The sequence below is a fragment of the Panthera tigris genome, chromosome D1 (genome assembly GCF_018350195.1).
Source record: "Panthera tigris isolate Pti1 chromosome D1, P.tigris_Pti1_mat1.1, whole genome shotgun sequence".
NCBI classification, from domain to species: Eukaryota; Metazoa; Chordata; class Mammalia; order Carnivora; family Felidae; genus Panthera; species Panthera tigris.
Window position 1 is genome coordinate 12,638,298 of NC_056669.1, and position 72,089 is coordinate 12,710,386.

The following is a 72,089-nucleotide window of genomic DNA, read 5'->3' on the forward strand; positions in this document are numbered from 1 at the left end:
CAGAGAGGGAGGCAAACCGTAAGCGATTCTTAAACACAGAAAACATACTGAGGGTTGATAGGGGTGTGCGGGGGGAGGGGAAAATGGTTGTTGGGCACTGAGGAGGGCACTTGTTGGGATGAGCACAGGGTGTTGTATGTAAGCGATGAATCATGGCAATCTCTCAAAGCCAAGAGCATATTGTACACACTATGTTAGTTAACTTGACAATAAACTGTATTTAAAAATAAACTTTTAAAAGTTAAAAATTTAAAAAGTAAACAGGTAACAGGCAACAATACTGTTATTTACCTAAGCCTTTCTAAAAGCCAACTAATTAGTTACGATGTCACCTTCAGGTCTTTTATCCAGATATCTACAGACTTCTCATGGGTTTTCATCACAAAACCGTGTTGAGTGCCTTGTTAAGGGATAAAGAGATTATCATTATTCTGATACTCCTGTGTACTCATTCAATTATGTCAAAAGACACACTGTGTTCTGATGTAGTTCAGGGTCTTACAAAAGTGTACCGATAACTTGGTTACATATCCTCCTTTCTGAGATAGACAAAATTAACTTCTTTGCATTGTTTTCAAATGCTTTTTGGAGATACCAACACACAAGTCATTTTAGTGATTAACAGTTGACTCTGTCCCTTCTCAAATTTGACTCACATCATTTCTACAGCTCTGCAACAATTCCTTTGATGACTATAATAAATCAAAGATATCCTTTCCAATAATTTGCTGTCTCATAATCCTGATAAGATTGTTAATCTTCATTACTGCCTGTCTTCACTCTTGCATCTAGGGGTTGATTATGACAAACTTGAATTGTACATTAATCCATCTCTAGTTTGTTTCAAGCTTATTAACTGAAATTTATAAACCAATTTCTGTTTATATGCCCCTAGAACAGTAACCTTACACTGGACTGTCTCAGAGGCTTAAGGTACATAGCAACTGGTGACACATAAAAGACTGGGTAAGTAAAATAAATAACAAAAATGCAAATACCATAAAACTCAGTAACTTCAATGAAAATGAGAACGCTAATTAAAAAAGTATATGCACTCCTATGTTTATTGCGCCCATATTATTTATTTATTTATTTTTAAATTATTTTTAATGTTTATTTACTTTTGAGACAGAGAGAGATAGAGCATGAGCAGGGGAGGGGCAGAGAAAGAGGGAGACACAGAATCTGAAACAGGCTCCAGGCTCTGAGCTGTCAGCACAGAGCCCGACACGGGGCTCGAACCCACGAACCGTGAGATCATGACCTGAGCCGAAGTCGGACGCTTAACCGACCGAGCCACCCAGGCGCCCCAACGCCCATATTATTTATAATAGTCAAGATAAGGAAGCAACCCAAGTGTCCATGGATAGATGAATGAAGATGTGATACACAATCACGCAGGCATACGTGTGTACACACACACACACACGAATATTATTTGACCATAAAAAGAAGGAGACCTTGCCTTTTGTAACAATATGGATGGATCTCGGGTGGTATAATGCTAAGTGACATAAGACAAAGACAAATACCATATGATTTCACTCACATGTATGATTTATGAAACAAAAAAAGAAGAGAGAAAAAAATATACTCTTAAATACAAAGAACAAACTGGTGGTTGTCAGAAGAAATTTGAGAGTCTGAGTGAAATAATTGTTATCAAGAGTACAATTATCTTGAGGGGCACTGAGAAGTGTATAGAATTGCTGCATCATTATACTGTATACTTGAAACTAATGTAATACTATGTACCAATTATACTTCAATAAAAAAACAATTAAAAACCCAGAAAACAATTAACAAGATGGCAAGAAGTACATACTTAACAATAATTATTGTAAGTATAAATGGACTAAATACTCTAATCAAAGACATACAGTGAATAAATGGATAAAAACAAGTCCTTTCTATATGCTGCCTACAAGAGGCTCCCTTCAGACCTAAAGACACATATAACTAAAAGTGAAGAGATGGGAAAAAAATTTCATGCAAATTGAAGCAAAAAAAAAAAAAAGCTGGAGGAGCAATACTTCTATCAGAAAAAAATAGATTTAAAAAAGAGGCTGTGTAAGTGATGAATCTCTAAATTCTACTCCTGTAACCAAATTTACACTATATGTTAATTAACTAGAATTTAAATAAAAACTTGAAATGTGAAAAAGAGACTATAACAAGAAACAAAAAGGGCATCACATAATGATAAAGGGAACCATCCCACAAGAGAATAAAGCAATTATAAATACCTATGCACCCAACTTTAGAGTACCTAACTATAAAGTAGATATTAACAAAGGGAAAAATTAACAGTAATACAATGAAGAAGGGGACTTTAACACTTTACTTACATCAATGGATAGATCATCCAGAAGAAAATCAATAAAGAAACAGTGAGTTGAACACCACACTAGATTAGATGGATTTAACAGACATATGTAGAACATTAAATATAAAATACATACTCTTTTCAAATGTACATAAAACATTCTCTAGGATAGATCACAAGTTAGGCCAGAAAAAGTCTCAATACATTTAATAAAACTGAAATTATATCAAGAAGATTTCCTGACCACAATGGTAAGAAACTAAAACTTACAAGAAAAAGATTCTGGAAAAAACACAATCACACAGAGGCTAGAAAACATGCTACTAAACCATCAGTGGGTCAAATAAAGAAAAAACTAAAAAATACCTTGAGATAAATAAAATAAAAATACAATGGTTCAAAATCTTTGGTACAAAGCAAAAGCAGTTCTAAGTTTAAAGAAATACCTGCCTATCTTGAAAAACAAAAATCTCAAACCATCTAATGTTACACTTAAAGGAACTAGAAAAAGAAGAATAAACAAAGCCCAAATATAGTTCAAGGAAAGAAATAACAAAGATCAGAGTGGAAATAAAGTACACACACACACGGGAAAGATCAATAAAACAAAGAGCTGGCTCTTTGAAGATAAAATTGATAAGCTTTTAGCCAGAATCATCAAGAAAAGAGGACTTGAAATAAAAAAGTGGAAATTCTACAATTAACACCACAGAAACACACAAGATTATGAGGCAACTACAAAAAATTATATACCAACAAATTAGATAACCTAGAAGAAGATAAATTTCTAGAAACATACAGTCTTCTACAACTAGGAAAAAATAGAAAATCTAAACAGGCTGAAACTAGTAATGAAATTGAATTGGTGAGTAAAAACTCCCAACAAATCTAAGTCCAAGACCAAATGGCTTCACAGGTGAATTCTACCAAATATTTGAGGAATTAACACATATTCTTCTCAAATTATTTCACAAAGAGAAGAGGAAAGAAACTTCCAAATTCATTCTACAAGGCCAGCATTACCCTAATACCAAAACCTGACAAAGGCCCTATGCAAAACAGTGGGGCCAGAGGGAAATTACAGGCTAATATCCCTGATGAACATAAATGAAAAAGCCTTCAATAAAGTAGTAGCAAACTGAATTCAAAAGTACATTAAAAGGATTGTTCACCAAAATCAATAAACATTTATTTCAGGGATCCAAGGATGGTTTAGTATTCCCAAATCAATCAATATACCAATACCGTGGCATGATATATCACAGTAACCAAATGAAGGATAAAAATTATCTTCATCGATACAGAAAAAGCACTTGACCGAATCAACATTCATTCATGATAAAAACTCTCAACCAACGTGGGTCTAGAGGAGATGTATCTTATCACAATAAAGGCCATATATAAAAAAAACCCATAGCTAATATCAATAATGAAAAGCCAAAAGCTTTTTCTGTAAGATCAGGAACAAGACAAGGAAGTCCACTCTAGTGACTTTTACTCAACACAGTACTGGGAATTCTAGCCACAGCAAAAAGGCAAGAAAAAGATATAATGGTCATCCAAATTGGTAAGGAAGATGTAAAACTATTGCTATTTGCAGAGAATATGATACTATATACAGAAAAACCTAAAGAGTCACAAAAATTATAATAAATTCAGTAAAGTTGCAGGATACAGAAGTTGTTTTCTATACATTATGCCAGGAAGAGAAATTAAGAAAATAATTCCATTTACAAATGCATAAAGAATAGCTAAAAAGAAATTCTCCAGGAAGGTAAAAAATATATATGTATGTATACTGGACACTATAAGACATTGATGAGTGAAATTAAAGACCCCGTGAATAAATGCAAAGATATACCATGCTCATGGATTTGAAGAATAATTATTTTTTAAATATCCATACTACTAAAAGCAATGTATAGATTCAATGCAATCTCTATAAAAATACCAATAGTATTTTTCACAGAATTAGAGTAATCGAATTTATATGAAATCACAAAAGACCATCTTTTGCACAGCAAAGGAAGTCATCAGCAAAATGAAAGGACAGCTTCATGGAATGGAAAAAGATATTTTCAAACGATCTACCTCATAAAGGGTTAATATTCAAAACACAGAGTTCCAGGTGTAGGAATACCCTGAATTATCTGAATACCCTGAATAATCTCTTCCATGGATAAGCCAAATCTACATCTATATAAAGAGTGATCCTGCTGAAGAAGAACTGAAGGCTTATTGAGCAGCTCATGCCCAACAAAAGATGAAGAGACCACACAGAAAATGGCAAAAGAGACAGAGGCATGGTAACAAAGGGAACTTCCACCTCTGATGCTACTAACTGCAGTGATGAAGAGTAGGACTAACGGTCTCTGAGCAGATACATATATCCTGGGACACAGAAAAATAAAAAGCTGCAGTTTAAAAAAGCAACTAAAATATAAAGGAAAGGAATATAAAGACAGAACCATGCCATATGTCAGGAAAGCTGCTGGAACTCTCTCCAAGTCAGAGCAGCTGGTGAACACCATTGTTTATGTTACCCTCTTCACCTTAATAGTGAAGATAGAAGCAGGGTCCCAGTGCCATAGCTGGCTGCTTCCTCAGTGAGCCCTGGTCCCTTAGCCCATATCAGCTCTGGAGGCCATGAGGCATATAGAAAAGGCCATGATTTAAAAGAGCAAATAGAGGGGCGCCTGGGTGGCGCAGTCGGTTAAGCGTCCGACTTCAGCCAGGTCACGATCTCGCGGTCCGTGAGTTCGAGCCCCGCGTCAGGCTCTGGGCTGATGGCTCGGAGCCTGGAGCCTGTTTCCGATTCTGTGTCTCCCTCTCTCTCTGCCCCTCCCCCGTTCATGCTCTGTCTCTCTCTGTCCCAAAAAAATAAATAAAAAACGTTGAAAAAAAAAATTTAAAAAAAAAAAATAATAAAAAATAAAAGAGCAAATAGAATATAAAAGATTCAGCCCTAGAACTCTAATAAATGGTAGGGAAACTGCTGAAATTCTGTTCAAATAGGGGGGCTGGTGAGCACTATAGTTATGTTCCCCTTCTACCATGATAGCATGGACAGCAACAGGAGTTAGATGACCTACTTGGCCTCCCACCTCAGTGAGCCCTATTCCCCTAGCCCATCACAATCCCAGAAGTCCCACCAAGGCAGCCCAGCATGGTACACAATGGGACATCCCAGATCAGCTCTCAGTACATTTCCAGCCATCTTGCCAAGGTAACAAGGTGCACGACACCCTATAACACTTCAGGCCCACACCATTTTGGCTTCAGACAACTTGCCAGGGCATCCCCACTGCAGAGTGCCCTGGTACTTCCTAGTTTATGTTTGTTTACTTTGACTCCAAACCACTCACCAGAGCATCCCCTGCAAAGCAACCCAAGGATCACCTTGGCCTATACCCACTTCAGCTTCAGGTATTTTTCCAAGATGCTTTCTAAAAAGAGCCCTGAGGGGCACCTGGGTGGCTCAGTCGGTTAGGTGGCCAACTTCAGCTCAGGTCATGATCTCACGGTCCGTGAGGGCTGTGAGTTCAAGCCCCGCGTCGGGCTCTGGGCTGACAGCTCAGAGCCTGGAGCCTGTTTCGGATTCTGTGTCTCCCTCTCTCTGACCCTCTCCTGTTCATGCTCTGTCTCTCTCTGTCTCAAAAATAAATAAATGTTAAAAAAAAATTAAAAAATAAATAAATAAAAATAAAAAGAGCCCTGAGAATTCTGGTTTGTACCCACTTTAGTTAGCTTCAGCAGTCCTGCCAGGGAGCTCTCTATGTGAAAGCCTTGGGACTGCCTGAGCCTGTGTCCACTTCAGCTCTGGCCATCCCACCAGGGCAGCCCCTGCATGGAGTGATTCTGGCTGGTAGCCCAAATCAGCCACAGCTGCAGCCAGCAAACCAAAGTTGCAAGGCACACATGGACAACCATACATAAGAACACTCCTTCAAGTTTAAGATAAGTAGCTATTCCGTCTAATTCATATATAAACCAACACAGAACACAGACAAATGATGAGACAGAAGACTATGCTCCAAATGAAAGAACAAGGCAAAATCTCAGAAAAAACAAAAGAATAAATTTAATGGAGGTAAGCAATCTATCTGATATAAAGTTCAAAGTAATGGTCATAAAGATGATAACTGGACTGGAGGTAAGAGTGTATGAACTCAGTGAGTACTTTAAGAAAAAATATAGAAAAGAACCAATCAGACTGAAGTATACAATAACTGAAATTAATACCACACTAGAGGGAATCAATACCAGATTACAGAGTGTAGAATAGCTCAGTGGTCTGGAAGACAGGGTAATGAAAAGCACCCAAGGTGAACAGCAAAATTAAAAAAAAAAAATTTAAATGAGGATAGGTTACAGGATCTCTTGGATAACATTACGTGAACAAACATGGACGTTCATGAAGGAGAAAAGAGAGAAATGGGGTAGGAAACTTACCTGAAGAAATAGAAGAAAATTTTTCTAATGTGGGGAAGGAAACAGAATTCCAAACAAGATGAACCCAAGGAAGACCATGCTGAGACATATAGTAATTAAAATGTCAAAAATTAAAGATAAAGGTATTTGGGTAATGATTGCCTCAAAATGAATTTGGAAGTTTTTCTTCCATTTCTATTTTTTTTCTTTTTGGAATAATTTGAGAAGAATAGGTATTAACCCTTCCTTAAATGTTTGGTAAAATTCACCAAACATAGCTTCACCCATGAAGCTATTTGGCCCTGAACTTTGTTTCTTGGGAGATTTTTGATTACTGATTCAATTTCTTTGCTTGTTATCAGTATGTTCAAGTTTTCTATTTTTTCCTGTTTCAGTTTTGGTAGTTTATATGTTTCTAGGAATTTATCCATTTCTTCCAGCTTGTTCAATCTGTTGGCATACAGATTTTTCATAATATTCTCATAATTGTTTGTATTTCTGTGACGTTGGTTGTTATTTCTCCTCATTTGTGATTTTATTTGAGTCTTTTTTTCTTTTTGTTAAGTCTGGCTAGGGGTTTACAGCATGGTTCTGGAACAAATATAGACAGATCAAGGGAACAAAATAGAGAACCTAGAAATAAACCTACAACTATATGGTCAAGTAATCTCTGACAAACCAAGAAGATATCCAATGGAAAAAAGACAGTCTCTTCAACAAATGGTGCTGGGAAAACTGGACAGCAACATGTAAAAGACTGGAACTAAACCACTGACATACACTATAAACAAAAATAAATTCAAAATTGATCAAAGACCCGAATGAGAGACAGAATACCATTACAATCCTAAAAGAAAACACAGGCAGTGACCACATTGACATTGGCTGTACCAACTTTTTACTAGATATGTCTCTGGAGGCCAGGTAAACAAAAGCAAAAATAAACTATTGGGACTTAAGATAAAAAAGCTCTGTGCAGCAAAGAAACAATAAAACTAAAAGGTCAACTTCAGGATAGGCGAATATATTTGCAAATAACATAATGGATAAAGGGTTAGTATCCAAAGTATATAAAGAACTTATCAAACTCAACACCCAAAAAACAAATAATCCAGTTAAGAAATAGGCAGAAAACATGAATTAACATTTTTCCAAAGATGACATACAGAAGCTAACAGACACATGAAATGGTGTTCAACATCCATCATTTTCAGGGAAATACAAATCTGTCAGAATGGCTAAACACAGCAAACATGCTATGCAAGAATGTGGAGAAAGGGGAACCCTCTTATACTGTTGGTGGGAATGCAAACTGGTGCAGCAACTCTGGAATTGAGGTTCCTCAAAAAATTAAAGATAGAACTACGCTATGACCCAGCAATTGCACTACTCGGTAATTATCCAAGGCATACAGGTATGTGGTTTCGAAGGGGCACATGCACTCCAATGTTTATAGCAGCACTATCCACAATAGCCAAAGTATGGAAAGAGCCCAAATGTCCATCGATGGATGAATGGATAAACAAGATGTGGTATGTATATATATATATACAATGGAGTATTTCTCGGAAATCAGAAAGAATGAAATCTTGCCATTTGCAACTATGTGGATGGAACTGGAGGGTGTTATGCTAAGTGAAATTAGTCAGAGAAAGACAAAAATCATGACTTCACTCATCTGAGGACTTTAAGAGACAAAACAGATGAACATAAGGAAAGGGAAATGAAAATAATATAAAACTAACTAATTTGGATGTAAATTAAAAAAAAAATAAAATAAAATAGAGACTGAAAAATCAATGTAAAAGATCAATGAAACCAAGAGCGGGTTCTTTGGAAAGAGAAATAAGGTTGACAAACTTTTAGAGTCATCAAGGAAAAAAATATAGGACCCAAATAAAATCAGAATTTAAAGAGAAGTAACAACAGATATTACAGATACACAAAGAATTAGAAGAGACTACTTGAAAAATCACATGCCAACAAAGTGCACAAAGTAGAAGAAATAAATTCCTCAAAATGTATAATTTTCCAAACCTGAGTCAGAAAGAAAGAAAAATATGAAATCAATTACCAGTAATGAAATGGAATCAGTAATTAAAAACTCACAGTGATTCCAGGACCAGATGAGTTCACAGATGAGTTCTACCAAACATTTAAAAAAAGAGGGGTTGCTTGGGTGGCTCAGTTGGTTAAGCATCCAACTTTGGCTTGGGTCATGATCTCACAGTTCCTGAATTCAAACCCTACCTTGAGTTCTGCGCTGACAGCGTGGAGCCTGGAGCCCACTTTGAGTTCAGTGTACCCCTGTAACTCTGCCATTCCCCCACTCATGCTCTCTCTCTTTCAAAAATAAAATAAACTTTAAAAGAGTTAATACCTATTCCTTAGACTATTCCAAAAATAAATAAATGAGAAAGGAAAACTTCTAACTGCATTTTACAAGGCCAGCATTTCCCCGATGCCTATGTTAGACACACTATTAAAAAAAAAAAAGTACTGGCCAATATCTCTGATGAACAGGATGCAAAAATTCTCAACAAAATATCAGCAAACTGCATTCAACAATACACTATAAAGATCATTCACAGCAATCAAGTGGGATTTGTTCTGGGGATGCAAGGGTGGTTCAATATCCACAGATCAATTAACATGATAAAACACATTAACAAAATGAAGGATAAAAATCATCTGATGATCTCAATAGATTTAGAAAAAGCACTTGAAAAAATTCATCAGTAGTCATGATAAAATTCTCAACAACGTGGGTTTTAGAGAAAATATACCTCAACATAATAATGGCCATAAATGACAAACCCACAGCTAACATCAAACTTAACGGTGAAAAATAGAGCTCTTCCTGTAAGATTAGGAAGACAGCAAGGATGTCAACTTCTGCCAGTTTTACTCAACATAGTAATAGAAGTCCTAGTCACAGCAATCAGGGAAAAGAAGTAACAGGCATCCAAATTAGTACAGCAGAAGTAAAACTGTCATTATTTCCAGATGACAGGATACAATACATACAAAACCCTCAAGACTCTATCAAATAAACGATTAAAGTCATAAATGAATTCAGTAAAGTTGCAGGATACAAAATATTCAGAAAATGTATCTAATTTCTATATACTAATAACACATCAGAAATAGAAATTAAGAAAATAATCCTATTTACAAGTATATGAAAAAGAATTAAATTCTAGAAATAAATTTAACCAAGGAGATGAAGGACCTATACTCTGAATGCTATAATGATGGAAGCTTCACTCATGAAAGAAATTAAAGAGGACACAAGTGGAAAGATAGTCCAAGCTAAGGAATTGGAAAAATATTGTTAAAATATCTATACTTCCAAAAGCAATCTACACTTTCAATGGAATCCTTATCAAAATATCAATAGCATTTTTCACAGAACTAGAAGAAATAGTATTAAGTTTGTGTGGATCCACCAAAGCCCTGAATAGCCAGAGCAATCTTGAGAAAGAAGAATGAAGCTGCAGGTATCACAATCCCAGATTTCAAGATATACTAGACAGCTGTGAAAATCACAACACCTTAGTACTAAACCAAAATAGACACACAGATCAATGGAACAAAGTAAAGAGGCAAAAATAAACCCACACTTATATGGTCAATTAATCTACAACCAAGGAGGCAAGGATATACACAGGGAGAAAACAATCTCTTCAATAAATAGTACTGGAAAACTGGGCAGCTATAAGCTAAAGAAATGAAACTGGACCACTCTCATGTCATACACTAAAATAAACTCAAAGTGGATTAAAGACCTAAATGTGAGACCTGAAACCATAAAACTCCTAGAAGAAATCATAGGCATTAATCTCTGACATCAGCTTGAGCAACATTTTCCTAGTTGTGTCTCCTCAGGCAATGGAAAGAAAAACAAAAATAAACTATTGGGACTACAACAAAATAAAAAGGGTTTATAGAGCAAAGGAAACTATCAACAAAACTGAATGGGAGAGGGTATCTCTAAATGATACATCCAGTAAGGAGTTAATATCCAAAATACACAAAATTATACAACTCCATCTAACCCCCCCACTCCAAATAAAAAATGGGCAGATGACCGGAGTAGGTATTTTTTCAAAGAGGACGCACAGATGGCCAGCAGACATATGAAAAGACGCTCAACATCACACACTATCAGACAAATCCAAGTCAAAATCACAATGAAATATCACCTTGCACTCATCAAAATGGCTATAATAAAAAAGATATGAAGTAGTGTGTTGGTGAGGATATGGAAAAAATGTATCCCTTGTGAGCTGTTGCTGGGAATGCAAACTGGTACAGCCACTGTGGAAAACAGTATGGAGGTTTCTCAAAAAATTAATGGTATCTTCCATGAATTTCTGTTTATAATGCAAGGAAAAGGTTGTCTGTTTAATTCTGAGTATTATCATTAGCAAGAAGTCTGAGCTTCTGGTGACCTGATAAACCTAACAGTAAGATTTTTAGCATCAAGAAATTTTTGGATCATGTTTACATTAACATCATATTCTAGAATAGGAAAAAAACTTAGATTTCTGTTGCCCACAATTTTCTACATAATAGAAAAGGTGCTCACACTAAGAATCAAGAACAAACATGGTCTCATAACAACATTCTGTTTACAAATTTGATTCCTGGTATTAACATATTTAAAGTGGGTCTTCTATTATCATTTTAGGAAACTTATATTTGATGGAGGGGGATATGTGAGATAGCTTTTACATGTGTCGTCACTGTATAAATGAAATTTATCTCTTTTTTAAAAATTAAAACACAGTTCAAAACAATAGAAATACTTTATGATTTACTAATTCCACTACTGGGTTTTACCCAAAGAAAACCAAAACTCTAATTAAAGAAGATACATGCATCCCTATGTTTAATGTAGCATTATTTACAATACTCAAGATACGGAAGCAACTTAAGTGTACATCAACAAATTAATGAATAAAGATGTGGTATATTATAAGTGAAATATTTAGCCATTAAAAAAGAATGAAGTCTTTCCAGTCATGAAAACACAGAGGGACCTAGAAGATATTATAATTAGTAAAATGTTAGAGAAAGACATACCATACAATTTTACTTATATGCAGAATATAAAAAACAAGTCAACAAACAAAACAAAAATAACCCAGAAATGGATATAAATACAGAAAACTGGTGGTTGCCAGAAGGAAGGGGGTGAAGGATGGACAAAATAGGTGAAGGATATGAAGAGGTAAAAACTTTCATTTATGAAATCAGTCATGAAGATGAAAAGTATGGCATAGTTAATATAGTTATTAATATTGTAATAAATTTGTATGGTGACATATGATAACCATACTTACTGTGGTGAGCATTTTGTAATGTATAGAATTGTTGTATTACTATGCTATACACCTGAAATATAGTATTGTTCAACTCGAATAAAAAAATCACTTATTAAATGCTAAGAGCAATTTGTAAATTAAACTTAAGAACTTATTCTGTATGTGGATAAAATGATAGTTTATTCTTATGCCTTTATAAATGAGTATTCATCTTTTATGATTCATTCTCAAGTATACATAGATTAAACAATATGATTTTTTGGAAATAACCCAGTAAGAAGAGGATGGGAGGTGAATAGCAGTATAAATGAGCTAGGATTGGTCACCATACAACAACTAACTGGACAAAGTAGAAGAAATGGATAAATCCCTCAAAACATACAACTTCCCAAACCAGAGTCAGAAAGAAATAGAAAAATCTGAAATCAATTGCTAGCAATGAAATGGAATCAATAATTAAAAACTTACAACAATTCCAGGACTAGATGAGTTCACAGATACATTCTACCAAACGTTTAAAAAACAGTTAATACCCATTCTTCTCAAACTATTCCAAAAAACAGAAGAGAAAGGAAAACTTCTAAATACATCCTACAAGGCCAGCGTTACCTTGATACCCAAGCCAGACAAACACTACAAAAAAAGAAAACTACAGGGTATTGTCTCTGATGAACAAGATGCAAAAATTCTTCACAAAATATTAGCAAACTGCATTCAACAATGCACTGCAAGGATCATTCATGGTGATCAAGTGGAATTTATTATGGGGATGCAGAAACACATTTCTGAAGCTAAGTGATGAGTATATTGCAGGAGTAAGAGTTGCTTACACTACTCTCTGCTTCTGTATGCTTTTAATATCCATAATCAAAAGCTAAAATATCTTAAAAATGATAACATATGGCTTAAAATGTGTAATGCCACTAGATTGTACACTTTTTTGTATGTGTGTTTTAACACAAAGAAAAATGGCCCAAAGGAAAAAAAATTTAAGAAGATGATCCCGTGATTTGCTATTTATAAGGCATATGCGGAATTAAATAGATGCATTCTATTTTTTTTATTTCAACACCAAGGTCTCCTGTGTAAAGAAGCCTGCTTTAACAGTGAGGAAATGGAACCTTGTCTAATGCATTATCACACAGGTAGTGATTGGTGATACCAGGAATCAAAACTCAGTGTTTTTACTGGAGCATATAATCACTATATCTGTGATGAAGGAAAAAAAATCCTGTTTTCTTGGAATAGCAGATGTCTTAAACTGTCTATTCTGAGTCCTTGGCAATCTCATTCTCAATAATACTGAGTTGGATTTTGAAGTTTCAGGTATGACCACTGGCTAATGGAAGAGATCCCAACTCTTCAACTTCAGAGTTTGTCCCATGTATCATTTAGGACCCAGTGTTAGGAAAGGGGTCCTGAAGCCAAGAATTTTTACAAGCTCAGGAATATATGTTAGCCCTTAGTAATCAGATGAACATTCTGATCTTGAAGTTGTGTGTCAAGAATAAGTTACAATTCTTTTTCAAAAACACTAGCGAAAATATATATGCATCCCTATGTTTATTGTAGCATTATTTACAACAGTCAAGATATGGAAGCAGCCCAAATGTCCATCAATAGATGAATAAAGAAGATGTGGTGTGTGTGTGTGCGCGCCATATGCCAAATATATGCCATACAAATAGTATGTGTGTATTATATAAAGGAATATTGCTCAGCCACAGAAAGGAATGAGATCTTGCCATTTGCAATGGCATGAATGGGTCTAGGGGGCATAATGCTAAATGAAATAAGTTAGACAAAGACACATACCGTATGCTTTCATTTGTACGTGGGATTTAAGAAACAAAACAAATGAGCAAACAAAAGAGACAAAAAAAAATGAACTTTTTAATACAAAGAAAAAACTGGTAATTGCCAGAGGGGAGATGGGGGTGAGGTAAAGAGTGAAATAAAAGGGATTAAGGTTACACTTATGGTGATGATCACTGAGTATAGAATTACTAAATTATATTGTACTTTTGAAATTAGTTTAACACTGTATGTTATCCTTCAATTAAAAAAAAAGTTACCATTCTTCAAAACCAACCAGAATGTCTTTATCACCTGTTAGCCTAGACTCTTCTTTAATTTGGTTATTACTTGTATCTTTTTAATGTAAGAACATTAGGATATTCGCTAGTATTTTTTTCATGTTTATTTTTTTTGAGAGAGAGAGAGCTGGGGAGGGACATGGAGAGAAAGAGAGAGAAAATCCCAGGCAGGCTCCACTCTGTCAGCACAGAGCCAGAAGCGGGGCTCCATCTCACGAACCATGAGATCATGACCTGAGCCAGAATCCAGAGTCCAACATTTAACTGAGTCAACCAGGTGCCCCAGAGGATATTTATTACTATAAAAGGATCAGGGAGCAGAACTGCCTAGTTATAATCAATGACTGTCTGTGTCAGATACAAGGAAACCAAGATAGCTGACTGTCTTTATTAAGTTTGCTCCTCAGAGCTTCTCCAATCCTTTCAAAATTTTTAGATTAACCCCTCATTTTTGAACACTAATAGCCTTCTTGCCTCAAGAAATTGTTCTTAAAGCAAGGTTAACAGTTCTGGACTTATGGACACACAGTTTACAGTGTGGAAGTTACAGCTACACAGTTCACAGATACAGTGAAATTAAGATTTTTTAAAAAGAAAAATCCTATGGCAAATATAGATTTCCCTACCTAAAAGATGGTTTTTTCCTCCCCTCTGATCATCTCCTTCTAGTCTTTTTAGAATCAAAGGGCATCAGTCCTGTACAGTCATTCTTTCAAGGAGAAAAAAGTTTTGATAAATTGTTTACCTACTATATAATTCTCATTTAAAGTCTATAATTCTATAGTTTATGGTACATTATATTATTAATTATAAAAATTATGGTTATAGAGGCCCCTGGGTGGCTCAGTCAGTTAAGCATCTGACTCTTGGTTTAGGCTCAAGTCATGATCTTGCAGTCGTGAGACTGAACCCTGCATCATACTCTCCTCTGGGCATGAAGTCTGCTTAAGATTCTCTTTCTCCCACTGCCTCCCCCCACCTCAAAAATGTTATGGTTATAGATAACATAAAACTTTTCTCTTTTAACCATTGAAGTGTATAAAACAATGGCATTAATTACATTGACAGTATTATGCAACCATCACCACTATCCTTTTCATCACTCCACATGGAGACTCCCATGACCATTAAACTATAACTTCCATTCCCCCACCCCCATGAAGCCATTCTTAACTGTCCCAGGCCAAGTTTGCTACAATCTTTTAGGTACCCATGAAATTTTGCTTATGTATCTTTCAAGTTACTTACTTTTTTGTAATAAGTATACATGTTTGTTCTTCTCATGAGATTGGCTTCCCTGAGGGTATAATCATATCAGCTAAAAATAACAATTGTAGGTCCCTTTCATAATTAGTAATAATTAAGATTATTATAAAGATCAGTAAGAGAGCAGAGAGTATCTTTATCATAATAACCAGTAGAGTAGAGTTTCTATCCAATTGGCTGAATCTAGGTACACAAAAGAATAAAAAATCCAATGACAGAAGATATTTAAAAAATAAAATTAAATATTCAGAAATAAAAGTGTGGTGAACAGTCTAAATTTAGAAGCAATAGAAATAGGTCACAAAGGAATTCTTCACTGCTTTAACTCTAAATATTAAATATTTCTAAAATGTTGAACAATTAATAAAATATTTTCTGCAAAATTGAGAGACTGAGTGTTAAGATGTTTGTTATATAAGAATTGTCAACTAAGAAAGTGAAAACGTTGACATCAAAATTAAAACAATGGGCAAAGGAAATAGATGATTTAGCTGAAATACCCTGGTACTGAAAGTCATTTAAAATAGGAAGTCTCCATTTCCGTCTGTATATTGGCAAATATTTTTAATAGCATTTTATAATTTAACCAAAATACTTAAATTGAGAACAGTTATCCAAGTGCAGTCTTGGTGATCATTCATTCAGCTATTCATTCACCAATCAGAAGATGGATTTTCTAAGGATCTTTCTTTCAGGCAACTATCTAATTACTAGCATATAATATAGGAGGTGTTTTAATTTTGGCATAATTAAATATCTTATTTCAGAAGAATCTTTAACAATTATGACAGAGGAAATAGTGTAACTAGGCTTCAAGCCTTTCTGTATAAATATTAAACAGCAGTTTAATTTAATTTGTAGATCTTGTTTCTTAAGTTCCACACAGGAGTGCAATGACATGGTGTTCGTCCTTTTCTGACTGACTTATTTTATTTAGCATTATACCCTCTAGGTCCATTGATACTGTTTTAAATGGCAAGATCTCATTCTTTTTTATGGCTCAGTAATATTCCATCGTGTATATGTACCACGTCTTCTTTATCCAATCATTTATCAATGGACACTTGAGTTGATGCCATATATTAGCTAATATAAGTAATGTTGCAATGAATATAGGAGTACAAAGATCTTTTTGCAGTACTGTTTTTATTTTGTTTGGGTAAATACCTAGTAATGGAATTACTGGATCCTATGGTAATTTTTTTATTTTCTTGGAGAAACCTCCATATTGTTTTCTACAGCAGCTGTACCAATTGGCATCCCCACTAACAGCACATGATATGTCCTCATCAACACTTGTTATTTCCTGTATTTTTCATTTTAGCCATTCTGACAGGGTGTAAGGTGTTATGTGGAATTTAAAAAACAAAGACCAAAAACCAGATGGTTAAACACAGAGAACAAACCGGTGGTTTCCAGGAGGAAAGGGGATAAGAGGATAGGTAAGATAGATACAAGAGATTAAGAATGAACTTATTTTGATAAGCAATGAGAAATGTATAGCATTTTTGAATCATTATATTGTACACCTGAAACACTGTGTGTTCTACTTCAATAAAAACAATAAACACATTTTCGGCTAAACAAAAAAAAGGCAATTTAAAAAAATAAAGGAAAAAACAGGCCAATTAACAAACAGGAGTAGATTTCCAACTTTGGCTTCACCTGTATCATTTTAGGCCATGGCTAAATGTACCTCCATGGGGTTAGGAGACGCCTGGGACCGTAACAGATGAACAGACTTTAATATATATGCTGCCAAAGGGAGCACAAGATGAACAGAATTTAAACTGGTGATGACATTCTCTTTAGTTACTTTGTTGTCCAAGTGAACACAATGACATTCAGTGTCAGTTAAATATTTTTTATTAAATATTTGTCTTAGTATTCTTGTTGAGGAACACTATATGCAACTTTTGTGCTTTGTGTGTTGAGAAGCTGGAGTGGTGTACCGAAATGAGAACATGTAGATTATGACCTGATGAATGAGGGGGCACATGCCACACACGTTGGATCAGCAGGTAGTTCCCTCAGCATCCGAATTCCAAGTTTTTGGGGGGAGTAATAAGATCCACAGAGTCCTTTTGATTAAAGGTGCAGTTTCAATATACTCACACAAAGGAAGTAGAGTTACAGGATTTATTCTTACAGAGAGCTCCCAATTTACAGTGGTTACATTTATGATTCTTTGACTTTATGATGGTGTAAAAGCAGTAAGCCTTCAGCAGAAACCATACTTTGGATTTTGAACTTGAAGCTTTTCCCAAGGCTAGGAATATATAGTACAACACACTCTTGAGACCCTCTGCAGCAAGAGTGAACCACAGCCTACGGGCAGCCATGGGATCATGGGAGTCAACAACCCACACACTGACAATCATTCCATACATACAAGCATTCTGTTGTTCACTTTCAGTACAGTATGCAATTAAGTTACCTGAGATATTCAACATTCTTTTAAAATAGGCTTTGGATTAGATGATTTTGCCCCACTGTAGGATAATAGAAGTGGTTCACATTTAGGGTGGGGTGGGTAAAGTAAGCTATGTTTTGTAGGTTACATGTATTAAATGCCTTTTTGTCTTATGGTATTTATTTTATTATTTTTTAAAGTATTTTTTTTTATTTTGAGAGAGCACGCAGACAAGTGTGCAAGAGCGGGGAAGGGGTGGACAGAGAGGGAGAGAGAGAATCCCAAGCAAGCTCTGCACTGCCAGTTCACAGACTGATCTCACCAACAGTGAGATCATGACCTGGGCTGCAATTATGAGTTGGATGTTTAACTGACTGAGTCACCCAGGTGCCCTGGCTTATGGTATTTTTTTTCTAACTTAAAATAGACTTATTGGGATATACACCCTATTATTAACTCAAGGAAAATCTGTACTTAGAAATCCCAGAAGGGAAGAGGGGTAATTGAGGGGGTGGGGAGTCCTCCATCAAGTAACCAGCAAGCGGGAGATAGGAGAGCAGGGTAGCAAGCACCTATTACTTATAAAGTGGTTGGGGTGGAGATTACTGACTTTTCATGGGCTCAAGCCTAAGTGGTTCTTTTACTTTTTTAAGTTTATTTATTTTTGAAAGCAAGAGAGAGAGAGAAGGAGAGAGAGAATCTCTGTGCTGTCAGCACAAAGCCCGATGCAGGACTTCATCTCACAAACCATGAGATCATGACCTGAGGTGAAATCAAGAGTTGGATGCTTAAACGACTGAGCCGCCCAGCCGCCCCTCTAAGTGGTTATTTTAAAAGGTGTCCAGGAAAAGTAAAAGGTGAACCTGGGGCAGGCACCCCAAACTCAAGTCCTTATCTAAAAGTCCAGACTCGTATAGAGCAGGGTTATACTGTAAAATGTCTGAATAGCAACTCAGAAGAACAAAGTTGTTTTCCTCAAAAGTTATTTTCCTCATCACAGTTTGCTACGAAGACCAATGAGACACCTGTGTATTGTAACAGTCTTCCATACTGCTGGTGGCACTGTAAACTCTTACCTCGAGAGTATGTTTGACAGTCAAGAAGAATAAAAACGCATACGTGCTTTGGCTGATTATTTAATTCAATAATATATAATCTGGTACTTCCACCCCTAGGTATTGATCATTAAAAGTCATGTAAAATAGCTATACTCCCGTTGTCCAATATCATTGGCTCCACAAGCCATTTCACATCCTCCTGTAGACTATTATGTGATTATAAATGATCACGAAAACTGATTAACTGTATTAAAATGTTTATACTGGGGTGCCTGTGTGGTTCAGTTCCTTAAGCATCTGACTTCGGCTCAGGTCATGATGTCATAGTTCATGGGTTCGAATCCCAGGTCAGGCTCTGTGCTGACAGCTCAGAACCTGAAGCCTGCTTCTGATTATGTGTCTCCCTCACTCTCTCTGCCCCTCCTCACTCATGCTGTCTCTCCCTCTCTCAAAAATAAATAAATATTAACAAATTTAAAAACTGTTTATAATGGTATTACTGCAAAAGGTACTAGTACTAATTTTAACGTGATTAGTAAACAAAATACATACATGAAAGAAAAAAGGAAAAGGTGACAATAAATAAATACCATAAAAACAGCAAAGCGTAGGCAGGATCATGTTTTTGAAAGTTTGCTGTTTTCCGTATTGTCTATAACATGGCTATGTGATTTTTATAAAGAAGTAAGTGAGGATACGGCAAAGGGGCACACTTCAAAATTCAATCACAAAATGATATATACTTATTTTATGTAGTTAATTTCTAAGCCAATGACTTCCAAAAAATCATCTGTTGGTAACAGAGGAAGTCACATTTCATGGAAATTGATTCTTAGGATTCCAAAATTGAAAACCGTTAGAATCCGTTTTTGGTATGTGTTTACGCCAACTGAAATGTGTACAAGCCGGGCCATAATAATTTATATTGAAAGCAAACTATATTGTTTGTTGATAGTACCTTCCTTTTCCCTCAATACTTCAGTTCTTGTTCAGTTTGAGAAGCCCTATTGCCCTGAATCAATGGAACATCTTAATAAAGACCTTACATCTTGAAGTACCACTGGATCCAGCAGTTTGACTAACAGACTGAGCTGAGAATAAAGGGAATCATGGAGAAAGTAAACCAGCTGATCTGACCCAGACGTTTCACCCACATGAACACCACCACCAGGGCTGCACATGGCACAGCCACCATCCTCCAACCTCGAGACACCTATTGCAGGAGGAAGCAGCTAGATATCCTACTGGAGGCAAGGGACCAGTTGGGACACAGGAAGATGTATGGTGGGGATTTCCTGAGGGCCAGGATGTCCTCCCCAGCCCTGAAGGTAGGCGCTTCAGAATAGGTGACAGACTTCAACAACAGCACCTACCTTGTCAGCTTCATTTTGTTTAGGGAGGGCTGGGTCTCTGTCTCTCCTGCTCATCCACCCCAGTGAAGGGATGTCTGCTCTCTGGAGGGCAAGGAACCAATGACCGAATGATCGCCACAGGCCAGTTTGACAATGGCACCTCCTAGTCTTCGCTCTGTGTGGTCTGAACCTGAACTCGACTGCTCAACTGTGTAAAGACCTGGACTACCAAGACCAAGAGGCCTTCTACTGCATGAAGCATCCACATATTCCCTGTAGGTATGACTCACATGACCACCAGCGAGGGAAATATTTGCTATCTTAGAAAGGAAGAACCAAGTCTTTTCCATAGGTAACAGGCCTTCACATTCAATAGGCAATACAAAGAGGTAGGCTTAGGTTCAGACCAACCCTGCCTAGAAACTTTTCCTAATCAAGCTCCCTAACACCAAATAAATGTTGATTTGGTTATAATCCTATCGGAGTCGGTTCAGCTGCTGGTATACTCACAGGCCCCATACAGGTCATCTCTATACCTGTGGTTTTAAGGAGTATAACCAATGAAGCACTTTACATATCCCGATTGTTATCCATTGGTTTGTAATACTTCCAGAGTTGGTAAGAGACCAACTTTTTAAGAGACCAGTATTTTCTGTAACATATTCTATAGAACAACAATCCTACAGAATATTAGATGCCATGTCAAAAAAAAAAGGAGGGGGATGAATAATATCATTGGTCTACTTCACCCTGTACATTAAATAAATCACCAAATTCTATGCATTGTACCTCCCACAGAGTTACTGAACCCAGTCATCACTCCATTGCTGTTGCCTCTGTGGAGAAACTATCATTGTACCTCAATTAGATTATTCCACCCATCCCCAGAGCTGGTTTCCTTGTCCACAGTCTTGTTTCCTTCAATCTACTGTATCCAAACTAAGGTTTCTAAAATCTGGATGACTTTTACTTTTCCTTGCTTAAATTCCTGTATGTGACCCCATTGCTCTAAGGGTAAAATCCATACTCTGTAATGTTTACAAGGACTTGCCTAGCTCTAAACCTTGTTGTCTCACCCTTATGCTGCCTTGCTCTGTCAGACAAGCTAAATGTTCATTTCACAAATGGACCATGTGCTCCTTCAACTCTGTAATTTTACAAGTCTTGATTTAAATAGTACTCTTCCACCTTTGGGTAAAGTGCTATTCGCATATTCTTTCAGTACATTCTGATTTTTTTCCCAATGATAACACTCATTATACTGTTAAATTTCACACATATTTTTATATCTTCTGCTACATTGTAAGTTCTGTGAAGCAATAACCATAATTTTTTTGCCATTTATTTATTCAATTTTTAAATAGTTAGTATTTTCTATGTTCCAGACATAACTCTGGGTTGTGGGGAATAAGTTTAGGAATTCCCTGAGTTTGCACCAATGGGTTAACAAGGTTTAGGATGAAAGAATCCAAGATTAGGTAAACAGGGCACCCCAGTATAGAAGTATAGGAGTAGGAACCCACAGGATGAATGCATCCAAGATTAGGTAATAGACTGCTGGTGAAATTGCCTGGAGCAGAGGTAATTAGCAAAAGAAAGGTGCCATGTTGACCCTGGGGTAGCATGCTCTGTCTTATCCCCTAGGCAAGTTGAGACAAACAGACTCACTCAGCACCTGATACTCACACCAGGATTTTGTTTTGTATTGACCCAACCCCCTAACACTGCATATCTTTGAAAGACCCTTTCTTTCACACACATGAATTCATGATTACTGTTTCATTGTCTTTTTCTGCACACCCATCACGTTTGTAAGCCTTCTGATCCTAATAAAAACTGAGCAAGGACCCTTACTTGGGGCTCTTATCTCCTCCCAGACATTATTAGCCTCTCTCACATTTAATTTTGCATCTGCTTTCTTGCTGGACAAGAGAGAACTCCAGACTCATTCTGCAACACTGGGTATTTGGAATTCTATATTCCAGTGGAGTAAAAAAACGGCAAACAACAAGTTGTAACAAAGTCACTAGAATAAGGATTGTTAATGAAATGGTGAGTGCTATTTTAGAAGAGGCAGGTGAGACCTGTTTTGAATACCAACCTGAGAACAGGTGAGTTGAGCAACACCTTGAATGAAGTGAGGAAGTGAGCCAGATGAATTTTGGGGGAAATACCATTCCCAAGAGAGAGTATATGAACTGAGGTGAGAACATGCTGGAATGTTTCAGAAATGGTGAGGGGAACCACTGAGGCTCGAGTGCAACGGATGATGGAGCAAGGAGGTCAGATGGGTAGGCAGAGCTTAGAGGTCATCTATATATGATAGGAAGCCATTAAGAGCCACCACTTTGTCTCCTAGCCCAGTGATGCCTAACACGTGGAAGGTTCTCAACTGCTGAATGGAAAATAAGTGAAATACAATCAGGGAAAATAATTCAATAGGTTTATTTTCAGCTGGCTTATTCAGTAACTTTAGTATGTATCCCTTCAAGTGGGGATGGAAGACAGAGGTTCAAAATTATTTGACCATGGAATAGTTATACCATTTTAAGAGACTTTGGTTCCATAGTTTGGTAATTGCTGCTATAGAAATGCCTTGTTTTGTGATGTGGGTTCAAAAAAGCAAGTGGAATAATATAGTATCCTGAAAATTTAAGTTCAAATCCATTTCAAACATTATGACGACACCAGGGCAGGGGGCAGGGCACAACTGACCCTAGGTTTCTACAAAATGTCCCTTTCACGCTCTGTCACCTTCACTTTTTTGTTTTCCTGATAAAGATATGGAACAATTCCTTTATCCTATGGATCAGACAAAAGAGGCTGGGCTTTTCCAAAAAACTATTTTAACTAATACCTAAAGGAGGTATACTCATGAAGATGTAGAGCCCTTTTCATTTTGAAGGCCATGTTTTAACTCTACAGGCAGAGTCTTCCTGTGCTGATTCCATTTTCCCTGTTGGCCACATACAGCTCCCTCTTGAGATGGTCTTCAACGCAGCCTGTGTTGGGGGAGCTCTCCCTACACACTTTCCTCCTTGTTCTCAGGAAATCCTAAATTCCTGGTCTAGCTAACGTCCATGTATTTTTGGCTCAATCATGCTTCCAAAGTGGACTATATTTATGACAACTTGCCTGACCCTGTTTTACTTTCCAATACACACATTTACTTCTGGATTCCAAGCTTCATTAAAAAATGTCTTTTTTCTCCTCTTGCATGGAAGTAGACATACATTTCCTCACAGGTGAATAGTCAGTTTCACAGTTGATTCCATATCCAAGAACTCTTGCAGATTATTCTAATACAAAACTCTAAGCCCCATTCTTAGGCCCAAGTCAGGTGCTAGGACATCATTTCTTCCCACAAGTCCAAGGACTAAATTGGTTTCTTTCATTTGTAACATAGTAAATACAGTTTCTCCCTCATGTTCTCTCATCCCTAGCTACCCAATCAGATGCTACCTCCTCAAATACTCACTTCTTCCAAGTTAAAAAAATATTTTTAATTTTAGTATTTTTTTTGATAATCATGGTGGGAAAATAAGCAAGTGGTTGCCACCTGAGAAGACTTCATACAGGAAACACAGTTGTTAAGAAATCTTTCAGTTTCTGTCATGGTCTGTTACAGACTCCCTTCTGAAACGTAATATGCATGTGTGTGTGAATGTGTGTGCACGCATATGTATATATACACGTGTGTGTATGTATGTGTGTGTGTGTATATATATATACACACATACATATATATACATACACATACATGCACACTTAATACTAAGACAAGACACATTGACATGAACGTCATACTGTGTTTTTAATTCTACTTTTTTATATATTTATAAATGTTTATTTTGAGAGAGCAAGAGAGAGCAAGTGCACACAAGCAGGGGAGGGGCAGAGAGACAGGGAGACAGAGAATCCCAAGTAGGCTCTGCACTGTCAGCACAGAGCCTGACATTGGGCTCGTACTCACTAACCGTGAGATCATGACCTGAGCCTAAGTTAGATGTCTAACCAACTGAGCCAACCAGGGGCCCCCTTTTAATCCTATTTTTAATGTCCCAAAGTTTGGCTTTGGTAATCCAATTCACAAGGTTGTCTCTTGACAACTTCAACTTTACCTTAAATAGATGTGGGAGAATAAATATTTCAAATTTCAGAAATCCAGGTTCTGCAACGAGACAAATTTTAACCTTGTGCCAAAGATAGGTCTGACAGGATCCTCAGTAAAAATAATCTGGAGTGACTATTATGCTTATTTAACATATGTGGAAATTTCAGCCCAAATATATTAAATAGCTTGGCCAAAGTAAGTTACACCTAGCAAGATGCAGTCAGAACCTGTATCCCAATCTACTTTATGCGAAAGTCAAGAGGCTATATGTAACACTGTCTCCCATGACTCCACCACTCCCGACAGCTGTTACTGTCCAAATACCCTGACCCCTCACCTCTGCAACCCTATGATGCCCGTGATGAAGGATTATTCTCATTTGACTCCAAAATTCAGACAATCTTTTTCAATTTTGGAAAATACTTCCTTTGTCCTTCCTGGAGGTCTCTGTGGATCTGGCCCCTGAAGTCCTTCCTTTCCCAAGATGGATACTATGTTGATGGAATGAATTCAGTTGACCAGATATACTCACCAACTTAATTTGTAAGACCTATATACCTCGAGGTGAAGTTCACTGTGCTAGGCCACTAAAACATTATAATGAATAAGACTGACCCAAATGCTACTCTCAAGGAGATGACAAAGTACAGAAAATAACCTCTGGGGATCTTGTGAAGGTCAAAAGTGCATGAATAGGAGGCTGGACAAATGGACTTTCATAGAAGGTTGTAAGCCAGTCAAGGAGCTTGGTCCTTATCCTGTAGGTTGATGATGGAAAGTCATGGAAGTATTTTGTCTAGGGGAAAACAGGCAGCACAGAGGATGTTTTAGTTGGGATAAACCAAAGGAGCAGAAATACACATATACCTTGTAGAATAGTTACCATAATCAAGTTGAATAACATATCCATCACCTCACATAGTTTGCATTTTTGTGTGTGTTTTATTTTGTATTTTTAAGTAATCTCTGCACTCAATGTGGGGCTTATAATCTTGAGACCAAGAGATGCATGCTCTACTGACTGAGCCAGCCAGGTGCTTGTGTGTGTGTGTGTGTGTGTGCGTGCACGCGCACGTGTGTGTGTGTGTGTGTGTGTGTGTGTGTGTGTTGTGTAAGGACACTTAAGATCTGCTTTCACAGCCAGTTTTAAACCTACATTAACTATAGTTATCATGCTGTACATTAGATCCCCAGACCTTAGTCATCTTATAACTGAAAGTGTATACCCCTTAACCAACATCTCCCCATTTCTCCCACCCCCAAACTCTGAAAACTACCATTCTACTGTTTCTATGAATTTGACTTGTTTAGATTTCATATACAAGTGAAATTTATCTTTCTGTATCTGACTTATTTTACTTAGCATGTCCTCCAGGTTTATCCATGTTATTGCAAATGGCAAGCTATTTTTCTCTTTTAAGTCTGAATGATATTGCATTGTATATTTAGACTACATCTGTATTCATTCATCCATCAATGGACACTTAGGTTCTTTCCATAGCGTGGCTACTGTGAATTAATGAGGCTATGAATATGGGGTGTAGGTATCTCTTCAAGTGCCCCAGAACTATTGAATCAGAAGCCCTGGGGATACAGTTCAGTAAGCGGAGTTATAATAAGCTCTCCAGATAATCCTGATGTACACTCAAGTTTGAGAAGTACTGCCATAGGAAAATGTTGATGAAGGCCTGAATTACCACAGGTGGTAAAGATGCAAAGGCTGGCTTGCAGTAGAAAATCATTTAGAAGATAAAACCAAAGATATATGTTTTATGAATTCCACATGGCCCTCTTTCTGGATCTTTGGATCCCTTCCCTTACCAGGAGAATGATTTTCCAGAATCCTAACCCATTTACTTTCTCAGAATATCTTAAATATATCAAAGTAAAGGAAAATAAAGCATTTGTAGAGAGTGAAGAGTGGCTCAATCTCTCTCAGCTAGTGATTCATTTTTTACTTTAATATCTGGGCAGATATCTGGCTAATTTATTTTCCCATTTTTTTGAAGATCAAACATGGGGGTTGAAATGATAAAGAACTTTACCTACATTGAAGTCTTACCACATAATAGTAAGTCTATTGTGCTATTGCTTGCCGTGTTCACAATTTATCCATTTAAATGACTTACTTTGAGAAATTTCTTAGACATTAACTATTTCAAACTTTCATTTCCTCGGACAAAGAGTATCAATCATCTTGGGTTTTACAGGGGGGACTTCATTATTCTTAGAAATTATTTTCATATCAATTTAAATCAATTTTAATACTAAGTCAGATCTAAATGCCTAACCAACTCTTAATTTCAGCTGCCTGCTCTCAAAATGTACATGTTATTTTTATTTAAACTTAAGATTTATTCTTAAAAATCCAATAATTAGGTAATGTGAAAATGTCTCAGATAAGCTACAGAGTTAGATAATTTCTTTGGTGGTTTCTCATATCTGTTTCAGCCAAACCATCTTAATTAAAGTTCTATGAACTAGCAATTTCTGTGGATATTTTCATTTTATCACAGGAAATTCAGTGGTCAATACACAGCCATCTAACTCATAAAAGCGATGGTTTTGCTATACGGGAATTTAAGTGAATTTCAGAAAAGCAAATGACTTCTGTTATAACAATCAATGCTGTATGCATTTGCACACTGCCCATTTTTCATATATTCAGTAAATGTTTATGGAGGGCCTACTGTAGGCAAAGTACTTTGCTAAACCTTGTGGAGAACATATAAATAAATCATGAACCCACTGAAAGCTCAGTCTATGGAAAAGACAGATCCCTTATCTCTGCCATGGCAACCATCATTCATACCAACTATTACACCAAAAAAAGTTGTTAGACTTGAAGCAACTGGAGGCCTTTTAACACCTCTGTGGTTTCCCTATTTCCTGGACCATAATTTTTAATACAATTATGTGGTTCCTTAGATGATAATGCCAGATTGTTATTTTTAGAGCCATTTATAAATCTGATATAATTCAATATACATAAATTTAATTGTCTTAACATATACCACAAATCCCAACAATGTAGAGAGATGACAAAGAAGGTATATTGTTTAAGTGGCAAAATATGTAAATGACCTCCATCTTGAAAGAGAGAAGACAGTGGATTAGGAAAATCCTGAGCTCACCTCATCCCATGGACACTATGAGGCAACAACTATACATATTGCAACTAATCCAAAAACAATCTGAAGTCCAGCAGAACATATCTTCCAGAGCTAGTTGTAGAGAGAAGGCCACATCAAAAAGGGTAGGAGGGGTACAGCTGGAAACCAAACCCCTGGTATAGTATAACTGACCACAAATGGGAGGGACATAACATGTATAGAGGAACAAGAGAATCAGACTCCATGGCAGACATCCCCGGTCCCGGGGACCTGCACTGAGAAGACCAGTCCCCATAGTATCTGGTTTTGAAAATCAGCAGGGTTAACTCCAGGAGAGCCAGTGGGCAAAAGGAAACTGAGTCCCATTCCTTCAAGAGCTAGCCACTAAATAACTCAGCCTGAGACATAGTACAGGAGCAGCAATTTGAAAAGTGTATGGAGTATATGTGAAGGAGATTTATTGACTAATTTTAGGATGTGTTCTGGGGGAGGGCAAGTGTCTGCAGGAGCTTTCTACAAGAATGAAAGTGCTTGTGGGTGCCATTTTTCTTACCCTCCCCAAGCCTAGATAGCCAAATGCTTTCTGGACCCAGTTCTTTTTTTATTAAAAAAAAAATTTTTTTTAATGCTTTTTTTTTAAATTTTTTTTTCAACGTTTTTTATTTATTTTTGGGACAGAGAGAGACAGAGCATGAACGGGGGAGGGGCAGAGAGAGAGGGAGACACAGAATCGGAAACAGGCTCCAGGCTCCGAGCCATCAGCCCAGAGCCTGACGCGGGGCTCGAACTCACGGACCGCGAGATCGTGACCTGGCTGAAGTCGGACGCTTAACGGACTGCGCCACCCAGGCGCCCCTTTTTAATGTTTTTTTTTTGAGAGAGAGAGACAGTGCATAAGCAGGGGAGGGGCAGACAGAGAGGAAGACATAGAATCCTGTAGCAGGCTCCAGGCTCTGAGCTGTCAGCAAAGAGCCTGGTGTGGGGCTCAAACTCACAACCTGAGATCACAGCCTGAGCCGAAGTCAGATGCTTAACCAACTGAGCCATCCAGGCGCCCCTCTGGAGCCAGTTTTAATACTCTCCATTCACCTTGCTGGCACTGCATGCCCCACCCCAGCATTTCCCTGTAGACCTGCCTCACCCAACCCACTTGCCCCAGCAGGTACCCCTCTAAAGCACCCTGTCACATCTACTGGGCAGGCCATTCTGCCCTGTGGAGGTGGCAAACTAACCCCACACACCAGCACCCTCCAGTGCTTGCAGCTGGGCCTCTCACCTGGCTTTGCAGGGAGCAAGCCCTGCCGTTTGATGTACCCACAGATGTCACAGGGGCTAATGGTGAACAGATAGTCTGAGGTCCGGTCCTACCCACCAGTGGGTCTGGGCTGAGCCTCTTACCAGCACAAGGAGCAAACTTGGCTGCCCAGGGCTCCTACAACAAGCAAAGAGGGTAATTACAGCAAGTAGGGCTGAGCACCAGCTTAACCCACCCAGCATCCTTACAGCAATTGTGGGTCAGCCATAACAAGATGGCATATGTAGCCTACATAGGGGAGACCCATGGAGGGCCTAGCTGTGGTGACCAAAGGGGATTATGCTACAGAGCACCAAAGGAATCCTTCTACACAAGGCCACTACTTTTAAGACCAGTAGACATACCTGACCTACCAAATATATAGAAACAAATACAAAGATAAACAAAATGAAGAAACAGAGGACTATGATCCAAATGAAGAAAAAAAACCACAGAAAAACAGGTAAATGAAACAAAGATAAGCAATATGGCTGTTGAAGAGTTCAAATTAATGGTCATAAAAATACTCACTTTACTTGACAATAGAGTTGATAAACTCAGTAAAAACTTCAACAAAGAGATAGAAAATATAAAAAATAACCTGTCAGAGCTGAAGAATATGTAACTGAAATAAAAAATACACAAGAGGGAATCAATAGAAAATTAGAGGATGCAGAAGAATGGATAATTGATATTGAAGAAAGGGTAGTGGAAAGCAACCATGCTGAAAAGAAAAAAGAAAAAATGAGAATACATTAGGGGACCCTGTGACATCATTAAGCATAATAACATTCACAGTACAGAGATCTCTGGAGGAGCGAGAGAGAGTGAGCAAAAGGGAAGGGGGAAGATCACTTAAAGAAATAGCTGAAAACTTCCCTAATCTGGGAGGAAGGGAACAGATATCCAGGTTCTGGACAGATGAGCCCAAATTAGATGAACCCATGGAGGTCCATACCAATTTAAACACATAACAATTTTAAAAGCAAGAATCCTGGGTGGCTGAGTCAGTTAACCATCTACCTTCAGCTCAGGTCACGATCTCATGGTTTATGAGTTCAAGCCCCACATAGGACTCTCTGCTGTCAGTGCAGAGCCTGCTTCAGATCCTCTGTCCCCCTCTCTTGCTGCTCCTGCCCCACTCATGCTCGTGCCCTCTGTCAAAAATAAATTAAGAAAAAAAAGCAAAAAACAAAGATAGAGAATATTAAAAGCAGCAAGAGCAAAGATACTAGTTATAGGCCAGAGAAACTCTATAAGGCTATGAAGTGATTTTTGAGTGGAAAGTTTGCAGGCCAGAAAGGAGTTGCATGGTATCTTCAAAGTGCTGAAAGCAAAAAACCTGCAACAAACAATAGCCTACAAGATCATCTATCAGTATTGAAGGAGATCTAAAGAAATTTCCAGACAACTAAAAGTGAAAGGAGTTCATCATCACTAAATTTGCCTTTCAAGAAATGTTAAGGGGAAATTTTTAAATGGAAAGAAAAGACCTTAACTAGAAGAAAATTATGAAAAAAAATTTCACTGGTTAAAGCAAACCTAGTAAATGTAGTAGAATAATCACTTATAAAGCCAGTACAGAAGTTAAAACATAAAAATAATAAAATCAATTATGTCTACAAAAAATACTCAAAAGATATACAAAGTAAAAAGATGTAAAGTGACCTATATATAAAACATGGAGGGAGCAGTAAAAATGTAGTTCTTTTAGAATATGTTTGAAAAATTTTAATGTTTATTTATTTATTTATTTTGAGAGAGACAAAGAGAGAGAGAGAGAAAACGAGCAGAGGAGGGACAGAGAGAGAATCCTGAGTGGGCTCTGTACTATCGGTACAGAGCTTGACATGGAGCTTGAACCTACGAACCATGAAATCATGACCCGAGGTGAAATCAAAAGTCAGATGCTCAACCAACTGAACCACTCAGGTGACCCAGAATGTGTTTAAATTTAAGGGGTCATCAACTTAATGTAGATTTCTATATATATAAGATGTTACATATGAATCCGATGGTAACTATAAATCATAACTTATTAAGAGATACAAAAAAATAATGAGAAAGTAATCCAAGCACAAAACTAAAGAAAGCCATCAAAACAGAATAGACAAGGGAAGAAGAAATCAACAGAACTACAAAAACAACAAAAACCATAACAAAATGACAATATATATAGTTATCAATAGTTATTGTCAATATAAGTGGTCTAAATGCTCTCATCAAAAGACATAGTGTGTCTGAGTGATTAAACAAACTTGACCCATCTATATGCTGCCTACTTGAGATTCCCGTTTGATTTAAAGACATATATAGCCTGAAAGTGTAAGGGCTGGAGAAAGATATTCCATGCAAACAGAAGCAAAAAAAAAAAAAAAAAAAAAAAGAAAAGAAAAAAAAAAGCTGTGATAACAATATCAGACAAAATAGACTTTAAAATGGAAATTGTAACCAGAGATAAAGCAGGGCATTACATAATGATAAAAGGATTATTCTAACAGGAGGATTATAAAAACTAGAAATGTCTAGCACCTATGTAGGAGCACCTAAATGCATAAAGCAATTATTAACAGACAGATGGAGAAATTGACATTAACACAATACTACTATGGGACCTTATACTTCTATCAATGGATAGATCATTCAGACAGGAAAATCAGTGAAGAAACAGGGACTTTGAATGACGCATTATACCAGATAGACTCAAAAGATACATAGAGGACCTTTTATCCCAAAACAGAATACATATTCCTTTCAAGTGCACATGGAATATTCTATAGCACATATCACATATTATGCCATAAAACAAGTCTCAATAAATTTAAGATTGAAATCATATTGAGCATTTTTTTCTGATGAAAATGGTATGAAATGAGAAATTAATTACGAGAAAAAAACTGGCAAAAACACACACACACAGAAGCTAAACGACACACTACTAAACAACCAATAGGTTAAAGAAGACATCAAAGTGGAAATAAAATACCTGCAGACAAATGAAAATAGAAACAATGGTCCAAAATCTTTGGGACACAACCAAATCAGTTCAATGAGGAAAATTTACAGCAATACAGGTATACTGCATAAAACAAAAATCTTAAAAAGGAGGTGGGTGGGAGAAGAGCTAGATGGGTGATGGATATTAGGGAGAGCACTTGTCGTGAGGAGCACTGGGTATTGTATGTGAGTGATAAACCACTGCATTCTATTCCAGAACCAGTACTGCACTGTATGTTAACTAAAGTTTAAAAATAAAATAAAATAATCCAATCTTATACCTCAAGGAACTAAAGAAAGGAAGAATATCCAACATCTGTAGAAGAAAGGAAATAATAAAGATCAGAGTATAAGTTGAAACTTAAAAAAAGTAAAAAAAAAAAAAAACCCAAAAACCAAAAAACAAAGAAAAAAAACAAAAAAAAAGACGCCCAAAACAACCCCCCCCCCTAAAAAACAATAGATAAAAACAATGAAACTAAGAGCTGATTCTTTGAAAGGATAAATAAAAATGATAAACCTTTAGCCAGATTCATCAAGAACAAAAGAGAGAGGACTCAAACAAATAGAATAAAAAATTAAAGGGGAGAAATAACAACCAATATCACCAATACAGAAAGGATTATAAGAATACTATTAAAAATTACATGTGAACAGGGGCACCTGGGTGGCTCAGTTAGCTAAGCTTCTGACTCTTGATTTCAGCTCAGGTCATGATCTCACAGTTGGTGAAATCAACTCCCTTTGGGCTCTGTGCTGACAGCATGGGGACTGTTTGGGATTCTTTCTCTCTCCCCCTCCTCTGCTCCTCCCCTGCTCATCCTGTCTCTCTCCCTCCTTCCCTCCTTCTCTCTCTGAAAATAAATCAACTTAAAAAATGTCGTGTATAAACAAATTAGACAACCTAGAAAAAAAATGGATAAATTCCTTGAAATTGGGTGAATTGGTAATCAAAACTCTTAAGCAATAAAAGTCCAATACCAAATGGTTTCACAGGTGAATTCTACCAAACATTTAAAGAAGAGTTAATACCTAGTCTCCTCAAAGTAGTCCAAAAAGAAGAGGAAGGAAAATTTCCAGACTCATTCTACCTGTCTGGCATTCCCATGCTAGCAAAACCAGATAAAGACACTTAAGGGGGGGAAAAAAATAAAGTTCAATATCCCTGATCAATATATATGCAAAATTCTTAATATTGGCAAACCAAATTCAATGGTACATTTTTAAAAATATTTATTTTTTAAAATTTACATCCAAATTAGTTACCACATAGTGAAACAATGATTTCAGGAGTAGATTCCTTAATGTCTCTTACCCATTTAGCCCATCCCCCCCTCCCACAACCCCTCCAGTAACCCTCAATTTGTTCTCCATATTTATGAGTCTCCTCTGTTTTGTTCCCCTTCCTGTTTTTGTTATTTTTGTTTCCGTTCCCTTATGTTCATCTGTTTTGTCTCTTAAAGTCCTCAGATGAGTGAGGTCATATGATTTTTGTCTTTCTCTAATTTCACTAAGCATAATACCTTACAGTTCTATCCATGTAGTTGCAAATGGCAAGATTTCATTCTGATTGCCAAGTAATACTCCATTGTATGTATGTATGTGTGTGTGTGTGTGTGTGTGTGTGTGTGTGTATACACACACACACACACACACACACACACACCACATCTTCTTTATCCATTCATCCATCGATGGACATTTGGGCTCTTTCCATACTTTGGCTATTGTGGATAGTGCTGCTATAAACATGGGGGTGCATGTGTCCTTCTGAAACAGCACACCTGTATCCTGTGGATAAATGCCTAGCAGTGCAATTGGTGGATTGTAGGGTAGTTCTATGTTTAGTTTTTTGAGGAACCTCCATACTGTTTTCCAGAGTGGCTACACCAGCTTGCATTCCCACCAACAATGCAAAAGAGATCCTCTTTCTCCACATCCTCACCAACATCTGTTGTTGCCTGAGTTGTCAATGTTAGCCATTCTGACAGGTGTAACGTGGTATCTGATTGTGGTTTTGATTTCTATTTCTCTGATGATGACTGATGTGGAGCATGTTTTCATGTGTTGGTTGGCCATCTTGATGTCTTCTTTGGAGAAGTGTCTATTCGTGTCTTTTGTCCATTTCTTCATTGGATGATTTGTTTTTGGGGTGTTGAGTTTGATCAGTTCTTTATAGATTTTGGGTACCAACCCTTTATCAGATATGTCGTTTGCAAATATCTTCTCCCATTCTGTCAGTTGCCTTTTAGTTTTGCTGATTGTTTCCTTTGCTGTGCAGAAGCTTTTTATTTTGATGAGGTTCCAGTAGTTCATTTTTGCTTTTCTTTCCCTTGCCTCCAGAGATGCAATGATACATTTTTTTAAATTACTCTTTTGTGTGTAGCTGTCTGGTTTTCCCAATGCCATTTATCAAAAAGACTGTCTTTTCCCCATTGTATAATCTTGCTTCCTGTCATAAATTAACTGACAATACAAGTTTGGGTTTATTTCTGTGATCTGTCTCCTGTGATACCAATCCACATATCTATTTTGTGCCAGTAGCATACAGTTTTGAATACTATAGCTTTCTAGTATATTTTTACATCTGAGATTGTGATACCTGAAGTTTTGGTCTCCTTTCTCAAGATTGCTTTGGCTATTCAGCATCTTCTATGCTCCAAACCAATTTTAGAATTATTTGTTCTAGTTCTGTGAAAAGTCCTATTGTAACTCTGATAAGGATTGCATTAAATCTGTAAATTATTTGTGGTAATATGGACATGTGAACAGTATTAATTATTCTGATTATGAGCATGGAATACTTTTCCACTTACTTGTGTCCTCTTCAATTCTTTAATCAATGTTTTACAGGTTTCAGAGTACTGGTCTTTCACCTCCTTGGTTAAGTTTATTTCTAGGTATTTTATTTTTTGTTGCAATTTTAAATGGGATTGTTTTCTTGATTTCTTTCAGCTATGGTATTATTAAATTGGGCCACTTTCTATACCACACACAAAAATGAACTAAAATGGATTAACAACACAATTTTGAGACCTAAAACCCTAGAACTCCTGCAGGAAAACAGGCAGTAATCGCTTTGACACAGCCTCAGCAACAGTTTTCTAAACAAATCAACTATTGAGGGTACACAAAGTAAAAAGCTTTTGCACAGGAAAGAAAAACAACAAAATGAAAACACAACCTACTTAACGGGAGAAGGTATTTACAAATGATAGATCTTATTAGAGGTTAATATCCAGAATATATAGGGAACTCGTACAACTCAACACCAAAACAAATAATCTGATTAAAAAATGGGCAGAGGACCTGAATAGACATTTTTCCAAATAGATATACAGATGGCCAACAGACACATGGAAAGATGCCCAAAATCAGTGATTATCAGGCAAATGAAAATCAACACAATTAAATATCACCTTATACCTGTCAGAATGGCTCAAATAAAAAAAGACAAGAAACAACAAGTGTTGATGAGGATGTAGAAAGAAGAGAAACCCTTCCGTACTGTTGGTGGGAATGTAAATAGATGTTTACTGTGGAAAATAGTTTAGATGTTCCTCAAAAAATTAAGAATAGGATTACCATATGATTCAGTAATCCACTAATGGGTGTTTACCCCCAAACAATAAAAAACACTAATATGAAAAGATATATGTACCTGTATGTTTTTTGCAGTATTTACAATAGCCAAGTTATGGAGGCAACCCAAGCGTCCAATGATAGATGAATGGATAAAGATGTTGTGGTATATAAATACAGTGGGATACTAGTCAGGCATGAAAAAAGAATGCGATCTTGCTATTTGTAACATGGATACACCTAGAGCATTACACTACAAAATAAGTCAGACACAAAGACAAGCATCATGTGATCCATCTTATATGTGTAATCCAAGAAACAAAATAAATGAAGAAATAAAGCATAAACAGACCCATAGAGAACTGATGGTTTCTGGAGGTGAGGGGATGGCCACAAAGGGTGAGGGGAATGGGAGGTACAGGCTTCCAGTTAAGCAATAAATAAATCTCGGGATTAAAGGCACAGCACAGGGAATATATAGTCAATGGTATTTTAATTGTGTTGCATGGTGAACGATGGTGGCTATACTTGTAGTACACATAGCTGAACATACAGAGTTGTTGAATCACTGTGTTGCTATGCATGTGAACTTCATGTAACATTGTGTCAACTATACTTCATGAAAAAAAAGGATTATTTGCTATAATCAAGTGGGATTCATTCCAGGGATGCAAGAATTTCTAAATATTTGCAAATCAAATCAATATTATGTATCTCACATTCAGAAGAGGAAGGATTAAAACCATGTGATCATCTGAATAGGAAAAAACACTTGACAAAATTCAACATATATTTATAATAAAAATTCTCAAGGTGGGTTTAGAGGGTACTTACCTCAACATAAAAAAGCTATATGGGACAAACCCACAGCTGACATCATACTCAGCAGTGAAGCTTAGCTTTTCCTCTAAGATCAGGAATAAGACAAAGATGTCCACTCTCATCACATTTAGTTAACATAGTACTGAAGTCCTAGACAATGTAATCACACATGAAAAAGAATTAAAAGACATCCAAAATGGTAACAAAGAAGTAAAACTCTATTTGCAGATGTGATTCAGTTTATGGTAAACCCTATAGACTCCAAGAAACTACTAGAAATAATAAATGAATTTAGTAAAGTTGCAGGATATAAAATTTACAGAAATAGGTTGCATTTCTATACACTAAAAATGATGTGTCCGAGAAATTAAGAAAACAATTCCATTTACAATTTTACCAAAAAGAATACCTAGGAATAAACTTAACCAAGGAGATGAAATAAGTAGACTCAGAAAAATATTAGATATTGATGAAAGAAACTGAATATTTCACAAATATATAAAAAGATATTCCATACTTTTACTTATGGATTCAAGGAGTATGATTAAAATGTGCTCATTACCCCAAATCTACAGATTCAATCCAATCCCTATCAAAATAGTGAGTGACTATAAGTGAGTGAGTGAGTGAGTGAGTTTGTTTTACAGAACTAGAATAATCCTAAAGTTTGTATGGAGCACAAAAGACCCTGAAGAGCCAAAGCAATCTTGGGAAAAGACCAAAGGTGCAGGTATCACAATCCTAGATTTCAAGATGTACTAAAAAGCTATAGGAATTACAACAGTATGCTACTGGCACAAAAGAAGACACATCAATAGAACATGATAAAGAGCCCAGAAATACACCCATACTTACATAATTAATCTATGACAAAGGAGGTAAGAATACATAATAGGGAAAAGACAGTATCTGCAATAAATGGTACAGGGAAAACTGGACAGCTACATAAAAAATGATACAAGTGGACCACTTTCTCACAATCATTCACAAAAATAAACTCAAATTGGACTAGAGACCTAAATGTGAGACCTGAAACTATAAGACTCCTAGAAGAAAACAGGCAGTAATCTCTGACACCAACCTTAACATTTTTAGATAGTTCTCCTCAGGGAAGGTAAACAAAAGCAAAAATTAATTATTGGGACTACACCAAAAATAAATCAATCAACGTGAATACACCACATTAATAAGACAAAGGATAAGAACCATATGATCCTCTCAATAGGTACAGAAAAAGCATTTGACAAAATAGAGTAGCCTTTCTTCATAAAACCCTCAAGAAAGTAAGGATAGAAGGAACATACTTCAACATTGTAAAGTCCATATATGAAAGACAGTTAATACCATCCTCAATGGGGAAAAATGAGAGCTTTCCCCCTAAGTCAGGAAGACAACAGGGAGGTCCACTCTCACCAGTTGTTGAACATAGTCCTGGAAGTCCTAGCCTCAGCAATCAGACAACGATGAAATAGAAGGCATCCAAATCAGCAAACAAGAGATCAATTTTTCACTCATTGCACAAAACATGATACTTTATGTGGAAAACCCAAAAGACTCCACCAAAAATCAGGAAAGTTGCAGGATATAAAATCAACATACAGAAATCAGTTGCATTTCTATACACCAATAATGAAGCAGCAGAAAGAGAAATCAAGGAATCAATCACATTTATAATTGCACCAAAAACCCTATGATACTTAGGAATAAGCCTAGCTAAAAATGTGAAAGATCTGTATGTTGAAAACTGTGTAAAGCTTATTCAAGAAATGTAAAAAGATGCAAAGAAATAGAGAAACATTCCATGCTCATGGATTGGAAGAATACCATCAAAGTGTTGATACTACCCAAAGCAATCTACACATTCAATGCAATCCCTATCAAATAACACCAGTATTCTTCACAGAGCTAGAATAAAAATTCTAAAATTAGTATGCAACCAGAAAATACCCCAAGTAGCCAAAATGATGTTGAAAAAGAAAACCAAAGCTGGAGGCACCAGAATCCCAGACTTCAAGGTATATTACAGAGCTGTAATCATCAAGACAGTATGGTATTAGCACAAAAACAGAAAGTCAGATCAATGGAATAGAATAGAAAACCCAGAAATGGACCCACAAACGTGTGGCCAAGTAATCTTTGACAAAGCAGGAAAGAATATCCATTGGAAAAAAGACAGTCTCTTCAGCAAGTGGTGCTGGGAAAAATGGACAGTGATATGCAGAAAAATGAACCTGGACACTTTATTTCACCATACACAAAAATAAACTTAAAATGGATGAAAGACCTAAACATAAGACAGGAAGCCATAAAAATCCTAGGGGAGAAAGCAGGCAGCAACCTCTTTGATCTCAGCTATAGCAACTTCTTACTAGACAGATCTCTGGATGCAAGGAAAACAAAAGCAAAAATGAACTACTATGACCTCATCAAGATAAAAAGCTTCTGCCTGGTGAAGGAAACAATCAGCAAAACTCAAGGCAACCAATGGAAAGGGGTAAGATATTTGAAAATGACATATTGGATAAAGGGTTAGTATCCAAAATCTATAAAGAACTTATCAAACTCAACACCCAAAAAACAAATAATCCAGATAAGAAATCGGCAGAAGAAACACTTTTCCAAAGAAGACATCCAGATGGCTAACACACATTTAAAAAATGCTCAAAATCACTCATCATCAAGGAACTACAAATCAAAACCATAATGAGATATCACCTCACACTTGCCAGAATGGCTAGAATGAACAACTCAGAAAACAACAGATGTTTGCGAGGATGTGGAGAAAGGGGAACACATTTACCTTGTCGGTGGGAATGCAAACTGGTGCAGCCACTCTGCTAGACAGTGTGGAGTTTCCTCAAAAAATTATAAATAAAACTATGCTACAACCCAGCTATTGCACTACTAGGTATTTATCCAAAGGATATAAAAACACTGATTCAAAAAGGGATATGCACCCCAATGTTTATAATAGTGCTATCAACAAGAGCTAAATTATGGAAAGAGCCCAAATATCCATCAACTGATAAATGGATAAAGATAGGGGCACTTGGGTGGCTCACAGTTAGGTGTTAGACTTCGGCTCAGGTCATGATCTTGCAGACCATGAGTTTGAGCCCCGCACTGGGCTCTGTGCTGACAACTCAGAGCCTGGAGCCTGCCTCAGATTTGGTGTCTCCCTCTCAGCCCCCCACCCACTTGCACTCTGTCTCTCTCACTCTCTTTCACAAATAAACATTTATAATTTTTTTAAAAGATGTGGTATGTGCACACGCACACACACACAATGGGATACTACTCAGTGATCAACAAGAATGAAATCTTGCCATTTCCAACAACATGGACGGAACTAGAGTGTATTATGCTAAGCAAAGTAAGTCTGAGAAAGACAAATATATGATTTCACTCACATGTGGAACTTAAGCAACAAAACATGTTCATCTGAACATAGGAGATAGGAAGGAAAATAAGATAGAAACAGAAGGGGAGGGAAACCAGAAGAATTTCTTAAATACAGAGAACTGAGGATTGCTGGAGGGCAAGTGGATGGAGAGATGGGCTAAATCAGTGAGGAGCATCAAGGAGGGCACTTGCTGGGATGAGCACTGGGTGTTATATGTGTAAGTGATGAATCACTGGGTTTGACTCCTGAAACCAATACTACGCTGGATGTTAACTAACTTGAATTTAAATAAATTAAACAAAACCCAACAAAAAAGCTTCACACACTGTAGGAAACTGTCAACAAAATTAAAAAGCAACCTACTGAATTACAGTGAATATTTGCAAATGATTTATCTGATAAGGGGTTAAGATCTAAAATATACTACTATCTTTTACAACTCAACACCAAAACAAACAACCCCATTAAAAAAAATGAGCAGAGGACCGGAATAGACATTTTTTTAAGAAGACAGATAGCAGACACATGAAAATATCCTCCATATCACAAATCCTCAGGGAAATGCAAATCAAAACCACAAGGAGATGTTACCTTACACCTGTCAAAATGGCTAGAATCAGAAAGACAAGAAATAACAAACTTTGATGAGGCTGTAGATGAAAGGGAACACTTGTACACTGTTTGTGGGAATGTAAATTGGTGCGGCCACTGTGGAAAAGAAGTATGTAGGTTCATCAAAAAATTAAAAATAGAAATACTATGCAATCCAGTAATTTAATTACTGATTATTTATGCAGAGAAACCGAAAACACTAACTGAAAAAGATATATGCACTGCTGTGTTTATTGCAGTATTTATAATAGCCAAGATAGGAAAGCAACCTAGGTGTCCATCAACAGATGAATGGCAACAGAGATGCAGTATATATAAACACAATGGAGCATACTAGGCCTTATAAAGAGTGGGATCTTGCCATTTGCAACAAAATGGATGGACCTAGAGGGTATTGTGTTAAATGAGATAAGTCAGAAAGACAAAGACCATAGGATTTCTCCTTTGTGTGGAATCTAAAAATAAAAAATAAAAATAAAAACCCAGAAAACCAGGAACAGACTCTGAGAACAAAGTGTTTACTGCCAGAGGTATATAAAACTGGGGAGATGGATCAAATAGGTGAAGGGTATTCAGAGGTACAAACTTCCAGTTATAAAGTAACTAAGTCATGGGGATGAAAAGTACATCACAGGCAATATAATCAATAATACTGTAACAATGTTGTATGGTGACAGATGATGACTATAGTTATTGTAGTGAGCACTAAGTAATGCACAGAATTGTGGAATCACTATGTTGTACACTTGAAACTAATATAACATTTTATATCAACTATACTTCAAGGATATTTGTTTAAAAGGCCCAAGTCTTACCTGGGTGAAAGCATGATGTGAGTCAATGAATACAGCTGAGACTACTTTTATAGTGAAGTGTTCAGAATAAGGAGCTATCAGCCCTCCCTTTTTCTACATTTATCAGACTGCACTGATAAGATGTTCAGCCTGGGCCCAACACTGAAATTTTAACCCGAGAACCGGATTCTGGTGCACACAAAATAAACAATGTGTGTGACATCATTTCATAAACACATTCAAGGTTTCTCCATGGAGAAGAAGAGTTTGAGGGGAAATTTCACAAGTTACCAAGGTCAATGTTATTGGTACAATGTTTAGCTGAGTTACTGAGGCCTGCTATTTCATGGCCACTTATTTCCTCCTCATTTGGCTAGCTGTTGAGTAGCTTGGGGGACTAGGTAAAGCCTGAGGAAAACATTGCAAATGCACAAGAAAAATTATCCCTACTCCAGGACAAACCATTCATTAGTGAGATTATTCAAAAGTGAGACTTTTAATTCATCCTTTAACACGATCTTGTTAAAAAAATATTTGTTGAAGAGAGGAGAGAATAAATAGAGAAGGGTGGAGAGAAAAGAGAAAAAGAAGGGAGAAAATGAGGAATTTGTTTCAAAAATAATTTGTGGTAATAAAAATTGTTTACTGCACGTATTTTTATTGCCAGAGAGTGAGAACATAGGAAAAAGTCAGACTGAAACGAAGACTCCTTTCCCCAGTGGTCATACTGTGAAAAGAAGGTGGATTACAGCATTTTGTAAATAGAGCAAGTTAAACACAAATTAAAAATGACTGCTTGAAGAGAAAACTTAATTTCCTCATTGAAGATTCAACACTGCATCAATGGGTTTACTATTTACAAAAAGTGGTGAAAAGTATGTATTTTTATTTTGAAATTAGTTGATTTATGAGTTTCTTATAAAATAATGTTTGTTTTTTTAATTTGCCAAACATTTGGATTTGGGTTTTTAACTAAAAGTCAAATTTTATTTTTTCATTCATAAATACTAACGTTTTTCTTCCTCTTTCTACACCCATTTTGTTAAGATTTTAATGCATCTGGTAAAGTTGTTTTCTTCCCCTTAGCAGTAATACTATTATCATTAGAAATTATCTTGGTCAGAATTTTACAAATGTGTACATTTAAAAATTATATAATTAATTTCATTTAGTTACAAAGAATTATTGACTTGTTTTCCATCAGACTTAAAATATTTTGATCATCATGGAATTGGGGTCTTTAAAACACGTATACTTCTGGATGCCACAAGACATATTTTGATTCAGTGGAAAAAGCATGGTCCTCCATGTATTACCAAACATCTGTTTGGTAATGAAAACTATATCCCAAGGAAAATTGATCGAGCAGTCAGAGACAATGACACAGCCATTGTCATTACCCCTGGCCAGCACCTCAGACCTTCTCCTGTCAAAATTTTCATTCAGAAGGCCATTAATGTTCAAAAGGCCATTGAATGTCTACTCTCACAAAGCCCAGAGACCAAGTTGATCTTAAAACTGAAAATACCAGAGATGATTAGTGATTTCCATGGTTGTATTAAAAATCTTATTGTGAAGGATATTTTTGTGGATTTCGATGTGGGTATTATTGATGTTTGGGAGAGGACTATTGCATACGGTGCTAATAATGCTCATCCACCTGATTATGTGACTGGAAATCTTACTAACATTTTTTTTTAATTTTAAAAAAATGTTTATTTTTGAGAGACAGAGACAGATTGTGAGTGGGGCAGGGGCAGGGACAGAGAGAAAGGGAGACAGAATCTGGAGCAGGCTCCAGGCTCTGAGCAAGCTCTCAGCACAGAGCCTGACATGGGGCTTGAACTAACAAACTGTGAGATCATGACCTGAGCCAAAGTTGGACACTCAACCAACTGAGCCACCCAGGTACCCTGAAATCATATTAACATGTCCTTATACTCTATTTGCTAGAGGAAAAATACAGAAAAACAGTACTAGCTATTCTCTATAGATGACCTAACTTAGACTACCAGGACAATTTAATGTAATCCAAGAATAAAGAAATGAAATTAAAACAAATTAATGTAATAAATACAGAATATACAGAACATAAAAATTACCATTGAAACATTTTTTAAAATGTTTACTCATTTTTGAGAGAGAGAGAGAGAGAGAGAGAGAGAGAGAATATGCAAGAATGCACATGAGCAGGGAGGAGCAGAAAGAGAGGGATACAGAGGATCCAAAGTGGCCTCTGAGCCAACAGCAGCAAGCCCAACGCGGGACTCGAACTCACAAACTGTGAGATCATGACCCGAGCTGAAGTTGGATGCTCAAGTGACCAAGCCACCCAGGTATCACCATTTAAACAATTTTTAAGTGTACAATTCAGTGGCTGTGCAATTCAGATGCATTCATATTCATACTGTTATACAAACATTATCATGATCTAGCTCCAGAACCTTTCATCATCCCAAACAAAAACTCTATGCCCATAAACTAACCCCTCATTCTCTGTTATCCCCCGGACCTGGCAACCACCATTCTAATGTCTCTATCAATTAGAATGTTCTATGTATAGCTCATAAAGTGGAATTATACAGTATTTGTCTTTTGTATCTGCTTATTTCATTTGACATAATGTCAAATTTTATCTATGTTGTTGTCTATGTAAGAATTTCCTTTTTTAAGGCTGAATAATATTTCATTGTATACGTACACACACTTTGTTTATCCACCATCTATCAATTAACACTTGGGTTGTTTCTACTTTTTGGCAATTGTGAATAATGCTGCGATGAAGAGAAAACCAAAGTTGAAAGGAATGTCTCTAGTGCTTAGTGTGAGGACAGAAAAGATCATCATTCATAATTTAATTGTAAGAAATGCATTGCCCAGAAACGAAGAGTCTAAATAATTTAAGTTTAGAGAAAATGGAATTTGGTAACCAGTTGTTCTTTAAATTCCAGTAAGAATCAGAGATCACAAACACCCATCAATGCATTGAGAGAAACCAAGTATCAAGTCAACATAACAGATCCTGAAACCCTGCTTCCTGCTGACCCCAAAATTATGAGATGAGATACCCTCCAGAGGACCCAAAATGACTTTATAAATGTCTCTAAATATTCCTTTCAGCATTAAACTATGCACTTTTCCCATTAACATGTTCAAGGTCTCAAGAGTGGAACTGTTTACTCCACATTTGAAATGTGTTTCTTAGTGAGAGGAAGTGAAACTACAATACTTTAGCATTAATGCCATAGCCCAATCACACAGGTTAGGACTGGGATCCTCTCACCAAAGGAACACATATAGAAAGCTCTTTCTTGTATCAAACTTACCCACTAGTTCTATTTCTTTTTAAAGAAAACTTTTTCTAAAAAAAGATTTTTTTCTTAAGTAATCTCTAAGACCAAACTTGGGCTCGAACTCACAACCCCAGGACCAAGAGTCACATGCTCTACTGAGCGAGGAAGCCAGGAGCCCCTAAAGGAAAGCTTCAAAATAAATGCATTCTTCCATGTACTGCAATCTTACCTGCTTACATGAGTTAGCATTTTCCCTCCAAGGCCACTTCAAATTTCTTCATTCTAGTTCCAATACAACGAAGTTTACAGTTTTCTTACCATGGCTCTTCTCTGAATACACTAAAGTTTGTCTATGTCACTCTATAACATGCTTTCCACCCCATCTCACATGCTCTAATGCAAATGCGATCATTAGTATAAAATAATGAGAATCTATTATTTTTCTTGTTCCAGAGCTGCATCGTACAACAGAATTGCTGTAAGTCACATGTGACTGTTTAAGTGAAAAATTAGCTCCTTGGTTGCAACAATCACATTTCAAGTGTTCAACAGACACGTGTACCTAGTGGCACTATAATGACAGCACAGTATTTGCTTTCATTGGTCTCTGGAGAGTTTTTTTTTTTTAAGTTTTGTTGTATTTGGATGTATTTTAAAAATAAGTCAGTGGTATTTTATTAATTTTATGATGAGTAAAATAATCAAATGTTAAGTGTTAAGGTCTTGACTTTTAAGTCATTAACTTCTGGCTCAGTTTTTTAGAGAAATTCTGGTGTTTACATATTTTATAATGTTTTGGCCTTGAAGCGATAGTTTCAGGTCACTGCAGATATCGACTATATTGCTAATGTGTAAGACTTGAGTAAGCCATTTGAAATGGTAAAAAGGCTCCTGACTGGAATTATCAGGCTTCTTTCAGAAGAAAGAAGTATACACAATGGATATATGCACAATGGAATGAAACTAGAAATCATTAGCATAAGGAAAACAGAAAAATACAAATATGTGGAAATTAAACACTGCATTCTTTATCGATACGTCAAAGAATAAATAAAATTTAGAAAATACTTGGAGACAAGTGAAAATAAAAACACAACATATCAAAACTTCTGGGATGCAGCAAAAATAGTACCAAGGAGTCTTTTCAATAAATGGTGCTGAAAAACTGGATAGGACAACAAATTGGACAACCCAGAAGATATGGAAAAATTCCTAGAACCATATAACCTACCAAGACTGACTCAGGAATACATTTAGAAATATATATAATTACATTCAATACAAGGAGTTTATTGAAGCAGTAATCAAAAACCTCCCCCAAAAAGAAAAGTCCCAAACCAGATGGCTTCACTGGAGAATTCTACATAACATTTAAAGAATAATTAACACCAATCCATCCCCAAATCTTACAAAGAATAGAAGACGGGAACACTGACTAACTCATTCTGGGAAGCCAGCATTACTCTAATACTAAAACCACACAAAGGCACAAAAAGAAAACTACATACCACTATCCCTGATGAATATTAATGCACAAATCCTAAACAAGATACTAATAAAGTGAATTCATCAGCATATTGAAAGGATTGTATGTCATGAACAAGTGGAATTTATATCTGGAAACAAGGATAGCTCAGCTTATTAAAAATCAGTGTAATACACTACATTGACAAAATAAAGGTCAAAAGCCACAGTCTTAGTCAATGCAGAACAAAACATCTGAGAAAATTCTATGTCCTTTTATGAGAAAAACATCTGACAAACTAGGAAGAGAAGAAAACTACCTCAAAATAATAAAGTCTGTATATCAAAAGCCCACAGCTATCATCATATTCAATAGGGAAAGCCTGCAAGCTTTTCCTCCAAGATCAGGAAAAAGCAAGGGCTTGTAGCACATTCACCACTACTATGTAACATAGGACTGGAAGTCCTAGCCAGAGCAATTATATGAGAAAAAGAAATAAGGGGCAAATTGGAAAAGAAGTAAAATTATATGTTTGCAGATGATACTATCTTATATTTAAAAAATCCTAAAGATTCCACAACAGAATTCTTAGAACTAATAAATTTATTAAGTTGCAGGACACAAAATCAACACGTAAAAATCAGTTGTATGTCTATACCTAACTATGACCAACCTGAAAATCAGTCCCATTTTCCATAGCATCAAAAAGAATGAAATACTTTAGAATAAGTTTAACCAAGGAGGTGAAAGACTTGTACACTTGCAATATAAAACATTGTTGAAATAAATTAAAGAAGAGGGGCACCTGGGTGGCTCAGTTGGTTAAGTATCCAACTTCGGCTGAGGTCATGATCTCATGGTTTGGGGGTTCAAGCGCGCATCTGGCTCTGTGCTGACAGCTTGGACCCTGGAGCCTGCTTTGGATTCTATGTCTCCCTCTCTCTCTCTGCCCCTCCCACATACGTACTCTCTCTCTCTCAAAAATAAATAAACATTAAAAAAATTTTAATAAAAAAATTAAAAAATTACACACACAATGAGATAATCACCTCACACACCAGGATGGCCACTATCATAAGAAAACAGTATTAGTGAAGATGTGGAGACGTTAGAACACTTGTGTACTGTTACTGTGAATGTAAACTGATACAGCTATTATGGAAAACCATACGGGGGATCCTCAAAGAGTTAAAACTAGAATTACCATGTGACCCAAAAATTCTACTTCTGGGTATACACCCCAAAGAACTAAAATCAGGTTTTAAAGAGATAATATACACTTTCATGTCCACTGCAGTATTGTTCATGATAGTCAAGACAGGGCAACAACCCGATGTTCATCAACATATGCACAGGTAAAGAAAACGGGGTATACACATACACTGTAATACAATACCGTCTCTAAAAAGGGATTCTGTCACATGCTACGTGGATAAATGTTGAGGACTTCTAAGGGAAATAAGCCAGTCAATAAAGGATAAATATTGTATAATTCCAGTCATACAAAGTTTCTAAAATAGTCAAAATCATAAAAACAAAGTAGAAAAGCAAATACCAAATGTTGAGGAGGGGGTATTAATGTTTAGTGGGTATAGAGTATTAGTGTTGCAAGATAGAAGTTCTAGAGATCAATTGCACAACAAAGTGAATATACCTAATGCTACTGCACTGTAAATTTAAAAATGGTTAAGATGGTAAATTTCATGTTATGTTTTTTTTTTTACCACACAAATTCCTGATGTATGTTCTTTTCCTTTCGTAGCAAATAAACTTTAATGTGAGAGTCAAGAGTATTTCATTTTTTTTTTTTTTTGCCCAACCTGCTGAAATCAATTTGTGTCAGTTGCTCAGTAACCAATAATGACTTGAATTCCTTACCTTCTTCCATAACAAATCAACATTAGGAAGCACGGTTTTTAAAAACTGTTCCTTTAATAACAGAGCAAGTCAAGTGGCTTCAGGTATGGCACGATGCACACATAGCTGCTGCTCCATTAGGAATAATCCCAGTGTTCCTTTCCATTCGACACCATAGTTCACAAAATAATGCTCATGAAAATTCCTCCTCTAGAGCAGGAGTTTTCGATGACAACCAGAAGCAAAAAGTCATCAAGTGCTTCCATCTCTTATAAATGTGTACAGATGCCAAGGACTTTTTCATACTCCACATTATCACTTCCACAAAGCAAAATGCGTCTAGTACATACCTTTCAATTGACACTGTATGCTACTGACATAATGTTTGTACAGCACTATCATTTGATGAAAGAATTTTGTCGGTAGTTCATTCGGATTTAGCTCTAACCATGTTTGTCATTAACTCATGACTGGCTTTATAAACTCATCAGTGGTTTGACTTGTACCTTTTCTCTTGATGAGGAATGCAATACGGAGTGATAGCTTGGTAATTCTAGCTTTTCCTTTGACTTTATTGATAGAATTCATCAAATTCATACTGGAAGGCAATATTTTGTTCTTGTCCTAGAGAAAAGCACATTGCTTTAGCAGAGAGAGGACTGTGCTTTGTATGCCAAGTATGAAATCTTTGATGGCTTTCCACTTTTGTGTTAAACAGAACATTTTTTTTTTACAGGTGATAGAAATCCACCTCAAACTCCTTAATGAGGGATGGGAAGGAATATATTAACTCATAACTGGAAAGCACAGAGAGGGCAGAAAAGTTGAGGGGTGTTGCATCCAGATGCTTAAAGTACAATGTTAGTTCTCTGTCTCCCCCTTGCCATCTTTTGGCTCTGTGTTTCTGTGTTGGTTTCATTTTCAGGTGGGATCTTTACATGTGACAGCTGAAAAAAGGTAACATGTCCTTGTGAGTTGTAATCCCAGAGACCCTCTCCTAGTGTATACATATAGATAGAAAACAGAGAAGACTCTGGTTGTCCCAGTTTGGGTTACATGTCCATGTTGGAACCAGTGCCAATAGCCAAGGGGATAACGGACCTTGATTGTCAAGCCTGGACCATATGCCAACTCTTGGGCCAGAGTCCATTGACAGAAATGAAGGAAACATAGACATCAAATATTTTTCTTCTACTGCATATTTGACAAAATCTCATAAAAAATAGTACCCAAAGGACAAATAGATTATTGATGCCATAAAATTTAATTACCAGAGATTCATGGCTATATTGCCTTTGTATACTTTCTTTACTTAATTGCATAAAATCACCACATTCACAGGTATTTAAAAATAAGCTCTTTATGTTTAAAAATTACTTAAGTATTTATGTTACTAATTTTATCACTACCTTTACTTTTAATAATCTATTAAGTCTTTGTTCCATAGTGAGCATAGAAAATCAAATAGAAACCAATAGAATATTAATTTAACACAAACAAAACACTGTAATAATGTAAAAATATGTTCAGAAAGATCAAAATGTTAACTGAATATTAGTCAAGAAGGACTTCCAGGGAAGATGGTGGAGTAGGAGGATCCTGGGCTCACCTTGTCCCCATGAACACAATGAGATAAGAGCCACATCGGTGTAAATAAACCAGAAAATGATCTGAAGATTGGCAGGACAGACTCTGTACAGATAAATGTAGAGAAATGGCTACATCAAAGAGGGTAGAAAGGGTGGAGACGCCATCAGGAGACAAACCTTCAGGACTACCCATGGGAGGGAGGGATGCCCCATGTGCAGAGAAGGGAGAGGAGCAGATCCCCATGCCAGCACCCCAGGGTCAAGGACCCACACTGTAAAGACAAATACCCCTAACATTTGGCTTTGAAAACAAGAAGGGCAATCAGTGGAGTTTAACAACTGGACACTAAAAATCAGTTGGCTCTGCTCTGCGAGCACAGAACAAGCAAAGAGAGCCATTATAGAAGACTGTACTAAAGGCAAATGCAGCTCAGCCCCAACAATAGGATACATACAACACACATGAGGCATCCCTAAAGTGTCAAGTTCCTAGTGAACAGGGGACATTGCACTGCAGGGCACTACAGGAGCTTTTACTTATGAGGCCACTATTTTCAGGAGCAGGAGATACAGCTGACTTTCCTAACAAAGAGACACCGATAGATTTAGACAAAATGAGGGGACAGAGGAACATGTCCCAAATGAAAAAAGAGGACAAAAATCAGAGCAAAATAGCAAAGCGAAACAGAGATCAGCTATATGCCTGATAGAGAATTTAAAGTAATGGTCAAAGTCCAGGACCAGATGGCTTCACAGGTGAATTCTACCCAACATTTATTATTTTTTTCTTTTCTTAATATGATATTTATTGTCAAATTGGTTTCCATACAACACCCAGTGCTCATCCCAACAGATGCTTTCCTCAATTCCCATCACCCTCTTTCCCCTCCCTCCCACCCCCATCAACCTTCAGTTTATTCTCAGTTTTTAAGAGTCTTTTATGGTTTGCCTCCCTCCCTAATTTTTTTTCCCTCTTCCCCTCCCCCATGATCTTCTGTTAAGTTTCTCGGGATCCACCTAAGAGTGAAAACATACAGTATCTGTCTTTCTCTGCCTGACTTATTTCACTTAGCATAACACCCCCCAGTTCCATCCATGTTGCTACAAAAGGTCGTATTTCATTCTTTCTCATTGCCAAGTAGTATTCTATTGTATATATAAACCACAACTTCTTTACCCCTTCATCAGTTGATGGACATTTATGGCTCTTTCCATAATTTGGCTATTGTTGAAAGTGCTGCTATAAACATTGGGGTACAAGTGCCCCTATGCATCAGGACTCCTGTATCCCTTGGGCAAATTCCTAGCAGTGCTATTGCTTCTACCAAACCTTTAAGGAAGGGTTAAAATCTATTCTTCTCAAACTATTCTAGAAAAGAGCAAGGAAAACTTCCAAATTCATTCTCTGAGACCAGCATTACCCCTACAGGAAAACCAGATAAAGACACTAAAGAGGGAGAGAGAAAAGAGAACTACAGGCCAAGATCTTTGATGAACACAGATGGAAAATTCCTCAACAAAATATTAGCAAACAAAATCCAACAATACATGAAGAGAATTATTTACCATTATCAAATGGGATTTATTTCTGGGAGGCAAGGGTGGTTCAGTATTTGCAAATCAATGTGATACATCATTTAAGAGAAAGGATAAAAAGCCTATGATTATTTCAATAGATGCAGAAAAAGCATTTGACAGAGTACAATATTCATTCACAATAAAACCCTCAACAAAGTAGATTTAGAGGGAACATACCTGAACATACTAAGGGCTATATAGAAAAAAACTCACAGGAAACATTATACTCAATGGTGAGAAACTGAGAGCTTTCCCCTAAGATTAGGAACAAGAGAATGATGTCCACTCTCACCATTTTTACGCAACATAGTATTGGAAGTCTTAGCCACAGCAATCAGAAAACAAAAAGAAATAAATGGCATCCAAATTGGTGAGGAAAAAGTAAAATATTCACTATTTGCAGATGACATGTTTATCTATATAGGAAACCCTAAAGACTCCACCAAAAAACTACTAGAACTAATAAATGAACAGACTGAGGTCACTGGATACAAAATCAATATACCGAAGTCCATGCATATCAATACATTAATAATGAAGTAGAAATTAAAAAAAATCCCATTTACAATTACACCAAAAATAATATAATACCTAGCATTAAACTTAACCAAGGGGATAAAAGACCTATACTCTGAAAACTATAAAAGTCTCATGAAAAAAACTGAAGATGACACAAACAAATGGAAAGATATTCCATGCTTATGGATTGGGAAAACAAATAGTGTTAAAATGTCCATACTAACCAAAGCAATCTACACATCTAATGCAATCCCTATCAAAACATCAACAACATTCTTCACAGAACTAGAATAATCTGAAGACTAGTATGGAATCACAAAAGATCTCAAATAGCCAAAACAATCTTGAAAAAGAACAAAACTGGAGGTATCACCATCCTAGATTTCAAGATTCACTACAAACCTGTAATAATGAAAACAGTATGATCTATGTGCCACAAAAAGAGACACATAGATTAATAGAAAAGGATAGAGAACCCAGAAATACACCCACAATTATATGGTCAATTAATCTTCAACACAGCAAGAACATGCAATGGGAAAAAGATGGTCTCTTCAACAAATGGTGTTGGGAAAACAGGACAGCTACATAAAAAAACAATCAAAGTAGACCACTTTCTTATACCACACACAACTATAAACTCAAAAAGAATAAAGGCCTAAAAGTAAGACTTGAAACCTTAAAAAATCATAGAAAAGAGCACAGGCAGTAAGGTCTCTGACACTGGCTGCAGCAACATTTTTCTAGATAGGTCTCCTGAAGCAAAGGAAACAAAAGCAAAAATAAACTATCAGGGCTATGTCAAAATAAAAATCTTCTGTGTAGTAAAGGAAACAATCAACAAAACTAAAAGGCAACCTACTGAATGGGAGAAGATATCTACAAATGAGATCCAATAAAAGGATAGACGTATATATATGTACCCAGATATGCATGTGTATATGTTAATGTGTATCCATGTGTTTGTGTGTATATGTTCTTGTGGCTATGCGTGTGTACACACATGTTTATGTATGTATGTGTGTATATATGCTTATATACACAATTATACATGTGCATATTATGTCTCCAAAATATATAAAGAACTTTTATCATAGTCAAAAATAAACCAATTAAAAAATGGGCAGAAGACATGAATAGACATGTCTCCCAAGAAGGCATACAGATGAGCAATGGACACATAGAAAGATATTCTCCCATCCAAGTACTAACCAGGCCCGACCCTGCTTATAAAAAGATGTTCAATACCACTAATCACAAGGAAATGCAAACTGAAACCACAATAGGTATTACATCACACCTGTCAAAATACCTAAAACCAAAAACACAAGAAGTGTTGGCGAAGATGTGGAGAAAAAGGAACCCTCTTGCACTGTTGGTGGGAATGCAAACTGGTGCAGCTGCCACTGTGGAAAACAGTATGAAGTTCCCTCAAAAATTTAAAAGTAGAATTACCATATGACCCAGTTACTTCATTACTGGGTAATTACCCAAAGAATATGAAAACACTAATTCAAAAAGAGATATGCACCATATGTGTATTGTAGTATTATTTACAATAGCCAAATTATGAAAGCAACCCAAGTGTCCGCCAATAATGAATGGGTAAAGATGATGTGGTACCTACATAAATATCATGCAGCCATAAAAAGGAAACGGGGTCTTGCCACTTGCAACAACATGGATGGACAAGAGGATGTTGTGTCAAGTGAAGTAAGTCAAAGAAAGATCCATAAGATTTCACTCATATGTGGACTATAAGAAAACAAATGAAGAAAGAGACAAACAAAAAAACCAGACTCTTACATATGGAGAACAAACTGTTGGTTGCCAGAGGGGAGGTGGGTGGGTAATGGGTGAAAGAGGTGATGGGAATTAAGAGCACATTTATCATGAGTACTGGAGTGATGGATAGAATTGGTGAATCCCTATATTGTATACCTGAATCTAATATAACTCTATATTTACACTGCAATTAAAATTTAAAAAAATATTAACTGACTCATAATTCATGCCTCACCTTTGAGAAAATAATTTTTAACAAAAATATAGAGGAGTTTTAGGAAAATCATAATTTTGCCTGACAATTATATACATCCTTTCATGGCTTTATTCCTTTGTAGTCAAGACTTTTTTCTTTAAACAGGTGACAGAAACTCACCTTAAAATAGCTTAAGGAGGGGTGTGAAGGAACGTATTTCATTATACGTTTATGAAATGTAACACCAAGTTTAAGTGGTTTTCTTTTTCTTTGTTTTTGAGAACTACCCAAACATCTGAAGACTGCAGGCACACTCTGAGAACTAATGCTTTCTCCTAACAGGGCACCTTTAGAGCAAGCTTCCCCCATTAGCCTGGGTGCCACAGGTACCTCAGGAGCCTTTGGAAGACACGGATTGCTAGATTTAACTTTTGATCAACCCAGATAAGACTTTTCCTGAGAGATTCCCAGTAAGCTATCTTCTCATATAGTCCTCCAATGTAATTCGGCTACATCCACCCTGGCAATAGATCAATTTTAGAATCACACCCTAAACCATCCTCTCCAGTATGTTCCCCAAGGCCCCAAGCTTTTGTATGTACATGTGCCTGGTCCATATCCCTCCTAAGTGCTCATCCAAACCTGTTGTCTGACTTCTCACCATAGGACCCTATGGGAAGTGGAGAGAAGCAACTCCCAAAATGGATAATTCACAAACCTTGTGAAAGCTTTGTCAGCATGGTTGACAAGAAAAGCAGACTCTGTGGGGCTCGATGCCAGGAAGCTCGTCTCTACCCTCCCCTACTCTGGATGCAGCCAAAGTAGGTCTCTATGCCTCCTTTTCTATTCCACTTCCTGAAAAAAGGGATTCTGGCGATCAAAATTACATATCCCACTAAGCCAAGTAGAAGCTCTGTGATTAAAAATATCTGTCGTGGGGCACCTGGATGGTTCAGTTGTTTGCGAGTCTGCCTCTTGATTTCGGCTCAAGTCATGATCCCAGCGGGGTGGGATTGAGCCCCACATGGGGCTCTGTGCTGAGTGTGGAGCCTGCTGGATTTGGTCTCTTCCTCTGCCCCTCTCTCTGTGTCACGTGCTCTACTCAGCAGGCAGTTTGCTATCAGGCTAATGTCCTTTAGTGGGTAGGTAGGTGGTGTTGCAGTGTTCCATGCTCTAAGCAGATGAGGACAGTATTCCTCCCAATCACAAAGAATGCTTTCTCTAAGAGTAATTAAAACAAATAGGTTTGGCTTTTCTATATATCTGGTACTAGTTTATAGCAGGGGTCAGCAAACTAACGGCTGCCAGCCAAATCCAGTCTGCAGCCTGTTTTTATACGGCCTGTGAGAGAAGAATGGTTTTTACCTTTGTAAAGGTTTCCAAAAATAAATACAGGGCCAGCAAAACCTAATGCATTTACCATCTGGACCTTTACGGCAAAATTTGCTGGCCTTTGGCATACAGTCCTTTTAGATTGCTTTACTTGGTTACCATTTGGCTGGCTTTCCCTCATTCCACCATGCAGACTAGCTAAGAGTCATTTCTAACCTAGGTCACATGGCAGTTCTCCATTTAACAGATCCCACAGGTGTGCAGGTAAGTGTTCAGCAACCTGAACTAAAAGAGCCCTGATTTGTAACATCTGCCACCTTCTGTGGTATTAAGCACTCCTCCAGGACTGATTTCAAACTACCAACATGGTATCACTGAACGTGGAAATGGAGGAGATACACATAATCACGTAACAGAACTGAGGTTTGCACAGAGAGTTGTGACAATGAGGCTTTTTTTTTTTTTTTTCTAGGAAGCAACTGTATTTGTGCTGCCACAGGCTCAGTGGGTTCATACCTGAAAAACTGAGCCCTGAGCACAGTGGGGTGTAGCCTTTAATAAAATTTCTACTTCTTTGTCTCTCATACCTGGTAACATACAGACATATGGTCTGATTGGGTTGTCTTATGTTACAGAGTCGTGAGAAATGGTACATACATGCTCATAGCTAGGTTGCCTTCCCTGGTCTTAAAGGGTTTTCACCACATTCCTTAGGGAAGGGCCTCTACCACAATCCTATCTCATCAGACTACATGAGCCAACTCCAGCAAACTTGGAAGGCTTGAAGTATCTGCCATAGTGGAAAGAGCATCAGCCTTTGGTTAAACCTTCTTAAATTCAAATGTCATCTTCACTACTTAACTAGTTGGTTGACCTTCAAAAAGCCACTTAGCTTTGATGAGTTTGTTTTCTCATTTGCAAATTTGAAATAATACTACAGGCCTCACAGAGAGAAGGATTTGGGAAGATTAACAATAGGTACAAGTAAATACACCACACACTGCTTGGGGCATACATTCCCTGGTTTCCCTCCACTGTTCTGATAGAGTGGGTTGGTTTGTTTGTTTTTCACTCCCTCTTCTATCTTGTAAATGGCTCTCTCCCCTTAAGCCAGGACTGGGATGTGGGTCCAGTGGGTCCTCCTTCTGGGTCTGTTTTGAGGTAAGGGTCACCTGAATTGTTTGGGCCCCAGAAAAGTTTAAGTTCTCAAAGAGTTGGCTGGAGACTTTGGAACAGGACAAACTTAAAAGCTTGGATGAATTGTCCTAAAGATAAGTCTGTCAAGGAAAAAGTGTTCACTAGATTCCACTTTAAGGGAGGAGTTCTGGTCTTATTTTTCTATCTATAATGCCCAGCATAATTGTGTGGGATACAAGCACTCAATATGTAACTACTGGATCAATGAACGAATGGATGGTTGTTTGAATGATGAATGTATCTGACAATAAATGATCACAATCATAGTCAAATAGTGATTAAGAGCTCGAGTTCTCAACAGCCTGGATTTGAATCCCAGCTTTGTCCTTTACTAGCCGTGCATCCTCAGACAAGTTACTTAACCTCTCCGTACCTCAGCTGCACCATCTGCAAAATGGATAATTATCTACTTGCTAGGATTAAACTAAAGTACTTAGTAAAATAAGTCTGGAACAATGTAAGCGCTCCATGTAAGCTGTTACTGTCTTTATCAAAATCAACATTAACAACCAACACTTGGGGATATATACTATGGATTATGTTCTTTGTTCAATCTGTTGTTCAGATTGGCATTTCAAGGAAAAGATGCATGCCTCAGGATAGTTCTACTCTAAAATGTTAAAAGGCCTAATTTTAATAAACCAAATGCATCATAGCCCAGTTTTTCTATTTATTCACTCATGCTCATCAGATTCAAGGAGCAAAGAGTGCAGCGCAGTCCAACCAACTCTGAATTATAGTATCAAAAGAATATTTTAAGTCCCTATGGCCCACTCTTGACAGAGAGGTGCTCTGCTTCAGACATGTCCACCCCTCCCCCATCTGTGTAACTGTGCTCAATTCTTAGGTTTCAGAGCTTTATGAGACATAAGATAATGGTTATGAAATAGTAAAATTTTGATGCAGACATTATGATTCGGTCATTTTTAATCCTTTTCAGAGGTGGTGGTCTGGGGTAGCATTCACTTTTTACCTTTTATTGCTGCCTATTAGGTGATGTAAAAAATGTATGCCCTCAAATCATTGCCAGCATTTACCCTACTTCTGAACATAATCTCATTGCCAACATGTCATCCAAATATTTTACTTTACTAATATTTACTAACTTTATTATGGACATTTTGCTGTTAAGTCCTACAATTAAACTTTGGTTTTACAATTAAGCAACAAGATTTAGATTCTGGCTTAAATGTTGGCTTCACTGCTTTTGAATTGAGCTGTAACTTAGGTAACATCTGTTGTCATACGAGGTTGTGCCAGTATATCAGTAACCAATGTTGGGATTGGACTGGCCCTTGTGGTTAGGATTGCAAGACATCCTCAGGTAAGAACCATTGGGAAACTTTGAAAAAAAAATGTTTTACTTATAAGGCCTGAAAATTACACAGCACAGCAAGATCACGAGTAGAACAAAAGTTGCTAGGGGCACCTGGGTGGCTCAGTCGGTTGAGCGTCCAACTTCAGCTCAGGTCATGATATCATAGTCTGTGAGTTCAAGCCCCGCATCAGGCTTTGTGCTGACAGCTCCGAGCCTGGAGCCTGCTTCGGATTCTGTGTCCCTCCCTCTCTCTGCCCCTCCGCGGCTCATGCTCTGTCTCTGTCTCAAAAATAAATAAGAACACTTAAAAAAAAAGTTCCTATAGACCTAGGGTTCTGCCTATATTGGGATTGAGGGTGAAGGCTTTGGATCTTGCAGTCTTGCTCTTCATTGTAAGTTTCAACAGAAGAACAATCAAGTGTGAGAATAAAAAAAAAACAAAAAACAAAAAACACTGGTGAAACCAGCCAAGATCTCTAAAACAAAGGAGCCTCAGTTGGGGGAGGTGCTCTGCCTCTTTTTGCACATGGCAGTCAATATACTTATTCAAAAAAAGCCCCCTTCATTCATTAGGAAGATGTGGTAACTCTCACACACTCTCACACACACAGAGGCATGAAGCAAAATGTTTAGAGCAGTGTTTTCACCAACAGCCATATTATGGAAAGATCCTAAATGTCCATTAACTGATCAATGGATAAAGAAGATGGGGTTTATGTATACACAATGTAATACTACCTGGCAATGAGAAAAAATGAAATACTGTCATTTGCAGCAAGGTGTATGGAACTGGAGGGTATTACACTAAGTGAAATAAGTGCAAGAAAGATGTAGGTTTTCAGTCATATGTGGAACTTTAGAAACTTAACACAAGACCATGAGGGAAGGATAGGGGAAAATAGTCACAAACCGAAGGAGGGAGGTAATTGTAAGAGACTCTTAAATACAGAGAACAAACTGAAGATTGACGGGAGTGAGGAGGGGAAAATGGGTGATGGGCACTGAGGAGGGCACTTGTTGGGATGAGCACTGGGTGTTGTATGTAAGTGGTAAATCATGGCAATCTACCCCCACAACCAAGAGCACACTGTATATACTGGATGTTAGCCAACTTGACAATAAATTATATTTAAAAAATAAAATACAAGGGCACAAGGAAACTTTGAAGTGATGGACAGGTTTATTACCTCGATTGTAATGATGGTTTCATGGGCATATGCACGTGTCCAAACTCCAGTTGTATATTTCTTTATTATGCCTCAATAAGCCTCTCTTAAAAGGAGACCAAAAAGCTTTAGGTGGTAGAATATCCAATTATTGGAATGTGTGATCATTTATTGGATCCTGGTTTGACTAAAGAGGTTTTGGAGGCAACTGGGGAACTTTGAATATGAATAGGATTTTAGATGAACTTAAGGCATTACTATAAATCTTAGAAATGCTAAGGACATTGTCCTTATGTGAGAAATGCCAATTTTTTTTAAAAAAGAGACATACATATATATTTGGAGGTAAAAATGTCATTCGTCTGACATTTACCTTAAAATACTTCAGCCAACACAGAACAAAATAGATGGATAAATATATTAAAATGTTATTCATTGTTAAAACCAGATAATAAGTATTCAAGGATTCATTATATTATTCCATTCTACCCACTTATAGAAATATTTTAAAATGTTCAAAACAAAAAGTGAAAAAGAATTTGAGTGCCCAGAATTCCTGTGGTACAGGGAAATGGAGGAGGTCACATCCATCATGACTGCTTCTCTCTAGGTCAGCTGAAATTCCTAATAAGGGTATAAATCTGGTCACATTTCCAGTGAAATTGCTGTGATTATAGTTACCTATAATCATTAGTGTGACTAGAATGTTCAGGCTTTAAGAATCTCTGACAATACTAAAGGTCACAAATTTTTTTTTTTTTTTTAAGAATATATATGTGAAAGCAAGCCCAAGTACAATGCATGGTATTACATAGAAAGTGCTTTGCCGTAGCCCCTCCCTCTAAAGAGGTAATCATTTCTGTTTAGATCATCAGGTAGTTAAAATATGAATTCAATTTTATACTTCTGCTTACTGATCACACAGACATTACAATCTACTGAGTAGCCATTGGGAAAGAAGAGAAATCTAGATCACTTCCAGCTTCTCTCCATTACTGTGAAATGTTGTTTTATGATTGCTTTTAGTGCTTCCGTTCATCTTTTATGTTACATTAGTTTATACAGTTAACTCCTAAATAACGCAGTGGTTAGGAACACTGACCCCCATGAACGGTTGAAAGTCCATGTTCAGGGGTGCCTGGGTGGCTCGGTCGGTTAAGTGTCTGGCTTGGGCTCAGGTCATGATCTCACGGTCTGTGAGTTCGAGCCCCACATCGGGCTCTGTACTGACAGCTCAGAGCCTGGAGCCTGCTTCAGATTCTGTGTCTCCCTCTTTCTCTGCCCCTCCCCTATTCACACTCTGTCTCTCTCGGTCTCGAAAATAAATAAATGTTAAAAAAAAAATAAAAAAAAGAAAAGAAAATCCATGTTCAACTTTTGATTCTTCCCCCAAATTTTAATTGTCTCTTATTGACTTATCAACAGTTAACACATTTGATATGTTGTATTACATATCGTATTCTTAAACTAGAAAAAAGGTTAATAAAATCCTAAGAGGAAGTACATTTCGAATACTTTAGAGGAAAAAAAAAATCGGTGTAAGTGGACCTGTGCAGTTCAAACCCATGTTGTTCAAAGGTCAACTGTACATTTCATGTTCAACTGACTGTAGTCAGGTCTTTCCTACCAGCATGTAACATAAATGGTACACCTCTGCTACTTCATCCTTCCTTTGACCACCCTCGCCCCCCAAAATGACAGTGTTTTTAAAGAATAATTTAGGGGAGCACCTGGGTCGCTTAGTTGGTTAAGCATCCAACTCTTGGTTTCAGCTCAGGTCATGAGCTCGTGATTTCAGGAGGTCAAGCACCGTGTCATGAGGTCAAGCCCCTAAGCCCTTGCTTAGGACTCTGTCTTCCTTTCTCTCTGCCCCTCACCCAACTCCTACAGTCTCTGTCTCTCTCAAAATAAACTTAAAAAAATAATTTAGGAAATAAGAATACCAATAGCAGATAAGAAATAGTAATTTCTGAAACTCAGAAAACTTTGCATCAGGGTGGGTATGGGGAAGCTCTCAAGTTGTGACTCTGTTCTCCACATTGTTTGGGGTGGACTGTTAACCATTTTCTTGTTACTGTAGCTCTCGGTTATTAATCAGAGGTGGTAGAGACTATCAGAACTATTGGATCCATACATGCAAAGAGAGTTTACAAGTCAAACAGAGGGAGTCTTAACCTCCCCAGGCTTGGTGGAGGGTCTGCAAAAACCACCGCTGCCAGCCTTAGGCTTTTGATGGCTGTGGCACTGCGGGGGGGGGGGGTCTCAAGGCACAACAGGAGTATCTTGTGTCTTCTCTCAAGTAGTTTCCTGGCCTCATTCCTCTGCTGAGAATCTTTTAAGGTAAGTGGGGTTTGAAGGTGAGTCCAGAGTACCCAGCCTCTGGCCCCGGCTCTCTAAAGCCATCCTCTTCCATAGGTCCTGCTGAAAGCTGCATATTTCTCAGCATACAGAAGCTACACCCCAACAAAGATGGCAAACTGGGAGAACATCCAGCTGTGAGCCAGACTGTGTCATGTCTGACCCCTCAAGACTGTGCATCATTCCTGGTAAAGGAGGAACCTGCAAGGTCAAGAGGCTGCCAAAGATGTTGAGGAGTTTAGGCCATGGGCAGCCAGAGTCCACTCTCATTTCCCTCCTCCTGGGAAACCTAGAAGTTTTTTTTAGAGTTCCATTCCTTTCTCCAAAACCTCAATGTCCCTTATCCCTGAAAAGGGAAGATTCTCTGGCTGGTGATCAGAGCTCCACAGACCCTTTCCTGATTCCCCTCCATCATTCTGCTACACCAACCACTTCCAAATCATCGTTCCCTTCCATTCTCATGCTGTTACTTCCTTAAAACCCAGTTAAGTGCTCTCTTCTTCCTGAACTCACACAGACACACTTGTCTGTCTCACCTGTCATCGAGGGCACATTGTGTCTGCCTCACAGGCTGGGGTGCTGTTGGGGTGGTCTCTGACTTCAGCAACGATCCAAGCTCAGGTCTTTTCTTACCCATCAACAGGATTTGAGAGTTTAATAGTGTCTCCTCCTTGAAACCCTCTTCCAGGGAGGTTGCTTTTCTGGGTGTTCTCCTTTTCAAGACCCTTTCAGGGAAAGGAGGTTGGAGCAGTGCAAGTAAAATGAACAGTTTTCTGTAAATAGACTCCCTAAGAGCAGTTGACCTGGAGGCCACAGAGCTGATGGATCTGACTGCTCAACTCCACATTAATAGCAGAGCAACTCGGCTAGGAAAAGACCCACCTGAGGGAGTCTGACCTGGCTCTACTCTCATCTTTCTGCATATCTTCATGAAGGCCTATTTATCTGTGGAGCAAATGTTTTCTCTGAAACTAAGAAAAGACACTTTGCTGTTCCTGTTCTTTCGTATGGGTCAGGGAACAGGTCAGGTTTCATGCAGAAGGCTTCTTGGTCGAAAGCTACAGTGTCCACTTCAGTAGCTATCAACCACATGTGGCTACTAAGCACTTGAGAAGTGGCTGGCCCAAATGAGGTAGGCTGTAGGCATAAAAGGCACACATTTCAAAGACTTAGTATAAAAAAAATAAATCCCAGAATGTAAGCTAGCTCATTAATAACTTTATGTTATATGTTGAGATAGGTGTTGGGTTGAACATATTAAAGTCAATTCCATCTAAGTCTTTTAAACAGGTATGGCTTTCCTGTTTCTATTTTTAATGCATCCAGGTCCAGGCACTGTTGAGATCATTTTGTACTCAGGTCACACTCAGGATTTTGAGAGGATGTATCAAAGTGTTTCTTGTTCTCTAGAAAACAGAAGAGCCCCTCGTTCCCAGGGAGGGATGAGCAAAAGAAACATAGTGACCAGGCCTTCCCAGAGCCAGGTAAGCTTGACAAGGTAGGTCCCATCTTTGGAGTTGGTTCCCCTTCCTGAGGTACCTTCCTTCATGTCCTGGCCTTTTGAAAATATCCACCCTATGTCTATGTTCTCCTGACACCCTAATGTTCTCTCAGCTCTAGCAGGACATTTAGGGGACTCCTCTGAAGTAGAAGTTGATTACTGGGAGTACATGGAGGTATGAGCTGACAGCAGTGTTAAGATCTTCTGGTTTAGCTGGTTCATGATTTTTCACAATTCTCAAGTTGGTTATCCTGACTCTGTGCTTCAAAGTACAATAAATGATTCCTTAGGGCAGGACCATAACGGAGTAAGAAACTTACTTTAGTGTTCTATGCAAATCACACACTGTCTCTACATTATCTACATTGGTAGGTTTGTTACTATCCTGTTGCTGTTCTTGTCTGCAATAGGCCCCATTTCTAGGTACCCATGGGTTGGAAAAACACAGCCTGAAGTTACCCACAGAAGAAATTAAGGGGGCTGTGGGGCACCTGGGTGGCTCAGTCGAGTGTTCAACATCAGCTCAGGTCAGGATCTCACGGTCCATGAGTTCAAGCCCCACGTCGGTCAGGCTCTGTGCTGACAGCTCAGAGCCTGGAGCCTGTTTCTGTGTCTCTCTCTCTCTACCCCTTCTCCGCTCATGCTCTGTCTCTGTCTTTCAAAAATGAATAAACTTCAAAAAAAATTTAGAAGAGAAATTAAGGGAGCTAAAGGAAGCCAGGGGAGTAAAAACAAGTGACAATTACCTGACAAAAGATAGAAAAGGATGGCAAATAGAGTAAAATGTGGTGATGGGTATTTAATAGCTTTGGAGAAAGGACTAGGTATCAGTCACATGCAACAAGTTTCGGGTATTGATGCTTTTCTTTTATTTCCCATAACCCCTGTGGAAGGTACAAAATACAGGGAACTCAATTTAACCTAGGAGGTGAAAGAACTGTACCCTAAAAACTACAAGATACTGATGAAGTAAATTGAAGAGGACACAAATAAACAGAAGGATATATGATAATCATGGATTCCAAGAATGTTGTTAAAACATCCATAGTACCACTAGCCAAAGCAATGTACATCTTCAATGCAATCACATTCCAAGATTTTAAACTATATAGCAAATCTTGGGTAACTAAAACAGTATGGTATGGACACAAAAATAAGCACCTAGGATATAGAGTTAGAAATAAACTCAAACCTCTATGGTCAATTAGTCTATGACAAAGGAGGCAAGAATATGCAGTGGGGGAAAAGACAATCTCTTAAGTGGTGCTGGGAAAACTGGACAGTCACATGCAAAAGAATCAAAGTGGAGCCCTTTCTTACACCCTAAAATAACTTCAACAAGGATTAAAGACCTAAATGTCAGGTCTAAAGCCCTAAAACTCTTACAAAAAAAATTAAAAAAACAAACAGACAGTAAACTCTCTGACATCAGTCTTAGCAGATGAATTGACAAGGTAGGTTCCGTCTTTGGAGTTGGTTCCCCTTCCTGAGGGACCTTCCTTCATGTCCCGGCCTTTTGAAAAAAAATGAATTCATTTTTTGGATTCATCTCAGGCAAGGACAACAGAAGCAAAAACAATTGAAACTATATCGAACTAAAAAACTTTTGCACAGAGAAGGAAACCATCAACAAAGTGGAAAGACAACCTACTCAAAGTGAGAAGATGCTTACAATAGATATTCAATAAGGGGTTAATATCCAAAATATACAGTTGACCCTTGAACGCGGATTGAAATTGCACATGTCCACTGAACATGGATTTTTAAAATACAGTATTGTAAGTCTATTTTTCTTTATGATTTTCTTAACATTTTCTTTTCTCTGGTTTGTTATAAAAATACATTATACTCAATTTATTTAAATTGACTTATTAGTAAAGCTTACAGTTCACAGTAGGCTATTGGTAAAGTTTTAGAGACAACCAGAAGTCACAGGCATTTGACTGTGTAGAGGGGTGGGCCCTTAACCTCCACGTTTTTCAAGGATACACTGTATAAAGAACTCCTACAACTTAATACCAAAAAACCAAGAAAGCCGATTTAAAAAGTGGACAGAAGACCTGAATAGAGATTTTCCCAAAGACATAACAGGCAGCAAATAAGAAAATGCTCATCGCTAATGATCAGTAAAATGCAAATCAAAACCACAATGAGATTATCACCTCACTCCTGTTAGAACAGCTAGTACCAAAATGACAAGAAAAAAGTTTTGGTGAAGATGTGGAGAAAAAGGAATCCTCATGAACTGTTGGCAGAAATATGAAATTGGTATAGCCACTATGGAAACAGTATGGAGATTTCTCGAAAATTAAAAACAAACGTACCATATGATCTATAAGAACAACTACCATATGATCTATACTTCTGGGTTTTTATCCAAAGAAAATAAGTGTTCATCAATAAATGGGAAGATAAAGAAGATGTGGTGTATATGGTCAAAGGAATATTCCTCAACCATAAAAAGCAATCTTACCATTTGCAACAGCATGGATGGATACAGAAGGCATTATGCTAAGTGAAGTAAGTCACAAGAAGACAAATACTATGTGATTCCACTTAGGTGGAATTTAACAAAATAGACTCCAAAAACAGAGAACTTGTCTTTGCTGAAGAGAAGGGAAATGAGAAGATGGGTGAAATAGGTCAAAGAGACTGACATACAAACTTCCGGTTATAAATAAGTAAGTCACAGGATGTACAGTATAGGGAATGTAGTCCAATATTTTAAATTTGGTATGCTATATTACACACAGTAGCTAGCCTCATTGGGGTGATCAATTTGTAATAGATGTAAATATTGAATTACCAGGTTATACACCTGAAACTAATTTTGCATGTACATAATTCAATTAATAAATAAGAAAAGGTGGAAAGAAAAAGAAGCTTTAAGTTTTTCTTTATACACTTGGCAAATCTTATTCTCACCTTTACTAGCTAAGCCTCTAAGCTATTTTTTTCCTGTATGGTTCAGGGAGTTCTGCTTGACACAATTTATGTGGGTGCTACTACAGCAAATTGTGAAGAGAGACGTGGAGTCTTTGTCAGAGGGGACACGGATTCTTCAAGTCAGTCTTCTGGGGTTGGGGGTGGGAGTGGGGAAAAGCACTTTTCAAGAGTATGAGTGTTTCTCCCAGAGAGAGAAACACAAGGGAGCCATGGTCTGCATGAAGACAAAAGGTACCTTGGATGTTAGCTCCAAGTTAGGCCTCTCAAATGTTGTCCTGCTTTTCTTGCCTAGTGTTCTGTAGATCCTCAGAAGCATGCAGAGCCTTGAAGATGCTAGCAAGGATGGGCAGAGATGCACTTACACGTTGCTGGATGGCACCCTCTTCTCAGCTTGGGAGGACGTTTCCGTCAGTCCAAGGTTGAATAGGAAAGGACAACTGATACAGTACCTTACGTAAGGTAAGTGTACACCATTTAAGAAAAATGTCAAAATGTTGGCTCATTCGTGGGTCACCTTTCATCAAAGACAGACAAGTGTGTCATTGTCTTTAAAATGTCCTTTTGGTGAATAAAAAAAATTGAAAACTGTCTCCAACAAAATTTTGAGCCAAATGCAACAAAAGGAAGTTTCAGAATAGAAGTCATAGGCTCTGAGCTGTCAGCACAGAGCCCAACTGAGGGCTCGAACCTACGAACCTCGAGATCATGACCTGAGCACAGTGGGACATGTAACCAACTGAGCCACCTAGGCACCCCTGCAGTTTTAAAACCTACAAACAGTACCTATATGTACTATAGTTACATACCTAGGTGGTAAAATTCTATCATCACCAGAATGAGAAACATTACATTGTGTGGATGCTTTTAGTAGTGGGAGCAAAGAGTAGCTGGATTGCAGAGGGTATCCAAGGAACTTTATTTTATTTCTTAAACTGGGAAAGGAGTACATGGGTGTTCAATACATTATTCCCTAACCTTTACAGAAGGTTTGCCGTTTACTGAAAAACTCCAAGGAAAAAAGAAAAGACAGAGTTTAAGAAAGAATGGAGGGAGGTAGGGATAAGAAGGTATGGAAGGCAAGAGAGAAGGGAAGGATTACTCATTTTGAAATCCCAAGGGTGGAAAGCAGAGAATTTAAGAGGGCTATAAAAAAAACAAAACACAGTAATAAAGGATATATTGGGGCAAGAAGAGAGGAAAAACTCAAGGTTACACCATATGGCAAAATTCTGTGGGGCATTCAGAAGGAAAGATCCTCAGGATGGAATTCATGTTTGTGTGCAGTTATAAATTCCTCTGAGCATGCACCAGCTGTATCCCCAAATGTGAGTTATCCTTATAAGGAGATGACTTTTCATGAAATGACGCCTTTACCTAATATAGGGAGTGAGCAAACACTTCCTAGCTTTACAGAGTCTTTTGCAAGGTGGTCACAAAAATGATCCAAGTGAGTACAAACAGCAATATAGAAAATGATGTAGGGTCTTTCCTCCAAATCTAAAATATATAGCATGAACCTTATGACAGGTAGATATCATAGGGAAATTCATGTTGAATCACAAGCAATATAGCACCCCTGGGTGCTCACACTGTTCACTCAATCTTTTGTGCTCAGAAACTTCTCCTGGCTGGCATTCCAGATTTTTTCCAGCTGTCATTTCTTTGTAGCTCAGCATTCGTCAACAGTAGTTCCTAATTTTTCCCTCTACAGTAACCAGGAACCTTCCTAAATTTCCTCCCAAAACTCAAACATCAAACTGGTTGGAGATAACAATAGCAATTTTTAATATTTTTAATGTTTATTTTTGAGACACAGACAGAGTGTGAGCAGGGGAGGGGCAGAGATAGAGAGGAAGACACAGAATCTTAAACAGGCTCCAGGCTCTGAGCTAATCAGCACAGAGCTCGACATGGGGCTCGAACCCACGAGCTGTGAGATCCTGACCTGAGCCGAAGTTGGGACGCTTAACCAACTGAGCCACCCAGGCGCCCAACAATAGCAATTATCTTATCCTATGGGTCAAGTCTAGGATTACCTCCACTTTACAAATGAGGAACCTGAAGTTCAAAGAGAAGTGCAACATTCAAAGTCATGTGAAGGTTACACTGGTATCGAGCTTTAATGCCAGATCTATATGGATCCCTAAACCAGATCCTAATTACAACACCATACTGCCTCTCATGCCGCCAACAAAAGCCCACATTCTAATTAGATTCTCATCCTCGACCCTCAAGTGAAGGGCAGAAGTCTCTTTCCCCTTATCCCACCAGACGGTGGTCACAGAGCATCAACAGGTGGACACTGAAAACATTACACTCACTTCTGCCTGGTAATGAGCAATGTTATAACCAACAGTGTGTCAATCCTTACTTTCAAAACTGATGGTCACAGTTGACATTCTTTTCCATCACCTTTTTCCTAAAACTTGACTATTCCCTTGCCACACACACACACACACACACACACACACACACACACCTTTGAAGTGCCTATTAGCTGGAGACACCAAAGACAGTGGTTTACTCCATCATGTTTTAAGTGACTGTGAGACTCCTACGAGCTCAAGCAAAACTATGCAATGCTTTATTACACTTGGTTTTCCTATTTGCTACTCCCCACAAAACAGTTTTTCTCGTTATTTCTGATCATTTCCAAAAGGGTGCCTCCTGTATGCCTCTGAACCAGTCTGTTGGCCATTATTTTGTCTGTCTCCTCCACACCTTCTTACTTGGGTTTATGCCGGCTGACAAACAGGGAGTGCAAAGTTACTTGTGGCTTCCATGGCTTTATTTTACACTGTAGGTAACATTAGCTTCAGAAACTGTTGCCTCCTAATGCTAACAAAGGCAGTGATGCTCAGGGTCCCATGATAGTGCTAGAGTTCAGGCAGTGGTTGGAGAATACTCTCTCAAACTCTATGCTACGCTTCTATACTGAGCATTGCTTGTACCCGAGCTCATGAAAGCTAGCGTCCACCCTAAAAGTACCTGAGGCATGTCTCAGGCAACCACAGTTCCTTACTCTATGTTCTTCAGTCATACAATCCTACAACTTCAAGGGAATGGTAAAAATTTAGGTTCGCCTTGTACAAAGCGCCAAATTTCTACTTTACATCCTTGATTTTCAATACCTAACATGTATCCGAATCACCAGGGAGGCTTGTTGAAATCACACGTGTTTCTTGAAGTGTATACCCATTGACAAGTGCTTTTAGTTTATCTGTATAGATTTATATATTCAAATAACTAAGTTGTTCTTTTTTTAATGATTTAACTTTACTTGCCTTGGAAATCTTAATTGCCACTTCAGTTGAACAGAAATCTAAGAACTGTTGCACAATTACCCATGATCCTGTTTCATCAAGTGTTTTTAGCATTTTGCCATTTGTAACAACTTGCCCAAATCCAACTCTGAAGTAAAGAAAATATAAGAAGCACTCATCTATCTGGACTTGATACATTAAGTTGTATGGGAAACATCATGAAATAAAATATTTAACCTTTCGGATCACATTGATGTGACATGTAGGTCATTAAAATAAGCAATTCAGAAATTATAGCCAAGTCCTAGAAATCTGGCACGTCCTGGTATACTGCCATCAGTCATAATTGTAGCCATTATCTTAAGATATTGTTTATCACAAAAATCAAACTTACTTGTCAATTGCATTATGTCATTGTATATATGTAAACTCTCACCAGATCTTTAACTGTGGCTATTTTTAAAAGAGTTTGTCACTCACAGGAAGTTATGTTTCTACTCTGATGCTTTTCCAAAAGTGAAAAGTCAGTTTCTATACCTGACACGTCTGGAGCTGGTTTCTTAGCCTCAAGGGACTTTAAAAGGTCCAATCTGAGATTCCTTATTACCAACAATTTTAAACAACTAAGGTTGACTTTATGGAGCTGGTAAAACTCCATGGATATTCTCAAAGCTTTGACTTAAACATACTATTTGAGATCACACATAGAATCACTATTCTTACTATAATCATGTAAATCATCAAGGCAGTTCAGTAAGACTAGACCTCTTTTACCATCAGATTAGTTTCACCATATTTTTAATAAAAAAAGGACTACTAGAATGTTTCAATAGAAAATACAGCATATCCACAATCAGATTCTAGTAACCAGCACCACAGGTCACACAGGGACAACCTTCATGGCTATTGCTGTATGGACCACTCAAGAAAAAAGTCAACAGAACACCTACTGACAAAGACAGACTACAACCTAGGACAATCTACCACACTGAAACGGCCATCTTCATTCTACCATCTGGAGGTACTTCCAATTCAAATCTAAAAGTCTTCTCAACAAACTGTGCCCCAATCTTTGAAACGGAGTTCATAATTTGCTTTATCTATGAACACTTTTCTTTTGTCCCAGTAGAAATGCTTCATCAACTTACCTGATTGCTCACATCATACAGGAGCCTAATTCAGATCAAAGTTCACCTGCAACACTGCGTTCTGGAATAAAACATCCTCACGTCCTGAGCCATCAGGAGAATACGTGTTTGCTAATGCATCACGTTGTGCCTATGTAAAGAACTTAAGAACTTGAAACCCAAATTGCACATAATCCAAAACAACTGTAGATGTGTTAGAAAGGTAAAACCTGGGGCGCCTGGGTGGCGCAGTCAGTTAAGCGTCCGACTTCAGCCAGGTCACGATCTCGCGGTCCGTGAGTTCGAGCCCCGCGTCAGGCTCTGGGCTGATGGCTCGGAGCCTGGAGCCTGTTTCCGATTCTGTGTCTCCCTCTCTCTCTGCCCCTCCCCCGTTCATGCTCTGTCTCTCTCTGTCCCAAAAATAAAAAAAAAAAAAAAAAAAAAAGAAAGGTAAAACCTTATTCTGAGAATAACCCATTTGAGTTATTGAGTTGTTTCAATCTTGATTCCTGGGGATCTCTTGCTTTGGGGAATTTTTGAATTCTGGGCTGCTGTTCTCTAAGTCCTCATGTGAGCCCATTTAGTACAGTGTATATTCTCAGGGGTTTTAAATACCTATTGGCAGGCACTCATAGACCAAATGGGATCCATGGAGATCAGGCCGCTGAATGATATCAACATTAATTATGTAAGGGATGAGCGTGACCACATGGCCCTCTGGCCCAATAGATCAACTGGTGGAAACCGTGCCTATGTGATTCTTCAGCTGGACCACATTAATGGTGGTAACTTAGAATAATGCTATACTGGTTGGTCATATTCTCAGAATGGGGGATAAAGACCAAAAGGAGGGAAATGGTTAACAACAACAACAACAACAACAAAAAAAACAAAACAAAAAACCCAAAAACAAATGGAGACCAGCCTTGACAATTCCCTGAGCAGACAAAACCCAGTTTAGACATACAAGCAAAACTTAATTTAGCTTTGTTTGCAAGACTCACCTAACCTGAGTCATTTCTTGTTCATCAATCCCATGATTGCTAGGAAGTAACCACTGATCATGTCCCCATCCTTGAAGAAAATGTTAGCCTTCTAACCCATCACAGTGCAAAATTAACAGTCACTATCTCCTTACTGTAGAAGCTGAGCCTCATTCCCTGTTTGGCTTGAATGCTCTGGGTTTGCAAACTGAATTTTTATTGGTGTGTGCACAGACTTCTATTTACTACAGGGATTCATTGTTTTTCCATGAGCTAATTTCTGAACTTTTGACAGATTCTAATTCCATACATGTTAGACATTTTGATATTGTCCCTGAGGCTTGGTTCATCTAAAATTTTTTTATTTTAAAATAATTTAAAAATTTACATCCTAATTAGTTAGCATATAGTGGAACAATCATTTCAGGAGTAGATTCCTTAGTGCCCCTTACCCATTTAGCCCATCCCCCCTCCCACAACCCCTTTCATCTAGAAAAAAAAAAAAGTGTTTTAAAGATGGAGTATTTCCTATCAATTTACCTTTAAGTTCACAGACTCACTTGTATTATCTCCATTCTGCTGGGGAGTATATTCAGTAACCGTTTAAACCATTCTCTCTAAAGATTTTAAATTTTAAAATTAGTGTTTATTTCTCTGCTGAGATTTCCTGTGTTTTCATGTATTACAAGCACATTTTTAGGTCACTGAGAGTAAAGTCTGCTAATTCCACAATTAGAGTCACCTTCGGGTTGGGGTCCATTGAATGTTTTTCCTCCTGAAAACAGGTCACATTTTCCTGTTTTTTCATAAACTCAGAAATCAGGAACTGAATCCAAGGTATTGTAAATGCTATGAAGTCTCTTAATGTGAAGACTCTATATGTCTCTGTATTTTTCTGATAAATATTGTATAGGTTTTCTTCTTGTTTTAGCATTCAATTGACCTAGTTGGATTCCAACTGCAAACCTCCTTCTTTATCCTTTGCTAAGCAGCATTTGCCCTCACATTCATGGTCTAGGGACAGCCAGAGATCCAGTTAAAGATCGTACACAGCATTTTGGCCTCCCCTACTCTCATTTCTAAGATTCTCTTCTTTCTTTCCAGGGGCTAGCTTTTCTGGCTCAAGTCAGAACGACAGAAGATTTGCTATAGGAGCTTCAAACACCCTGTGTAGTGCAGACTAGCATTTCCCTTAGGCTCAAAGCTGTGAAAACACAAAACATACCCAGAAAACACAAAACAATTTCCAAATGCCAACCCCTCTTCAAAATCTACCTACTTTTAGTTTTTCGCCTGCTCCTTTAGAGAGTTCCTCCCACCCCAGATCTTCCAGTAGTTATTCGTGGAAGGATTAGCCCCCTAGAAGCTGACTTGGCTATATGAGAATAGCACTACCACCAGTCTTAATGGTTAACTTGTTTCGACTTCACACACTCCTTACTTGCTGACCTAAATCCCTGGATCCACAGCAGACAGGCCACTGGCCTTGAGAAGGACCAGAAAGAACTTCCCTACCCACAGAGACCAGCAAGTCTATTTGAAGCCACCATGGCTTTCCGATTAGCCTAGCAATTTTTTGGCAAAAAGGTTTTTCTTTCTCAGGTCACAAAATA

The 72,089-nt window shown here is 37.5% G+C and overlaps 1 protein-coding gene across 1 annotated transcript; it reads left to right on the top strand.

Moving 5' to 3' along the window:
- Positions 1–20,005: 20,005 nt before the first annotated feature.
- On the top strand, positions 20,006–42,704 carry LOC102953352 (NXPE family member 2). The gene is given in 9 exon segments (XM_007075601.2): positions 20,006–20,325; positions 20,327–20,392; positions 20,394–20,434; positions 20,437–20,548; positions 20,550–20,624; positions 26,396–26,457; positions 41,671–41,783; positions 41,785–41,878; positions 42,208–42,704. Coding segments are annotated over 9 exon segments (1,311 nt in total). The 5' UTR covers positions 20,006–20,074.
- The last annotated feature ends 29,385 nt before the right edge of the window (positions 42,705–72,089 follow it).